Source organism: Gopherus evgoodei, chromosome 10 (assembly GCF_007399415.2).
Source record: "Gopherus evgoodei ecotype Sinaloan lineage chromosome 10, rGopEvg1_v1.p, whole genome shotgun sequence".
Taxonomy (NCBI): Eukaryota; Metazoa; Chordata; order Testudines; family Testudinidae; genus Gopherus; species Gopherus evgoodei.
Window position 1 is genome coordinate 7,302,001 of NC_044331.1, and position 71,282 is coordinate 7,373,282.

Here is a 71,282-nt window from a genome sequence, read left to right on the forward strand (position 1 = left end):
AAACATCCAACAGCCGAACAAACACGCAGCACCGTTGTTTTGTAACTGTTACATTGCAGATCACTCTCTAAATGCAGTTGGAACAGTATTACAAACAGGGTGTTCACATGTAGCAGAGATCTTGACTGCCTGGGCAATGAATCAGTGTTACACTCCAGTTTTACATCACTATAACTCCACTGAGGTTAATCGAGTTATGGCAATGTGAAACGGGAGTAATGCAGTGAAAATCAGGGCCCTTGCACACAGGATGACGCAAAGGGCCACCGCCTATGTAATTGGTCTCACTGGAGGTGAAGTCACAAGACTAATACATTCATCTACTGTGGACTTCCATTTACACAGCACCTGTGCTGTCCAGTGCACTTGCTATGCAGCCCTGAAAAGCAGGCAGTCTGTCAACTTACAAAGTGCATGGACTTTTCAAGCTATTTATGTTTAGGTCACTCCTTTTCTTAAAGTCATTGCTCCTTATAGTTCACCTTATTTGACACTTGCAGGGGAGACCACTATAATTACCCATGAAAGTGTTGGGCGCACAGCTGTCATCAGGACCTTGTGGACACTTGTGCTAGATAAAATATCACCCATTTTGCAATTCCCCCACCCTATTCTGAGAGTCTCACGGGTGGTTTCATGAACCTGCCCACGCTACCGAAAACAGAGGCTGCTTCTTCTTCCTGGCAGAAATTGCTTTTCAATTCTGGAAAGAAACATACAAAAATATGCAGAAGTACAATTTGGACAAGGGGGAAACTGGTTAAAAGAAAACTTCAAATGGGCAAACCCAGTTCCCCAAACCAAATCTCCACCCTATCCGATCAGGTACTTTTCCCTTAGTCCTAAAAGTCCTTTGCATTCCTGAGTTAATGAGGGCATGAGCACTTCTGATTCTCACATGAGACTTTGAAATTTGTTCCCCACAAAGCTTCATGGCACTAAAACTTGACTGTGCAAACATCCAGGTAAAGTGCTCTGCAGCTCCCACCAAGCTCTAGTCTGGTTAGTGGGAGGACATGCATGGAACAAGGAGGGAAACTTCAAAAGGTTCATGGCCAAGCTTTGGATAGTCTTTCAAACCCTTTAGGCCTTAGCAAACCCAGGTCTCCAGCCCTTTCTCACAGTACTCATCATCACTCACTGTTCACAAAACAGTCTGGAAAGGCAAAGCTTCACCGTAGCTTCTTGTATGAGAGAAGGAACTAAACCAGCACCCTACAGCTGACTACTCCTGGGCTTGAGGGAAATTCTACTCTGCTGGGAATCCTCATAGGTCAATGACTCAAACGACTATTTTAACAGTGATTTCAGTTCTATCTCATGTCTCCTTTCTGTCGGGTTCAAAGTTTTTCACACCGTCTCACTGTAAATGTTTACATTAATTCAGTGCAAACTTTTGCAATTACCTTAATTATACTTCAATTTGTTAACTGACGAATGCACCGTGCCCTTTGTGGTGGAATATTTTCCATTCCTGAGTTGTGCATTCAACAATTTCCAAAACCAACCTGCGAAAGCTTTCCTTCAAACTTCTGTCCTTCTAACAGAGAGGGACTTATGGCATCTAATATTTATGCAATCACCCATTGTGATTTGTAAATGTTTGAATCATGGAAAAAGCTACAGTTCAAAAGGTACCCTGAGGTTATATATACAGAACAGAGAGTCCTCTAATTATGTCGACATTTCTGAATCTTTCATCTGAAACCAAAGTCTCCATTAATCCATTCAGGTCATCTCCTCCTTCTCATGGAGGATAGCCATTGATCAACCTATTAGCCAGGATGGGCCTGTATTTGCCAGAAGCTGGGAACGGGCTACAGGAGATAAACAACTGGATGATTACCTGTTCTGTTCATTCCCTCTGGGGCACCTGGCATTGGCCACTGTCAGAAGACAGGATACTGGGCTGGATGGACCTGTGATCTGACCCAGTATGGCCATTCTTATGTTCTCAGAAGCTTTTTTCTCTCTAGGGAGATGCTTCGACTGCAGTCATCAGCAACTCACCTTCTGCGAAACAGCAAAGGAATGGCACTCCCATTCCTCTGAAACCGGTGCTGTGATTTTGTAGTAACAGTGTCAGAGTAAGAAATAAGTCAAAGGCAAGGGCTAAAGGCCCTGATTTTGACTCTGTCTACCACTGATGTAACTCCGTTGTCTCCCAGTTTACAACAGCGTGAGAGCAGAATCACACTGTTGAATGCTAATGTGCTCTTCATACGGCTATTATGGGAAGTTCAGTATTTGTGCCTGAACCTTTGAAACCACACCTCTGGCACATCCCCAGCCTGCCTCAGCTGCCGTATGGCATTTCACTCAGACCGACTGATTTGAGAAAGGGAAAAGAGGGGGGAACCAAAAGAGCCTGGAAGAGTTGATAGCATCAATTCTCTCCTGAGAACAACTCCACTCTTCTGCTTGGGAAACAGAGCCTCAAGACGGGGAAGAGAACCAGTAGGTCACTGGCTTGCTCCTGACATCTCCCCTTCTTAAAGAGAGTTGAGATGCCACATTGATCGTGCTGGAGACCAAAGTCCTCTGTTTGCAGAGTGCTGGCTTCCCTGCACTGTCAAACCTGACATGGAGGGTCTCTCCTGAGCTGGGCTGGATTTGAACCAGTGATCTAGAGGTGAAATGCTCCATATCCAGTCTCCTGTTGCATTTATTTTCTAATGTGTCAGACCAAAGACCACTAAGGAGCAAGTAAACCAACACAGGGCCAGCACTCCAGACAGATCTTACTTGCTTTTTTTTTCTTTTAGCACATATGCCCCTTCCTATGCTATATTATTTTGTTTTAAAATGTATAATTTTCAGATTTTTGTATTAAAAGAAAGAACAGCCCATCACAAATACTAAAACATACCATTATCTCCACACTGCATGGGCCACCTTGGGAAAGAAGCAATCTGCTAATCAAAGCTGTTTTAAAATGTCCAAGTTTATATCTAGCAACAACTTTTTATTTTAGCAAGACTTTGCTTTCCCACACTGAGAATGTGTTCCCTACACTCTGTCTTGGAATTCGCTTTGCAGAGGTGCCATGTGCTGGAACAATTCAATAAAGATCTCCATACTTTCACAAAAGCTGGGTCGGCTTTAATGTTTCCTTTGCTGTTATTTGACCCAAACAATTCAAGATCATAACAGTATCAGCTAACACGATGGTTATCTGGCCAGAAAGTATTATTTTCTGTTACACAGAGTAGGCCTGATTCTCCTCTTATTCACTTCAGTTTCAGTCCAGCTTAACTTGATTAGTTTCAGAGGAGTGATTCCTAAATTACTCCAGTGTCAGTGAAAAGAGAATCAGGCCCAGTGTCTCTTTTGCACTGCTGGGACTGAGTATGCTGTCTTAGGTATTCCTTTCTTGTGATGGTAAAGAAAGGCATGGATAATTACCATCTAGGAGGGATTTAGTTCACAGCTCTTTTTAACCTCCTCAAGTGTGTTTGGGTGAAAGGGAAGCTGCTTCTCTTTTCCATATGTGGTGACAGCACAAATAAACCTGAATCACATAACCTAGTCCTCAGTAATCTGCTCTACAGATAATGGGAGATTGGATCTCTTTCTACGTGAAATCCACAAAGAGCAGCATATAATTGGTGCATAACAAAGAAAAGAAATTCAACAAAACAAAGAGAAGTGCAATACTGACCAGAAAAGGAAGGATGGTTTTGTGGTTAAAGCACTAGACTGGGATTCATGAGATCTGGGGAGAAATTCTGGCCCCATTCATGTTAATGGGACCAGGATTTCACCCTTGACTTCTATCCCAAGTTCTGCCACAAACTTCCTGTGCTGTCTTGGGGAAGTCACTTAACCCTGTCCCCCATTTTCCTCATTTTAAATGGGTATAATGCCTAGCTCAGAGGGGTGTGGTGAGATTAATATTTGTAAAGCACTTTGAACTATTTAATTTAAAAAAATTAAACAGCTCAGTTTTTAGAAGGGAAGGCTAAACTGCGGGTACACACAAGAACTCACAGCAGACCAAATTTTCCTTACACTGGTGCAATCCCACTGATTTGGGGGGGCACCTGTATGAATGACAGGAAGATTTGACCCATCATTTTCATACTGCTCTATTTCCAAAACAAAAGTTGATATGATTTCAGCAAGCCACTAAAAAGTAGGGAAAAGTGAGGATATTTTCTGCCAATTGATTTCAAAAGATACTTGATCCAGAGTTCTAGTTTCAGTAAATATCCCAGGAAAAAGGGGTTTTAACAGATTAGTCATGAAAAGGACAAAAAGACGTTAACTACTAGAAGAAGGAGGAAAATGAGATAAACAGTCTATTTCTATTATCTTTACCATATGTTCTATTCCAACTGGATACACAAACAGCATGTTATCTTCAAGCACAGCTCTAGACCCTTTGAAGTGACCTGACCATACTACTGATTTATTTCAAACTAACCTCTCTCTTTGAACTCTAGGTCAAGGTTACAGCTGGCCTTTGCCAGTGTTGCCAACAAGTAACAAACCCCTTACTTAAGCATTCATTTTACTGAGTGTAGCGTTGTATTTCTATTTTCCCTCACCCATATTCGTTTCCTTCACAAACCATAGTTAAGAGAAAAAATTCTCGTTTCCAGTCCATGAGATCAATTTTAAATGTACTTGAAGTAAATGAAGATATTTAAGCTACATTTCTATGCCAAAAAGGTACCGACTGACACCAGAAATGCTGTATTTTGAATATCCACGTACACTAACCTACCACATCTTTGACTTCATAAGAACCCATAGAGATACTTTACCCAAGTTCTTCCCCCAGCAATGTCGGTTTAGCAGCCTTCTATAAAACTGTCTTTGTGCAGAATCACAGCTGTCCAACAAGGACAATATATCTAGAAAATCAATAAGGGAGAATACATTTTAAGAGCCCTTCTTGAGCAGGGGAGATGTAATGGACAGCTGCTTGTGAGCACACATAGGGCAAAGTTCATCCTTGATGTAACTTCATTGGCTTGCAGAGAAAGATAGGGATGGAAGTGAGGTGAAGAGAGGTCTTTGATTGCATGGAGGCAGCCGGGGATGGACACAGCATTAGGCAAAAAGTGTTTGTGGTTGTATGGAGACGAGGAATGCAGGGATTAGGGCAGGGCATCGAGGCTGTGCTGCCTAAGTCTGCTGCTTCCTAGCCTACAGTTTTGATTTCTAAATCCTCAGCCAGGGATCAGACAGCGCTGTGCCTTCTTCAGACAGCTGAAGCGTGACCATATTTCCCAAATTGAAAACGGGACACCCCCAGCTGCTTGCCCAAGGTGCCTACCCTGCTCCCCCACGCCCTTCTGACATGAGGCTGTTGCCCATTGCTGGAACCCTGAGCTGCCCGCCCACCCCCCAGAATGCTGCTGCCCATTGCTGGAACCCTGTGGGAACCCCCGCCCATGCTGGAACACTACCTCCCCCAAGCCCTGCCTCCTCCCTGTGGCGGGGGGCTGGCATTTATGCTTGCCCCCCCCCACATTCCTTCACACTGCACTCCACTTTTTTGACAAAAGTGGGCATTTGTTCCATTTGCTCTTGCCAACTGATCAAGTCACCCAGAGCAAACAGGACATACGCCTCCTGAAAAAAAGTCGGGACAGGGCTTAAAAAAGGGACTGTCCCAGCCAAAACGGGATGTATGGTCATCCCGTGGCAGTGAAAATGAATGCGTCTGGGCAACAATAAAAAAATAAACAACAGATTTAGAAATTTTTAATTCGTCGATACATCAGTGTTTTTAGAAAAGAAAGGAGTGAGGACAAGTGGTGAATGTTGGATTTTTGAAGTAAGAGCAACACTTCCAACTCTTAATTAAATGCAGGAATTAATTAGTTGGCTATATTTCTAATATTCCTCCAAACCCCAAAGCTTTATCACTCTGTGTCCATCAGAGCTGCTACGAGCAGGATTAAATGACACGGTGCTTAAAATACTAGCAGCAGTTGGAGGTGCTTTTAATACCAGCGGCTCCCGATGTTGTCAATATTAGAGGAGCTTAACTGGTATTAGCAACAGTGGGCGTTTTGCTAGGGAGTTAAAGTTTTAAATAATGATGAAATTAATAAAATCTACCCTCCTCCCACCCCAGCAGAGCTGTAGCCCCAAAAGGGGAGAAGTGCCAGAGTTACCATGCTATTCCTATTGCACGGAAGGTATTCAGATACTGCAGTGATGGGCGGCAGGATAAAACCCCAAGATAAATAAATACTAATGGTCAAAAGTTATTTGACTTCACAGGAATTGCTCCTGATTTACACTGTGTGAGGGCCCTGTCAAGTCAATGACGCCCGTTGAAGTCAGTCAGCGTTGGGTCAGCCCCTTCACAAGAGGAGAATCGGGCTTTGTTACTCCATACCTGCGACGGGGTTGCACCAGTGGTTTTACTGATACTACAACAAGAGGCAAAAGAAGAAGATAGCACCCATTGTCCCCAGCTGGAGAAAGGCTCATGCCAAAATTAAGAATCAGAAAGAGGAATGGACCTAAATTCAATATTGTAACTTTAACACTTACAGGATGGTAGTGGCCCTTATTAATATGGCTGATGTCACATCTTCACGGACTTTAGTGGCCTGAGTTGAAGTTCAGAAATATTGGTACGGGAAGGGGTTTCTCTTCAATTTGGCATCAAAAGCTTTGTTGTAGTTTGTAGAATACGGTTCTAGTCCACCCTTGGATAAATTTGACCAGACACCACTTTCACTTTTAATATAGCAAACTTGTTATCCCATCGATGTCTGCCACTGCCTAAATCAACAGAACTTGCTGCAATAGAACTGTCATCCATTTTAAATCCCAAGGATGATACATCAGTTCTGGGTCAATGTTTTCAGCAGTTTCATTAACTTTCAGGCTGCTGGTGTTACTTTATATCTATTCTCAGTTAATTTATTGGTGCAGGAACAAGTCAACACAGCACCATCCATTGTCTTTAAAAGAGGCCCTCCTGTGATTAACTAAAAGGTATTGATGAGCTTTGGAGCAACACAAATGTCTGGCCTCTCCAACACAAATAGACATAAATTTTCTCCTCCAGGACAAACTCTTCCTCTCTCTCTGGCTCTCCCTTTGCAATTCACCAGGATGGACTTTTTCCTCATAGCATCCCCAGACAGACACTTGCCTTTCTCCCACATCGAAGTCCTTGACCTAGTATCCATGCACACCTAAATCCTTGATCGACCATCCAGGTAATACAGCCCAGACCACCATAGCAGATAGCCTGCTGGCAGCTATCAACTTTGCACTTACCCCATTGCATCACACGCTTTCTCACCTCACAAACCACCAGGACTCTGAGTCTACCAGACCTTAAAAAAGACACTGGTCCTTCAGATCAGTTGTTCTATTTTGCCACTTGTCAGGATTGTTACATGGCAAATCCCGGATATTGGACCAATGCAACTTTTAACCCTTGAAATGTCTTCATTATACTCAGGAATTTCAAAAAGAGTAACAGCTTTTTCTTAAAGGAAAGGTGAAGCTACAAGCTCAGGGAACAAAAATTATTCACCATTGGTGAGCTACCAATAAGCAGAGATTTGCATCTGGTATGTGATTGGCTCAGAAGTTAACAGTTATTACTAAACGCGTTTGCATCCGGTTAGGACGCAATCGTTGGTGTACTCAATCTGATTTGGAGCAATGGCGACCATCCCCTAAATCGTAAACATCCAGAATATGCTGACAAGAGAGTGGCTGAAAGTAGTCATGTGACAAGACAGCATTTTCTTTTCTCATGGAACAAGAAATATTTTACATGAAGACATGGAAATAATATTAATGCAAAAGTTCAAAATCGCAATGTAAAATTCCACTCAGAGGAAGAAACTGAAAGAGACATCTCCATGGTCATATTATATTGTTCTTTAACAAGTGCTGATAAGAAAATGATTATGTCTAATGAAATATTAGTGAACAAAACTAGCGAATTGAGACAGTCAAAGACTGATTTTCAAAGGGAGTGCACAGAACCATTTAATATAATGCAAGCTAATAAACACATCCCAAGCTGAATCACTGAATGATGTAGTTAACAGCCTGTCAGAGACATCAGATATTTACAGATAGAATAAGGCAGAATCAGATAAAGCAAAATGCCTCATCTCAAGGCCTTGCAAATGTGGAAAAGAGTCTCAGCAGTCATATTCTGAGATCAGGATGACAACTTACACAAGCCAAGAGAAAAAACTTTAGGTGGTGACAGCTACACCTTCCCCTTGAAAGTAGCTCATGCCATCCTTCCAGCCAGTAGTACTTTATGGATAATATACAGCAGGGGTCCACAACGTGGTGCCCACAGGCGCCATGGCGCCCGTGGGGGCATCTAAATGTGCCCATGTCCTGGCCAGCGGTCGAGCATCCGCCAAAATTTGGCAGCATTTCGGCGGTGACGCCTCTCGATGACGCCGCTTGCTGCTGACAAGCGGCGTCATCGAGAGGCATCGCCACCAAAATTCGATGGCATTTTGGCGGATGCTCGACCGCCGCCACGGTCCTTCGTCTGGCGCCCGCCAGATGAAAAGGTTGAGGACCACTGATATACAGGAATCACTGCACCAAATGGAATGCAACCAAGTCCAAGACTGAAGGCGGCTGTCAGACAGTTGATTGGCACATACTACATTGCCACATAATGAGAGGTGAGGAAATTTGCTGGCCAGTGACATTGGGGCAAACTCCTACTGTTACAAGAAGTGCTGTGGGATTTTTAATGTCCATGCAGAGGAGTTAGAATCTTGATTTTAAGGTTTCATCCAAAAGAGCCCGCACAATAATAATCAGCTACCAGTGTGTTAGGAAAAGAAAGGCAATAGGATTCTTATGAACTGGCTAATGTTTTAAAGAGAAAAAGTATATCTAGATGTCTAGCAAATTTGCTAAGCTAAAACCCCAAGTATCTTTAATATCTTTATCTCCAAGATTTCAACAAGACCATACCGCAGCAAATAATGTTATGTTGTTATACTGAAATCTTGTTTACATAACTGTTATTGAAAAAGGCATTTTCTGTGAAATGATCAAGAAGAAAAAAGATTGTACGCACATTTATTCCAACACCACTCCCTGACCATAAAATCTCATCATCTAAAAGATGCATAGAGTACTTTACATAGCTAATTTAAGAACAGTTAGGACCCTTTCTAAGAAAGCTATCGATATAAAAGCAAAGAACATTTTCTTGAATTCCATCATTTATATAGGGAAAACTATCTTAAAATAATTCAATCACGATCTAATTTTGGGTACTTAGTTGTGTCTTGTGTGTGATATTGTAATGGATTTGCTAGTTGTGGAGTCTCTATCATTGGAGATTTTTAAGAACAGGCTAACAAACACTTAGCACAATAGTGTAGTTATTACTTAGGCCTACACTGAGTGCAGGGGACTGGACTAGACGACCTACTGACGTCCCTTCCAGTCTTGCATTACAATTTCATGGCAGTGGTTTTCAAGCTTTTATCCTGGCGACCCAGCTGCCATAGAATCATAGTATAGGACTGGAAGGGACCTCAATAGGGCACTCAGCTGGGGATGAGGGATTTGGGGTGTGGGAGAGGGCTCTGAGCTGGGGCAAAGGGTTGGGGTGCAGGGGTGAGGGCCGTGGGGTGGGGCTAGGGATGAGGGTTTTGAGGTGTGGGAGAGGATCTGGGCTGGGGCAGAGGGTTGGGGTGTGGGGGTGAGGGCTGCGGGGTGGGGCCGGGAATGAGGGGTTCAGGGTGTGGGAGAGGGCTCTGGGCTGGGGCAGAAGGTTGGGAAATGGGAGGGGGTCAGGGCTCTGGGCTGGGGGTGCAGCCTCTGGGGTGGACCAGGGATGAGAGGTTTGGGGAGCGGGCTCTGGGTTTGGGTGGGGTCAGGACTGTGCAGGGGGTTGGGGTGCAGGAGGGGATTAGGGCTCTGCGATGGGGGTGTAGGCTCTGGGGTGGGGCTGGGGATGAGGAGTTTGGGGTGCAGGAAGGGGCTCTGAATTTGGGAGGGGCTCAGGGCTGGTGCAGAGGATTGGGGTGTGGGGTTGGGGCACAGGCTTATCTCCGGCGGCTCCCAGTCAGTGGTGCAGCAAGGGTGCAGAGGCAGGCTTCCTGTCTGTCCTGACACTGTGGACCACGCAGCACCCTGAAAGTGGCAAGCCACAGGTCTGGCTCCGGCTCCTAGGCTGAGGCACACAAGTGGCTCCACATGGCTCTCACCCACAGGTACCCCCCCAGTGTGGAACCAGTGCTCAGGGCAGGGACAGAGCATGGAGCTCTGTGGTCCCCCCGCCTAGGAGCCGGATCTGTTGCTGGCCACTTCCGGGGAACAGCGTGGTGTCGGAATGGGTAGGGGCTAGCCTGCATTAGCCAGGCAGCACCGCCGATTGGACTTTTAATGGCCCGGTTGGCGGTGCTGACTAGAGCTGCTGCAACCAAGTCCCTTCCATTCCGCAACCCAGTTCTGGGTCGCGACTCAGTTTGAAAGCCACTGTTCTATGGAATATAATTTGAACAGCACCTAGAGATTGTCCTTCAGCTCAAGTGACAGCAGCCCATACTTTTGGAGGAGGAAGACCTACGTTCTAGTCCCTCTGTCATTGTAATATTCCAAGCAGCGGTGTGCAGCATGGTTATGATATATTGAATTATAAGCCACACTATCCACGCAAGATGAAAAACAAGCATCATCATACGACAGCTGAAAATTAGGAGAAAAAGTTATCCCAGCAGAACAAGTGGAGAGAAAGGAGAGTGTGATGGGATGGTTGCCCCTCACTGGCAGAAAAGGGGTTAAAAGCAGCCCTAGGGAGGCTGTGCTGGAGGCAGCCAATTAGAAAGGGGCTGAGAGAAGCAGCCAATCATGGCCTGGCAGGCTCATATAAGAAAGATTGCAGGGCAGTGAGTTCAGTAGCTGACTGCTGCCTAAATAAAAACTGTGCTTGTATGCCTTTTAAAGGGCTCTGGGCATTTAAGACACTTCTGCATGACAGGAGCTTGTAAGTTACATATGGAATGCCCTTTCTGAGCTGATAAACCAAGCCACAACCTGCTCCTCATTGAGATCCCGCGTCCAGACCTACAGGCCCTAATGCCTACAAGCTAGGAATCAATGAGATTTATACTATTAAAAAAAAAAAATCTGTCTCGCCTTGCTGTGCATCAGCCTTTTGCCAAGTAACAGTGCATTCTCACTGCTGTAACACCCCTCCCTGCCTTCACCTACCTTAGTGTCCCCTATAAAAATGCTATCTTCTGATAGGGGAAAAGGGAATAACTCCACTATGCCTTGCATGTCTCCTCCGACTCCCAAAGAAGTGGGTCTGTGTGGGTCTTATGAGGTCCTGCACCATCTTTCAATAGTCCGAACAGGCTTGATGTTTCTTCTTCAGATCAGATCAGACCCCAGCCCTGACAAGTCTCCCTCACTTGGAGGGTGACCTGCTCAACTAGTATTGGGTGTAAAGGCCAGTACAGGTCTGTCGCATTTTATGCACATTTAACATGCGCGATTTCAACTTTATGCAGTCGGCAAAAACAAAAAGCAAAAGAGAAAAATAATTTTAATACTGTACCTGTAGTGTGGGTGATTCCGCCCGCCATTACACTCAATGTAATTTTGACTGTGTGATTTTCGCTTTATGCGCTGACAGTGGAATGTAACCCCGGCGTAAGATGTGACAGACCTGTTTGTATCATGAGAGAAACAAGATGGGTGAGGTAATATCTTTTATTGGACCACCACCTCACCCACCCTGTCTAATCTCCTGGGACCAACATGGCTACAAAAACACAGTAGGTACCACTGCTAGGACAAGGGCTGGTTTTGGCGAGTTTCTGATGGTCACACTCAACAGTTGGCACTAAAGAGCCTTGCTCTCTATCTGAGCAGTCACAGTCTCATCCTCAGTGGAAGGGGGATACAAAGCACACCCTGGGATTGGCTAGAGCTGGTCAAACTATTTTGTGATGGAAAAACTGCGATTTTGACTAAATTAAAATTGCTGTGGAAAATATCTGGTTTCTGCTGAAGATTTCAAGGAAAAATTAACATTTCCAGATCAGCTCTGCCGCAAACTACAATGAGGTGTCAACGAAACCCTGCAAAGCTCCTCTCTTTCATTTCTTCATTCAGATGGTCCCAGCTTGGGTACAGACATCGACTCGCCCCAGGTCTTTGCTGGGGCAAGAGTGGGAAAGGAACATGATGGGGGTTAGGGCAGAAAGCAGGGAAAGAAAGACAGGAAGTGAAGAGCAACAGTGCAATGAGCGACGGAATGGAGAAAAGAATGGAAGCTACGAATAAGGGGAAGGAAAAAAGGATAAGAGGATGGAGAGGGAGGAGGAAGGACAGAGGGAGGGTGGATGGAAAGTGAGGAATGAAGGACAAAGATGAAGGTGGGGGGACCAAGGGATGAGGGAGAGAGAGGGAGAGAAGGAGAAAGTGGGCAAGGAGAGAAGGGAAGTCGGGGGGAGACAGACAATGGGGGGCCAGTCGGGGGTCAGAAGGAAAGTCGGGCGGCAGACAATGGGGGACAGAAGGAAAGTCGGGGGGAGACAGACAATGGGGGGCCAGTCGGGGAGCACAAGGAAAGTCGGGCGGCAGACAATGGGGGACAGAAGGAAAGTCGGGGGGAGACAGACAGTCGGGGCGGGTGCCCCAAGGCAGGGAGTTGGAGCTGACGGGGTCCCCCCGATCCGGGCCGAGACACGGGGGGGGGTCTCCCTTTTCCGCAGCCCCGCTGTGACCAGCCTGGCCACTGCCGCCGCCCTGGGCCCCGGGGCCGGGTCGGGGAGGGAGGAGCCGTCAGCCGCCGGGGCTGGGCGGGGCCGGGAGAACCAGAGGCAGCCGCCGCTTCCGCCCGGTGAGGCAGGCGGCGCGGCGGGGCGGGGAGTGGAGGCCGGGAGACTGCTGGGCCTGCGCCGCCGGGCGGGTAACGCGGGGGCGCAATAAGGGGCTGGGGGCAGGAGGGCAGTATAGGGTGCGGGGGGAGCAGGAAGGGAGAGAGAAGGGGCCCGCAGGGCAGTATAGGGTGCGGGAGGGCAGGAAGGGAGAGAGAAGGGGCCCGGAGGGCAGTATAGGGTGCGGGGGGGCAGGCTGGGGGCAGGAGGGGAGAGAGAAGGGGCCCGGAGGGCAGTATAGGGTGTTGGGGGAGCAGGCTGGGGACCGGAGGGCCGTATAGGGTGCGGGGGGTCAGGAAGGGAGAGAGAAGGGGCCCGGGGGGGGGCAGTATAGGCTGCAGGAGGGGAGAGTGGATGAATCCGGAGGGCAGTATAGGGTGCGGGAGGGCAGGAAGGGAGAGAGAAGGGGCCCGGAGGGCAGTATAGGGTGTGGGGGGAGCAGGCTGGGGACCGGAGGGCAGTATAGGGTGCGGGGGGGCAGGAAGGGAGAGAGAAGGGGCCCGGAGGGCAGTATAGGGTGTTGGGGGAGCAGGCTGGGGACCGGAGGGCAGTATAGGGTGCGGGAGGGCAGGAAGGGAGAGAGAAGGGGCCCGGAGGGCAGTATAGGGTGTGGGGGGAGCAGGCTGGGGACCGGAGGGCAGTATAGGGTGCGGGGGGGGCAGGAAGGGAGAGAGAAGGGCCCCGGAGGACAGTATAGGGTGTTGGGGGAGCAGGCTGGGGGCAGGAGGGGAGAGAGAAGCGGGCCGGAGGGAAGTATAGAGGGTGGGCTGGGGGCTCAGGCAGTGAGATGCAGGGACTGGGGGGCAGGGTACATGTTCTGTAAATCCCTGAGACATGGATGGCAGTGGAGACAGGAGGGGGAGGTGCTGCAGACAGCTGGGGGTGGCAGATTGGTCCCTTCAGCACCCCTAGGTTGAGTGTTAGCGAAGGGCTTTAACCTCTGCTGAGCTGCTGCCCTGTGTGTTTCCTGGCCAGACCCCTGGAGGGAATGCTGCCCCGCAGGCCCAGCGATGCTGCCCTCAGGGAGAAGATCAAGGAGGCCACCCGCAGGGACCTCTTGGCTGCGGATCTGAAGTGCAGCCTCTTTGTCTCCGCTTTGCAGAGCTACAAGCGTGATTCCGTCCTGAGACCCTTTCCAGGCCTCTATGCTAACGAGGAGAGCAAGGATTTTGATGCGTTGGTGAGTTATCCCCTCAGAGGGGACAGCTTGACACTGTGAGTGTCAAGGGGAGGGGAGCCGAAGTGCAGCAGGTGTTCCTCCAGTACAGGTGTAATTAGTTCCACATAAAAACAAAGCCCAGAACAGATCCTATAAACAAGTCACTCGTTTTCATTACTTACGCACTAATACTACTTCACAGGAGTGTTGTTCGGGGCAATTAGTTAATATCTGTAAAGTGCCTCCAAGATGAAATGTGCTAAGTATTATTAATGTGATTATTCACTTGAATAGTGCTGACCCCATTTCTGGCATCTCCTGGTTTAACACACCTGCCGTGCTGCTGAAGGTACCAGGCTTGCCTTGCCTTTTCCTTGGTTTCTGGCTGACTGAGAGGTGCAGTGGAAGGTTACCACTTCCACACAGTGCTTTCCAGCACTGTACATTTGTCCCCTTGTCCTCTCAGATTGGAGGTAGGCGTTCCCTGCTAAGTGCAGCTGCTGCTTCAGGCCCTTAATTCTGAAGCCTGTTGAGTTTAGCTGGTTTTCTGTACACACCAAGGGCACGGACGGATTCCCTGCGTTGGCAAGATATGGCGTGAGCATTACGGGTACATATATTTTACAGACTTGATCCTTGTTAAGGACAAATGGCTAACGTAAGTCTAATCCCCTCACCCAATCTTGATTTTCCTAACTACACATGAGGCTGTTAGGATGTGCTCTGTATGTATGTATGTATGTATGTGTGTTGGAACACTGTCCAGTAGTTAAAATTGCAAAATAGCTGCCACTATAACATTTTCAACTGCTCATAACTTTCTGAAAAACTCTCCTCTGGGATAGAAACTTTCCAGACATGGCCCTGTCCAAAGGTGAACTACTTTTTTGGTTGGAGGAAAACACTTTTTCAGGCACATGATGTTGAATAAACAGACAAATGCCGAACTGAGCACATGCAGCAGCACATAGACCTCTGCATAAGGGGAAGGAGGGAATCACTGGTTTAATGGTGTGCTTCCAAATAAATGCAGTGTAATTTGTACACGGCCCTGGAAGTTTAAAAAAAAAAAATTAACAAAGTAGAAAAAAAGCTGTCATATTACCGTGTATACTGTGTTATAACTTGTATATGGGCAAAAGCTGACATAGCTCTTTATAGAAAATCATAAAAATGAGGTCTCTGGCCCAAGAGTTTATAGCTAAGTTGTGTGGAGACTGTAAAACAGGTTTAAAATACAGAGCACATTGTTTTCTGTAACACTAAAGAGGCAGAGCAGCTGTGCAAACTTATGTACATTTACTAGCTCAAACAAAATTCTGACTCTTGCCCAGTTAATGATAAAAAAGTTACTGATATGTTATCTGTCCAGTATAAGTGGGTAAGTAAAATTTTGCAAGTCTGAAATGCAGTAAGTAAGATTAAGGAGTCTAGATTTAAAAGTTACATGACAAATGTACCCTTGGAAGCCTCTAAGTCTAAAGTTGAAAATCTGAAAAAGTTTAACAGGTGAAATAATATCAAAAGCCTGGGTTTTTTTTGTCTGTTGCTCTCTGGAAAATCCAGTTTGAACCAGTATATCCAAGCCTCCTCAGGGGGTGGCATCTCTCTGGAGGTGTTTACAACTTAAATGGAGTCACCTTAATCACCCCCTCACTGTTTTGATTCATGGAGTTGTGGTAACCTTCCCTCCTGGTGTTGCATATAATCCCTGGCTCACAGTCATAGGTGCCGACTTCCCCTCTTTCCCGTGAGGGCTAAACCCCAGCCCTGCCCCACTCCACCCCTTCCATGAGGCCCTGCCTCTTCCCACCTGTTCTCTGCCCCCATTCCAAGCCCTTCCCCAAAGTCCGCACCCCAACTCCACCCCCTCTTTGCCAATATTCCAACTCCTTCCCCAAATCCTCCCCTTAGAGGCCAAGTTCCTGCTCCTCCATCCTACCCCCACCCCACCCTGGAGCATGCTAATGCTGCCAAGCAGCTGTTTGGTGGCAGCTGGGTGGGCAGAGCTGGGAGGTAGGCAGAGGGGCTGGGACGCAGTACGCTCAGGGGAGGGGGAGGAGGAGGAGGAGGTGGGGGGTGAGGGGAGCATGGCTGCCAGTGGGTGAAGAGCACCCACAGAATCAGTGTCTGTGCCCACAGTGATAGATATCTTTGGGAACCATACCGTACCAAGTTACTGCATGGGATTGCAATATCTGTCACAGTTATACCACTCCAGATATCGCCTCTGTGTTGAAGTAGTGACCACATTCAGATGTTTTTGCTCACTGTTCTTATGCATGCCCCAGGGATGCTGCCGCTGAATATAGACCATAGAATTATAGAAGATGTGTAACTTGCTCAAACATAGTACTCATTGTTGCATATCAGATCAAATGACAAATTTCCCCACATAATCTCCGTATAAGTCTTTCAGAAGTGGTTCTTGTCATTAATTGGAACTTGTTTTTCAACTTGTACCACAGAGATCCCCATTAGAGAGAAATATTGTTTCCTTACCACTAGAGGTCTCTGTTTAATCATGATGAAGAAGAGACGCAAACCACACTAATAGTCTTTCTTATGTTAGCTTGCAGATACAAATGCTTTGCCAAGCTTAAAAGAACTTCCAGAATCTATTTCAGACACAGATAAAAGGACCTGGGATCTGTTTAGCTGGATTTTATCATCTAAATTCTTAACTATACAAAGTACTAAGAAAAAGGAGGTAAGATTTCAAATTCTTAATGACAGTTTCATGACATGCGTTTACTATTTAACACAACCATTTGCATGCAGGTGGTTCCCTTGACCTAGGATTTAAGGGTTGTTTATTGTAAGGATTGTTTATTGTAAGGATTGAAAAGTATGTCCAGTGAACGCATTTTCTGGTAAGCATAGATGAATAAAGAGACAGTGTCCTTACCCCAAAGAGCTCAAAATCTAAATAGACAAGAACAGAAGAAGGAATGTGTGCAGCAAAAGCAAGTGAATGATGGAGTGGTGATTAATTTTTCTATATCTATTATTTCCTATTAAAACCTCAAAGGTTTGTCTTAGCAAAACCCTTATATTGCTAATGTATGGTTAATCACACTTGACCACTCTATTTAATGTTGTACTCCTACCGTGTTCAGACTGTGAGGTCCTCGGCAGGAACCAGGCCACTTTTTCTATTTAGAAAACACCTCATGCTGAGGAGGAAGAATGAGCTAGTGGTTCAGGTGCCAGCCCAGGACGCAGGATACCGGAGTTCGTTTCCATGCTCAGCCGCAGACACCATGTATGATCTTGCATAGGTAACTTAGTCTCTCTGTGCCTCAGGTTCCAGGCTGTAAAATGTGCACTACCTCGCGGGGAGGTTGTGAGGATAAATGTGTTAAACATTGTGAGGCACTCAGATACAACAGGAATGGAGACTGTCTTTAAGTACCTAAGAGAATTGTGGATGCTGCTGGAAATGATATGGAACAAAGAGACATTTTTATCTTTTTCTTTCCCAAGGAAAATCTCTCATGACGATATCTATCTATATAGCCCTGTCTGTGTGCTGGGATGACGACACCATAAAGGTGTCTCTTCTTTTCCTCCCTTTCATTGCATCATCCACTTAACTCTGATATCTGAGTCAGATTATTGGGAGAGGAGGTGGGGGAGACAGGGATTTAACTTTGATGTCATAACCTTACCACTCAGCAATGCTCATGAATATTCATAGAGAAGCAGCAAAGGAGAAGAGGACAGGAGCTTGGAGGAAAAGAAACCCTTACAGTTCCCAGAATCCACTTGATCTTCTGTGGTTACCATTACTAGCTAACTGAGTATTAATACTGAATTGTAAATGCGCATAGGTAAATATATTAAGGAACTAGGAAAGGATCTGAGACACTAAGCAAATTTCCAGTGAATAAACTAGACCTTTAAAAAAATAACACTAGGATTCCTTTCTGTGTTTAAGTATGAGAAGATCCAAGAGTTGACAGGAATGTCAAGTGATGCTGTTCCTGCTCCTGACTTCCTGTTTGAAATAGTGTATTGTGATCAGATGAATGCCAAATTTGATGAAACCAGGGGAGAAAGGAACCTTATTTATGCATTCCATGGGAGTCGCCTTGAGAACTTCCATTCCATACTGCACAATGGATTACATTGCCATTTAAATAGGGTAAGGTTTCCAGTATTTCTTGCATTAAACACATAGCTTCATCCTTTGTTCACAAACTCTGAGGCATGTTTTAAAACACATGTACAAACGTGTAGGGATAAAAATGTGATCTCATGTTGCTATTTGTTTTCCTTGATGGCAACAAAGTTAACTTTGCATATGATTATACTAGGTTATAATGTAGATTGAGCTTAAAAAATGCAGGTAGTGTGAAACTGGCATTAAGTTATAGTCATTTCTCCAATATGCCTGGTTGTAGCCATCCTTCACTTTAAAAACCAAAAAAAAAAAAAAAAAAAAAAAATGATGAATTTAGTGCCTCTGAAAAATTTGACAGCCCTGGAGCCTTGGACCAGGAGGAAAATGGTCAGTATAGACTCTCTCTGCCCAGGTCTCAACCCTGGACCACCTCTAAAGATGGTAAACTACCTGCCAATTGAGAGTTCTTTGCTAACAAGGATGTCATTTAGTGGGGGGTGGGACTTTGTGGATGTCCACAGCTGTTTGATAGAAGCTAGCTGGGACTATCACTTCTTTTCATGTAGGTTGTCACGTAGCTGGCAGACAGTAAAAATATATAGTCACTACCAACCTGGGCCATGTGTGAAACAGTGACTTATTGTTTTTAATTTCATCCCCACATTCTTAAGCACCAAAGTTCACATGAAAACCAAAAAATTAAAAGGCCCACACTCTGAAGGTCCCAGAGGGCAAGAAAGAATCTGTATCTTCCCAGGAGGGCACAGCTGGCATGGTGTGTTTCGATTTTTTTCCCCACCCTCATGAATTATCACATTGTCTATAATGGGAGGCAGTGTGGTAGATTAGATGGGGTGGCAAATCCTATGTTTCTAAACTGTTAAACAATTGCGTTTGGGGGAAAAAAATCATGCTTGAAAAGAACTTTTCTCCCTTGCAAAGCAGGTTTCTAAATGTCACTAAGGCCTTGTCCATGCACAAAAGTTGCACCATTTTAAATATACCAGTATAGTTAAAGCTGTACAACTTCCTTAGTGTGGTTTAAAAGTGCTTATTCTGGTCCAGCTTAATTGGTTTTAAAAAAAATAGTAACACCCCTAACTGAAATAGTTACACTGGTGTCTGTCTGTAACCCAGCGCTCAGGAGGTTAAGATCTGAGACTTCTGAATTTCAGTGCTGTGTTTTTAAGCTCCATAATACTTTTGGAAATATTGCTGGCATTTGGAAAGGAAAGTGCAGTGGTACACTGTATTATTGTTCCATGTGGCTGTTCAGAGTGTTTGATCTGATGCAGTCTCTCTTGATTTACTTTTGTGCTATTTCAGACATCCTTGTTTGGTGAAGGTACCTACCTTACCAGTGATCTAAGCCTTGCTCTTCTATATAGCCCTCATGGCCTTGGGTGGCAACGCAGTGTTTTGGGCCCTGTCCTTAGTTGTGTAGCTGTTTGTGAGATTATCGATCATCCAGATGTAAAATGCCAGGTGAAGAAGAAAGGTGAGTGTATAGAAATAATTACAACTAGAGTGTGTGTTAGTCTTCTATTAATACTCCTCAGGTCTTAGGTTGTGTATATATGCAGTAATACAGGTAAGAATGTGCTTGAGTGTACACTAGTTTCCCACCAGCAGAAACTGACCAGGAGGCACCTTTTCTGGATGACCCATTAGCAAATCTACAAAAGCTTTCCACAAAAATGGAAAAAATAAAACTTGATCATTCTAGTAGCTGGACCTAGCTAGATCAGTATAGAAACCAAAATAGCATCCGATTTTGTTTTAATCTAGCGTCAGTATAACAGAACATGTTCTGTAATGCAGAGTTTTTCATTTGTTCCACAAGTGAACCCACGCCAAGGTATTCCTGTAACAGCAAGAGTAGTGTGGGTTCTGGACTTAGGCCTGTTAGACTCATAACGAAGCTATGATTTCATTTTGCTGTTGTATTATTTCTCTATCCTCTCTGATGTTTGCAACCCTCAAGCATCGTGCTCTAGGCCTGCTTTCTCCTTCTCTAATGTGCCCTCTCTCCACTCCCAGCCCAACCCATAGTACCCCCATGCCAGGGATAACCAGTAGGGGCTAGTTTAGCCTTAAGACAACTCTGATTCCCCTTCGGGATGCTAAGAGGGCCAATGAAATTTGAGGTAGAGCAAGGAATAAGAACCCTGTCTCCTAACTCCAAGTCCTATGCCTTCATCTTCTTCCTTTACTATCATACACGTGCGTTTGCTTTCCTTCCCATTTCCAAGAAAACCTCTTCTTGTCCCATACAGATTCAGAAGAAATAGACAGGAAAAGAGCAAGAGTAAAAAACAGTGAAGGGGGCGATGTTCCACAGAAATACTTCGTTGTCACAAACAATCAGCTTTTGCGAGTTAAATACTTATTAGTATATTCACAGAAACAACACAGGAGGTAAGAGTTCAACTCACCAGTATAATGAGCATGGTGCAAATGCCGGATAGACAGAGATCTTATTTGCACATCATTTTCTCTCTCAAAATCAAAAAATACAAAAGCCAGACATGCTTCCACCTATAGGAAGCAAAAAGGGATCCCGGTGCAAATATAGTAGCTAGGAAAATCTTGATCAGAGCTTGCAAGATTGTTCAAAAATAGTAAAACATAATAAATGTGTCAATGATAAGATTATATTTGATGTAATTCATGCTTTTTTTATGCATTTTTTCCCTCCACAGGCCTTCGAGTCAGTCATCTTGGTTTTCCAATCATCGTTTTGCTATAATGATGATGATGTATCTACTACTGCTAATCGTTATAGGTGCCAGCAACTCACCGGCCTTCCTCTACTACTGGAATAGAATGTTTGACTCAGAAGGATGAACAGGCTGCTTTATATGCTGTTACGTTCACCATGTGCCTTAATGATAGGAGATCTACAACCTACTGCATCTGTACCAGCGCTCTGGAAACGGGGTCTTGAGCATTTGGTTATATTCCAGTTGCATTTCCTTCATGGCCCACTTTTTGTTTTTTCTTGTTTAAGTCGTTTTGTTTCTTTGAGTAATGATAGGCTGAAAAGGGAGCTGCTGCCAGTCTTGCCCAAGGGACGCTGAAGTAGAATGTGAACAGTTCTCTACAGAGGTGTTTTAGTCAATGGTCCAAGAAAAAGCTTTATTTAAAATTAATGAAAACTTTAATGTGGAAACTATCGGGCCGTAGCTGCTGGCTTGATGTGGGTTCCATCATACACAGGGTTTACAGTTTGGTTAAGTTTCTCTCTGCACCCCTGTATCGGGGATGTTTATTCTCTGCCATATTAAAAAAAGCAATATTTATTTATAACGCTATTGGAAGGGAGGAATTCTCTTTACCTCACACAAAGGTAAACCTGCAGTAGGTTTTATTGCCTTGACTTGAGAAACCCTGCGTGTCTTTACTGAAGTGCTGTTTCTCATATGATAAAGCAGGATCATCTTAATTACAATTTTTGACGGGATTATATTTGGGCACAGTGATTGTAACAAAACATTATAAATAAAACAGTAACCAAGTTGGAAGGATCTGGATGTTCTTGTGTGTTATCGAAAATAAAATCACTGGATAAAGAATTAATACTGAATTTTAGAGCACTGTAGGCTATGATGAGAGGACTGTGTCTTAAGTACAGTACAATGGGCCAGATCCTCAGCTAGGTTCAGGGAGCACACAGTGCAAGTCTGGGGAGGAGGTGTGTAAGACCAAAGTTCACCTTGGCCCTCCCCCACTAAGGGGCCCACTATATTCAGGGCTGGTCCTTGTGTCCAGAACGCTCAAATGGGAGCTCGGGATCAGGGCCGGGCAGGAGCTTCCCATCAAGAAGGAAGGGGAAGGTCTATGCCACTGGCAGATCTCTTGGTCTGGGAATACTGTTTTCACAGCCAAATGTGCAGTGCCAAATGGTTGCATGATGCTCCAGGATGTGGCTTTGTTTGTACACGTCCTGTCTCTTTCTGCAGTTGTGACCTGATTACAGTAGGAATATACCAAATATTTCCTAAAATATTTCATATCGTTTTAGGAAATAGAATATTTTAAGAGCAGGATTTATTTTGTTTCCAAGGTCAGAGAGTGACGTCAGCTTAGTGTATACTGCATTTAGGTTTTCACTTGATAACTGACCTCTGTATGTGTGTCTGCAAGATATACTGTCTACATAAAGTTATCAGAAGGAGATTGGTTTTCCTCTATCAGAATTACATTATCTGTGTTAGGTAGGCTTCATGCCAATATGTTGTAAGACTTAGCCATATTTTACTTTAAAAAAAATCAAATTACGCTAAGAACCCCTCATTTATTATTTGGATTTGTTTGACAGTGTATAGGTTTGTTAGAATTCTGTGTAGTGCACACTTGGAGACTTGGAACATTTAAAGAGATTTGAAAATCACTTCCCTGTCTGTTTTATCTGTACTGTAGTTATAAAACCACCTAAAAGTATTCAAACTGAAAAAGCTAGCAAAAAGAATTTTCTGTTAGTTTATGTTGTGCATGTGGGGATAACACTGCATATGGTCAGATTCACTATTTCTCCCTCTGATGGATCAGCAAGGTAGCAGAAAACCCCATATAAAATTGCCTTAATAAAAATATTTGTAAAAGCTTCAGGACACATTTTAAGATTGTGCTCTCAGAAAGTGGCAGGTTTTTTAAATGTCAACTTTAAATAATTGAAAGGGACACTGTCCCTTTAAACAATGGGGGCTTTTAGAACTCAATTTGAAGACAGTAAAACTTGAATTTTGTGAAGATGTGAGCATGGGTGACTGACCACTCTTGATGTCAATCTCAGATTTAAGTACAGTGATGTGGTGAAAGCAGGAGAGCTCCACATTTATAAAGCAGCATGTTGTGTGTTGTAAACATTAGATGTGTTTTGAGACAGCCAGGGTCATTCAACAAAGAAGAGCTACACCCTGTGAAAGTAGATTCAGCAGCAAACTAGCCGGGCTTGTGAACAAAGTGTCAGGAAGGAATGGACTATTCCAGACACAACTATTTTAATTAAGCTTTGGGGTTGGCTGACTTAGTTTTAAAGGCATTAAGAGACAAAATACCATTTCCTGAAATGTGTATTTTCTCACCTTTGAGATTTTAAATTATATAAATGCAACTTCACATCTTTAATAGGAATGTCCATTCTAGGAGCTAAGAGTACATCATGACTTACGGTAAAGTAGCCTCACAGGGGTGTCACATTGGGAAGTAGTAGTATGCCCATTTCACAGATAGGAAACTGAAGCACAGCCACTAAGTAACTTGCCCAAAGTCACACACAGGAAATCTGTGGGAGAACTGGGAATAGAAACCAAGTCTTGTGACACTCCGAATGGTCTATTAACCATAAAACCATTCTTCTCATAAGATGCTTGGTGCTTGTCTAGTTACTGTGTTGTATATAAGAGTAATGTGAATACATATTAGTGATATGTAATTTATATTAAAGAGGGCATGGATAACACCACTTTTTATTCCTTTTAAATGGTAGCTGTTCATATAAATCTGTCATGTCAGCATTACTTAACATGCTGTGTGTGCTATAAACTGGAGCCATTTTAAGTGACTAATTCTCAGTGTGACTGAATGCCAGTGCTTATTGAGACAAGAGCATTCATTGCAGGGGTTAATCAGCATAACCTCTCTCATATCCTCAGGGGTAGGGTTTGCTTCCTTGTCTTTTATCTACCACACATGAAGCCTGAAATTCCTCTCCAAAATCCTTTTATTTTAATCTTGCCTGGTGTAATTCTCCAACCTAATGGATGGTTTTAGAAAATTTAAAATGGCAAAGGAAGCCACCTTCAGGAGAGGTTAAATGACTTGTTTACTAGGGTGGGGAAAAAGCGGTTTTAAGAAGTTCTGTGTTTTTAAAGGTGATCACAAAAAAAAAATCACAGTCGCAAAATTTGATAACAGCTCCTGTGTAAAATCTGTTGTTAACCAAACTATAAGGAAATGGTGTGTACTCCCTACAGCTGTAGTGGAATGTCTGTTAAGGTGCATGAAGACCATGATTATCCTCTATGCTTATGATTATCCTTCATCTGAGGATTTCAAAATGATGGGAAGTATTAAATCCCTTTTACTGATGGTTAAGCTTAGGGACAAAGAGGAGACTTGGCTGAGAATATACACCAAGTCTGGGATGGGGGGTAGCTCAGTGGTTTGAACGTTGGCTGCTAAATCCAGTATTGTGAGTTCAATCTTTGAGCAGGCCACTTAGGGATCTGGGGCAAAAATCTGTCTGGGGATTGGTCCTGCTTTGAGCAGGGGTTGGACTAGGTGACCTCCTGAGGTCCCTTCTAACCCTGATATTCTATGTAGTTGGGAATAAAACCGAACAGACTTGATACAAGGCCCCTGCTGTAACCATGTTAGAAGTCTAACTTCTGTGGGTGGCTGAACTGCCAGCAAAACAGAGATTAGATGAATGGCAGAGAGATCCAAGGCAAAAGAGAGAGGTTCAGTGCATGCATCTGCTCAGGATTACAATCTGACTCTTAATATTATGCTTGATCAGTGAAAAGCTGTATTAAATAATGAACCCTACAGAAAGATCTCTGCATATTTCTAGCAAACAAGACAAGGGTTATTACCTCACTGATTAAATGTGTCAAAGAAAGTATCTTTTCCCTAGATGTTATTCTGTCACCTAATTGCCAGAAATAATGACTTGGTAATCAGGTTTTTTTTAACTCAAACCCTCAAAATTAGGCCTAAGCCATGTCAACATTGCCTGTGCTATTGCAGCTACCTCACTATCTATGCTCAATTAATCTCACTGCAACCTCTTTTGTTGGTGAATGGAACGAGAAGCATTCATTCCAATGAATTTCTGCGCCCGATGCCTGCCTTTATGCACTCTACAGCTTGCAAAACAAGAACATTACCATCTAATGCCCCATTGCCTTTCACAGTCCATTAACACTGCCCAGCTTTACAGCAGATAACACTTCCTGTGCCCAAGTAACGTGCACTAATTATAGAGCCGATCTGAAATTAAAAGACTTCTCAGTTAACATTTTATTGTTCTACGGAGCCTCTCGATCTCTGTCTTTACCCTTTGGTTCTCCATTACAGAAATTAGGTTTAGAGGGGATCTCAGGCCATTTCTGAAAGCACTGGTGTGTTTCTGGTGCACATGAATGCGCGTGTATATTAGGGTCATAGGTGTGCCTAGTGATTTTGAGCTATTTTGAGTATAAGTAGCAGGGTAGCTGTGGCAGCATGGGGAGCAGCAGCAGAGGTGCAGCTAAGCTAGGCCGAGTCCGTACCCACCGGGTTCAGGCAGGTTTGCACTCAGCCCGCCTAAGCCGTATCAATACTGCCCAGGCTCCTGCAGTGACCGTGCTATTTCGGCTCCCTCCAGCTGTCATCGATACAGCGCTAACCACTCGGTGTTTGCTCCCTGTTATAGTGGCTGCAGCTAGACTGACTGGGGGAACAGCTGGGTTTTCAAGAGCCCTTGGAAGGAGGAGGAGGAGGACCTGTGACACATACTAACTTGGAGGTTGTTCCAGGATAAGGAGCAGGCACAAAACTGGGGGTGGGCAATTAATTAAGACAAAAGGAGCAGCTGGGAAATAATACAGGCATTTCTGAGACTTTGTTGCTTAGAACAACTGGTTCTCCAAGAGCCAGGGGCTTGTAGCCCAGAGCTGCCACTACAAACAGCTGAAGCTTTGTGTGGGAAAGGAGCGAATGTCTCATTGTGCTATAAGCAGGTCTCCCAATGGAATAAAGCCATTCTTTTTGGGCCCCAGAGGCAGGATGGTCTAGTGGTCAGGGCACTAGCCTGGTACTTAGGCGCTCAGGGTACAGTTCCCTCTGCTACAGCCTTGGATATGGAGAGAGAATTTTCTGAAAGACCATCTATCTTTAACATCTCCTTGAAGCTAAGTTTCCAGCAGCCTCCCTCAAAGGAGCTGGAAAGAACAATCTTCAGAAATTCAAGGGAAGAAATGTACTGTTTAGTTTTGCAGAGTTAAGAAGCAGAAGTGGGAAAGCTGATGCCCAGTGATTATGCATTACACAAAATTTTATTTTTATAGAAGCAAGAGTAATAACCTTTAGATGAGACATTAAGCATTGGAAAGGTCGGTCAGGTTGAAGATTATAGCTGTAAGTCACCAAAAATAAAACAAACAAATAAATAGAAATCTTCACTTAACAATGGGCTGTCTGTGTAAGTTACTCTTTAAAGATCCAATTCTGAGTATTGCCAACCACAAGCGTTCAAAAATCATGACTCAGGGCCCCTCCAAAATCATGAGATTGACTTAAACACAATAAAGGTTGAGTTTTTTCTATTTGCTTTCTGAACCTTTAGCTTGAAATGTGAAGTGAGAGCAGCCTATTTGTCATAACTAGGGTGACCAGATGTCCTGATTCTACAGGCACAGTCCCGATTTTGGGGGCTTTTTCTTATATAGGCTTCTATTACCCCCCACCCCATCCCGATTTTTTACAGTTGCTGTCTGGTCACCTTAGTCACAACCCGGAGAGCTAGAAACTTACTTGAATTTCAAATGAGAGCTGAGAGTCTCATGCAATCTCTGGATTCCAGCATCTGGCAAAACACCAGATATCACAGGACTGAATCACCCCTGGAGCAGCTGGCCTGGTGCTATCAGAGGCAGCAAAGGTGTGTGTCAGCCAGGTGTATGATGACCAGATGTCTTGATTTTAAAGGGACGGTCCCGATTTTTGAGTCTTTTTCTTGTATAGGCTTCTATTACTCCCCACCCCCGTCCCGATTTTTCACATTTGCTGGCTGGTCACCCTCACCAGGTGAGTTGGCATTTACTTGGTAACGCCCCTGATCTCTGGCTTCTAGTGATGTTACTCTGCAAACTCAGCTGCCCCTTCCCCTAACCACCAGCTCTGCTTCTTACAACCTCAAATGTCTCCTCTTGTGTGTCTGGGACTCCAAGTCTGCCCCCTAACCACCATCTCCACCCTCTGCAAACTCCAAGCACCTGGATCCCCAGATTCTCCCCAATGTCTGCAAACCTTGCCCTGCTCTTTAGGATTTCCTCCTGTCCCAGCCAGGGGAATTCACCCACTGCCTCTGCCCCCCTCACTGCTTGTCAAGAGTCTCCATCTCCATCATTTGGCCTTTAAGAATTGGTCAGTCAGCACTGCGAAGAACATGTTTCAGCCCACCGGTGGTTTGCAAACTGTTCTTAATTAGTCAGGTGGGCGAGATGGGGCATTGTTCTGCTCCCTGATCTGGCCTCAGTTCAGCAAAACAGCAAAGAATGTGCTTACGTCCCATTGCAGACAGCGGTAGCACAACCACGTCCAGTGCATCATTTGCAAGGGGACTTGAGCACATGTTTAAAAACGCCTAGCAGCAGAGGGATTGGATTGTTCATGTGTTAGTTTAACTTCTGTGCCAGGGAAGATAATGGAGCAGGTAATCAAAGAAATCATCTGCAAACACTTGGAAGGTGGTAAGGTGATAGGGAATAGCCAGCATGGATTTGTAAAGAACAAATCGTGTCAAACTAATCTGATAACGTTCTTTGATAGGATAACGAGCCTTGTGGATAAGGGAGAAGCGGTGGATGTGATATACCTAGACTTTAGTAAGGCATTTGATACAGTTTCGCATGATATTCTTATAGATAAGCTAGGAAAGTACAATTTAGATGGGGCTACTATGAGGTGGGTGCATAACTGGCTGGATAACCGTACTCAGAGAGTAGTTGTTAATGGCTCCCAATCCTGCTGGAAAGGTATAACAAGTGGGGTTCCGCAGGGGTCTGTTTTGGGACCGGTTCTGTTCAATATCTTCATCAACGATTTAGATGTTGGCATAGAAAGTACGCTTATTAAGTTTGCGGACGATACCAAACTGGGAGGGATTGCAACTGCTCTGGAGGACAGGGTCAAAATTCAAAATGATCTGGACAAATTGGAGAAATGGTCTGAGGTAAACAGGATGAAGTTCAATAAAGATAAATGCAAAGTGCTCCACTTAGGAAGGAACAATCAGTTTCACACATACAGAATGGGAAGAGACTGTCTAGGAAGGAGTATGGCAGAAAGAGATCTAGGGGTCATAGTGGACCACAAGCTTAATATGAGTGAACAGTGTGATACTGTTGCAAAAAAAGCAAACGTGATTCTGGGATGCATTAACAGGTGTGTTGTAAACAAGACACGAGAAGTCATTCTTCCGCTTTACTCTGCGCTGGTTAGGCCTCAACTGGAGTATTGTGTCCAGTTCTGGGCACCGCATTTCAAGAAAGATGTGGAGAAATTGGAGAGGGTCCAGAGAAGAGCAACAAGAATGATTAAAGGTCTTGAGAACATGACCTATGAAGGAAGGCTGAAGGAATTGGGTTTATTCAGTTTGGAAAAGAGAAGACTGAGAGGGGACCTGATATCAGTTTTCAGGTATCTAAAAGGGTGTCATCAGGAGGAGGGAGAAAACTTGTTCACCTTAGCCTCCAATGATAGAACAAGAAGCAATGGGCTTAAACTGCAGCAAGGGAGATTTAGGTTGGACATTAGGAAAAAGTTCCTAACTGTCAGGGTTGTTAAACACTGGAATAGATTGCCTAGGGAAGTTGTGGAATCTCCATCGCTGGAGATATTTAAGAGTAGGTTAGATAAATGTCTATTAGGGATGGTTTAGACAGTATTTGGTCCTGCCATGAGGGCAGGGGACTGGACTCGATGACCTCTCGAGGTCCCTTCCAGTCCTAGAGTCTATGAGTCTATGAGTCTATGTGCTGAAAGTTAAGCAGGTGCTTTAATGAGTTTCTTGACTAAGGCCTGGACAGTAGGGTTAAAAATGAGAGTGATTCCAAGATGGCAGCACAAATGCTTACAGGGGATGGACGTGTGCGCACACCCTCACCTCCTTCGTTTTCTACCAATGTTCATGTTAATGGCACGTAAACCCTGGTGCGAAGGTTGGTAGCAAAGGGATTGGAAACAGTAATAAAGCAATTGGTGGGCGTTATTTTAAAAAAGGTTTTTACAGGTTCTCGACAAACATCCCCAAACAAAATCTTTATCTTTAGCAAGCTGAAGCAAAGCTGACATGTTTTCTGCTCTGATCTACCAGATAGTTTATGGAAAATTGAACGAGATGGGTAAAGAAACACCTTAAAAATAAAATCACAAAATAGAGATCTGGCATGGAGTATTTTTAAACACATGTTGTCACTTTTAAATACCAGTCTTAAAATAATTGTGGTGACTCACAGAAAGATTGTCAGTGGAAAACAAAATAAACAAACCATTTCCTTTCAGCCTCTTTCCAGCTGACTGATGCAAATACTAAGGTGAATTAAAAAAGAGTAATAGGATTTTTTTAATGAATGTCTGGCAATCTAAACAGTTAGATGTAATCATATTTGTTGTATTAAAGTGAATTTAATTCTAAGGAGAGCATTAGACTTGTATTAAAAGGAGTCGATGGATATCCTCAGAAAATTGGGTTTGGTTTTCTATGGCTTAGCATCAATATTACATTGTTCCATGAAGCTGTATTTTAGCAAATGAGTGACAACATTTCAGGGAATTTTGAATTTTCATCTTTTCAGTTAACTGTGTAGCTCTATCACCACTCAAAAGGATTAGATGAAATACTTTCACCAGAAAAGTTATTTTGTCCCATTTTAATTGTCTGTATTTAATGAGCCAGGTTCACACAGGATGTGGTGTAACCAACAGGGGAATTTGATCTCATGCTTGTTAAATATAATTGCTGCTAGATTTTCTTGCTACTTAGCAGATAATTAATGGATAGGTAGGATCTAGAAGCAACAATTTAATGAGATGCTTAGCTTCCTAGGAAAATGGGAGTTTCTATGTCCTTCGAAGATATCACGCCATGTAAGTGGCATGTAATATTGTGACCTCTTCCTCCTTCTCTGTAACATTTGAGGGATGTGGCAAAATTCTCTGTTCCTAAACGGAAATATTATATATCCCAGGCTTTGCTGCTTTTGTAAATGGGTGAAAATAATTGAGAAGGAAATCCCAGCAGCCCCCGTAATGAAAGAACATATGGTTTGCAGCTTTCCTGTATAGCCTTTTATAAAGGATTCTGGAACAAACACAGATCTCTCTCTGATCACAGTAAAATTAAAGAATGCAATGAAAACCACGCTGTGACTTAACTACCACATGTGTGTTAATGGTGCTTGTGCTGAGATGAGAGTCTTGTACGAATCCATAGGACTAATCCAGCTAACACTTCAGATACCAGCTGGAATTGGGCAGCCCTCAGTTATGGTGCTATTGATGGAGTGAACTGTAGGATCTAAGATGGTATCTTACCACAGCTACTAATCAGATTTTCATTCAATAGATGCACATTAGGTTTGGGATTTCATTACAGGTAGCAGGAGGCGGCGGTGTCCTACTCTGAATCTGGTTTCGGTTAGGGCCCAGGTTAGAAGATGAAGCAGGGTCAGGACATGGGTTCACACTGAATGGTGCTAAAAGCCCCTGGGCTGTTCTCAATCACAACATCCACATCAGTTCAGGCAGTGGCCCCAGAACCAGAAATGCAGGACAGTTTCAGATCCAAGCACAAGAAGCCAAACACCAACCCAGAATTCACAGGGGTCTGGATTTGAGGTTCTGAGATTCATCCCATCTCTGTTTTCCAAAGCAGCCGACAAGACCCATTAGCTACGCTGGCTGGACTCCTACTGCCAGCAACCCAGCTGACACTGACCCATCGCCAGGGCCGGCTTTAGGAAGTGTGGGGCCCAATTCGAACAGTTTTGACGGGGCCCGGCAGGGATGACTAAAAAAAAAACCAAACCAAAACAACAAAAAACACCTGTCGAAAAACAAGTGGGGCTTGTATTCACCGGGCAGTGCTCTGAGTCTTCGGCGGCACTTTGGCGGTGGGTCCTTCACTCACTCCAGGTCTTTGGCGGCTGAAGGACTTGCCACCGAAATGCCGCCGAAGACCCAGAGCAAACGAAGGTCCCACTGCCGAAGTGCCGCTGGAGACCCGAAGTGCCACTAGGTGAGTAATAATTAAAAAGGCGCCGCTAGCCAGGGAAGGGATTCTCACTGGGTGCGGGGCCCTCTTAGGCGCGGGGCCCGATTCGGGGGAATTGGTGGAATGGGCCTAAAGCCGGCCCTGCCCATCGCAAAGCTATCCTCTTGCCAGTTCTGTCACACTGCTCTCAGTTCTGTCTCCGTTTCCTTGCTGGCTTAGCACTAGGCAGGCAGGGTGGTATATTTGGCAATGTGCTTTTTTGGTGACATTTTCATTTCATCGTGAAAGCTGTCTCTGCAGGTTCCCTGCCTACGCCCCGAGCTTCCTGAAACTTGCAAATGTCAGACTCAAGCACAGAGAAGAAAAAGCAGGAAAAATAAAAATGCCTACAGATGAGCGAGACAAAGAATCAAGTGATGGAAGGGAAGGACACCGCCAGCAGCTCTTACGCTTACTGAAGAGCAGAGCTACTGGAGAGCCTAGAGATGAGCCTAACCCCGCACCCCCCAGGTCCCAGTAGCTCTGGACACTGGAGAAGTTCAGAGCTGGACATGGCAGAAGCTCCATTGCCCAACAAGCATACATCTCGCTGCACTTTCCGAGGTCATGTATGTTTAACAACAGCCAGGCACATCTTCCTGCATTTTTAACTGTACACGAGGAAACTTTTCTTACCTTCATTCCTTGGTATTCTGTCACTGGCAAGCCAAATGGGCTGCCAGCTGGAAATGAGCCTAACCCTGAACCTCGAACTTGTTACTCCAAACTTCAGGGGGAATTTTATACATCTGGGCCTGGGCCCATATCTACTTTTGCTCCTGACCCTTAGCTCTGGGATCAGGGGCGGCTCTAGGCATTTTGCCACCCCAAGCATGGCAGGCAGGCTGCCTTCGGCAGCTTGCCTTCGGAGGGTCTGCTGGCCTTGCGGCTTCAGCGGACCTCCCGCAGGCATGCCTGAGGGACGTCCTCCGAAGCCGCAGGACCAGCGGACCTTCCGCAGGCATGCCTGTGGGAGGTCCGCAGAAGCCGCGGGACCAGTGGACCCTCAGCAGGCAAGCCACCGAGGGCAGCCTGCCTGCCACCCTCACAGTGCAGGCAGAGCGCCCCCCGGGGCTTGCCGCCCCAAGGCTACTCTGAAGCCTCAGTTCTAACCATCCCTGAGTTTTGGGGGAGTTTGGAATCCAGACCCATATTCTGTGGTTTAAGCCCATTTCTACTGCGGGATATATGGGAGTGGCTGGTTGAGGAGATCCATTCATCTTTCCCCTACTCACCGGGGCGTCAATCATGAGAGAATATTGAGCCTTAGTCCTGCTTCCATTGAAGTGAATGGAAGAAGTCTCACAACTTGTAGATGGGTGGAGAACTGTGATTTCTATACTAACCAACTAAGAACAGTGTACTTCCTAGCCCACCCGGGCCTGCTTGTTTGTCTCGTCCGCTTGTCTGTCATAGAGTGTGAGCTCTTTGAGGCAGGGACTGTCGTTTAATACACGTTTGTACTGCCCTCTAAAGTCAATGGGAAGACACCAATGTCAGTGAATGCATCACAAAGTGTTTGCCGTATTGTATAACAACTCACCCCTGCTACTGCTGGTCTTACTCACTAACTTCTACATGAATGGAAGAGGCAAGAGATTTACTGCTCGTGCTGTCTCCTGGGAATAACTTGTCAAGATAAAACAGGAAGCTTGTAATATTAGCTGGTCAATAAAACAAAAGTTGTGCGTCAACTGAAAATATGAAGCAAAGCTCTCTCAGTAAGAAGGAACTGATGCCAAGGACTCCATGCAAGAACATTAAGATAGGCGGTAGAGAAGACACATATTAATCTGTCAGCACCTTAATGTATAATAAATAATTCCAGGAGGCTAAATGCTGAGCAGAAGAGTAACTTTCCAAACTCTGATCTATGTCTTTCTTTGATTACATGAAAACCAAAGCCCGAAAGAAAATAGAAGTTCCACATCAGCTGGTTTGATGACTATTCCAAAGGCGCCAACCTCCTGAACTGTCTTGCCTTGTTTTCCTAGCCCGTCTCCCATAAGAGCTTGCAATTCTGTGCTAGTTATTGGATGATATGTTAAAATATGTTCTGTGTAAGAACCAGCCGAGACAGAGAGCTCGTAGGCTCTCCAGTCCCAACCTTTGTTGCTCCCACAATAAAGCTCGTGCTTCTAGATCAAGCCAGCCTTTTTCCTTTCTTTATGACACCGCTGTGTATTCATCCCGGCAGCAGATTTCACATGTCCTGTGTGTAAGTAGATGTCTGCCAATTTGATCAATGGGCTTTGAAGGAGAATAAGCTTCCCTATTGGGGTATGGTTTGCTTAAGAGTGTTTACAGACAACCCACTCTAAACATCAGCCTTTTAGAAAAGGAACAAGACAGAGGGCTTTGGGAGTGGGACACCCACGAAGCCCTTGGTGCCAACTGGCAGAGGGTACAGGTGGTGCCTAGGGTTTTAGAGATTGCTTGGGTTGGATAGCTGCATAATAGTTCACCATGGAGTGGCATATGAAGTCTCTACTGAAAGCCAGTTGCCCATCCATCATCATGAACAAACAAACAAACACATATCTGATTTTCACTATAAATATAGTGAAGTGCTTCATGTGAAGCTGATCAGTGATCTGGGACCGGTCAGCTGGGGTGGGCTGTTTCTCTGGGAATGGTGGGAGTGTCCTCTGGACAAGGGACTGGATGCTCCAGGCAGATGCTCAGAGGGCTCGACGTTTGGGGGCTGCGAATTGCCAACCTGTTGAGAGATAGAGGGGCTTGCAAGGCCCTGCGGCACTGGAATGGTGGGGAGGGGCAGGGGGCTATGACCCCCATTTTTTACTGGCCACAAGGGCAACTTATGGGGGGGGCAGAAAGGAGTGAGCAGGGCCTCAGGGAGAAAGGGTGGCCTGGGGGTGGGGTATTGGGGGCAAGAGGAGGGGTAAGGCTGCCAATTTTGGTTGGATGTATTCCTGGAGTTTCTATCACATGACACAATCTTTAATTAAAGATTCATCTTTAATTCCTGGAGACTCCAGGACAATCCTAGAGGGCTGGCAACCCTAGGGAGAGGTGGGGCCATGGTTTGGGCACCAGAGGCTCCCACCACACACACTTTTAGGAAGCTTCCGTGACTCCTGGTGTGGCCTAGAGGGTGGTGCTTGCATTGCCCATGGCTGATGGAGTGGGGGGGCTGACCCCTCTGCAGACACCGACAGCCCTCACTATGGGCAGGTGGACGTGTCCCAGGGGTGAGTTTTACTGGAGCTAGAGAGAGTTCAGGTAGTCTGAGCACCTGCTATACCGCTAAGGCCAGGCTTTGATTGCCAGGAAGAGGCAGAGAAGCCTTCCATTATGTTGGATTTGATTCCATCCCAGAGGGGATGGGTCTTTACCCACCGCGAGTCAGGCAGGCGTCCATGGGGCTCCAGAGGACAAATGCCTGACTTAGCTCACGGAAGGGCAGCCACTGAGGCTGTGGGGCACGATCCTGCCCTGTCCCCAGAGCCTGTTCCTGGCTCTGTGAGGTTTCAGGGCCAGTCTAGGGAGACTAAGGAAACGTGGCCAACCGAAGGCAGGGGCAGATCCAGCCAGTGGTTAGTCTGCCCTGGCAGGCCAGTGGATCCCAAGTAGATATTGGGATGTTCCTGCTGTGCTCGACACTGTTCCTTTCCATGCTGTGTGTTCCTGCCCCTCGAAAGAGGAAGGGGAGCCGTGCTGCTAGGGACAGGGAGCACTGGGGGCTGGGGCCTTGTGGAGTAAAGGCTTCACACCTTGATGCTCTTACAAGGCCACAAATCCCTCCTGTTGGAGGGGAAAATGCCACTGAGCCTCACGGGAGTTTTCAGAGCCCCCTAGCAGGTTTGTCCGGGTAGGGAGCGGGAGGAATAGCCCCGGATGCATACACAATGCTGGGCTAGTCCAGGGACACCCAGTAGGGAACAGATGGGAAATAGCTGCAGGAGATAATGGCTGCCCCGGCCCATTGGGGCCTGGTCAGAAAAATCAGCCTTAAAGGCCATCACGTGCCCCCAGTGATTTAAATGGCTTGACTACAAGAGAGTCTGATGAACGTCTCCTCAGGGCTCAAATAGCTCCTGCCACCTTGAAGCTGTTCCTGTTTGCGTAGTCAAGTCAAGACAGCGTGTGAGTGAGAGTCGTCAGCTCTACTCCCCGTTAGCAGTGCATAAGTAACCTTTACAAGAACAAGCTGCAGAAAGGGAACCATTAATGAGGTCTCCCATTGGCGTTTGGGAACACTGTAAAGATCTCAGCTGAATCCCTACAAACCAGGCCGCGCTCTCGGAGCTGCAATCAAAATTCCTATTAGGTCGCACATCTAGCATGGAGGGACTTTAATGCTACTCTGGGCTCAACATGGGGAAACAAGTTGCTTCATACGTCTCTTACTCCCAGCCTACAATCAGCCTGAAACACACATCTGCCCCATTGCCCAGAAATAATTAACCTGGAGGTGCCATCTCCCATGTCTAGGGATAAATTTGACTGCCACCTCCCTTTTTCCTAACACAGAAAGGCACATAAAGGGGAATTCTGTGCTAAGCAGCCCCTAGAGAGAGCAATGGCCTTGCCCATGAAGGCACGAGCTAGTACTAGGCAGTTAGGCAAGCCCCTTACAACACATGCAGCTGTCCATTTGTGGGGGGAACCAGAACAGATTGGGAGCCCCCCAGGCTAAGACACAGCATGTGCATCTGATTACTGGAGGACTGGTCTGCAGGGATGTTTCTAGCTTCCCCACAAACTCACAGAGTTAGTCGGAAATTTTTGACAAAACATTTCCCCCCCCCCCATCAGAGAATGCCGAATCATGGAAAGCAAAACTTCTCCTGGGAAACGGTTGATTTTTGACAAATATTTTTGACTTGAAGAAATTTTGAAGAAAAAAAAAGTTTTGAAGATTTTTTAAAAAAGAAAAGAAAAGAAAAATTCTGGTTCCAAACAATTTTGTTTCAAAATTAAAGCCAATGAATATAATAAAGAAAAGGTTGAAATCACAACAGAACATTTTTCTTGGCCCAAAACATATATTTGTATTTTAGTTGATGAAAAAGATCAAGATTTCCAACTCTCATCTCAGTTTAGAGTAGGAAAATTCACCAAGATGTTAAACTGCCATAGAATAGAGAAACAATTTCTTAGATAGCTCTACTCACAATTACTGATCTGGTCTGGCTCCTTCCATCCAATACAATCCTAGTTTTCATCCAGCTTCTATGCCAAACAGCACTTTGAAAACTACTAGAACAGATCCAGCCAGACTCTTCTTCTCTAGAACATAGCTCTACTCCCTCACTTTTGTACAAAGGACTGCATATACTACAGGCTTTTCAGTAAGGGTGACTATGCTGGGCAACAAACCAACCTCTCCAGATATGTTGCCTAGATTAGACCAAATACAAATAACTCCCTTGCTAACATTTTTAATGCTGAACAAACCCACGTTCACCAAAACACAGCAGCCACTTGACTACCTAGCATATGCAAATTACCAAGCAGTTGATTCAGTTCCTCCTTTATGCTAACAGGTAGCACCAGCATTGTTAGAACAATCACTAAGAGCCCTCCCTCTCTCAACACATTAAATAAACATAACAGCATTTCCCATCCTGGAAGGATTGTGTGTGATCTCACTGGTTCTCCTCCCACCTCTCCATTTTCTGTCCTCTCTCTGCTCCTGCCTCTCAACTCCTACCTTTTAACTGTTTTCTCTTCCTTTTGGAAGAAATATTTTTTCTCTCTCCCCTTTTTTCTCTTCCTATGCTCCCCTCATCTGATCCTCTTCTCACTTTCTTGGATCCTCAAAACAGGTTTAAGCTGGGCTTTAAAAAGGTGCCGAGACTTAGTTTTCACCCTCCATATTACCACCGGTAAATGATCCGTGCCTCAGTTTACCCATCTAGCAAATGTGGGTGTGAGGCAGGGGAATGTATGCTGGGGTCTCTGAATACTAGTAACAGTGCAGAGTGTTATTAACTTGCTGGCACAGGGGGAAGTCAAACGCAGACGCTGTCTGTCACCCTCTGTGTCTCCACAGATGCGCTGTAAATCTTTCCCAAAGCATCCCCACTCTGTCCCCCAACACCAACTGATGGGACTTTCCAGCAGCAGGGTGGTAGAAGTGGATCAGAGAGAGTGAGAATCTTTCCCCTTTCGGAAGCCTCTGGCTATGAGACCTGCACTGCTGGGGCTGATCTCAGATGTAGAGAAAAAGGAATCCCATTGAGGAATGCACCAGATGGACCAGAGCCCAAGGTCCTTCCCTCAGGCGAACTCCAGCTGAGGCTAAAGCCAACGAGAACTCAAGTGAGGGATAAGTAAAAATGAAGTAAGGATGTCACGGTCAGCCCTATATGCAGATGACTGAGTGACATGGAGTCATCTGGCCAGTGCTCCCATGATGTCCAAGCAGCAATGCTCAGCACCTTTCATTTGACTGGGATATGAGAGTCCCATTGCGCATCTTTTGCACCAGAGTCAGGTCTAATTCCCACTGACTCCTTTGTCTGTGTCAATGGGAATTTTGCCTGAATAAAGAGTGCAGGATCAGGCCCTTTCTTTTACGTTTGGAAATCTGCATTCTTAGCACAGGCCAGAGGGTGCTTGGCAACAACAGGGACGTCAGCATGAGAGTTCATTGCAGTTGCCCTGAGGCCAATTAGACTCCTGTCCCAGCTCCTGCTCTGTCATTATCAATTAGTGACTTCTGATCTGGCCACACTTCCTGCTTCCCCTACACACCCACCCAGGGCTGTAAGGAGGGCAGGGAGAGCGGGGCAGCTGCCCAAGGTGCAAAGCCGTGGGGGCAGAAAAATGGGGCATGTAGGGGTAGTCATGCCCCCCTCCCAAATCTCTGCCTTCCATTTAGCTGTGGGGTGTGCCCAAACATCTGTGCTAAATGGAAGGCAGATATCTGGTTGGGGTTGGGGGTGGGCGGGCTGTGTGCACTTGAGTGCAGTTATGTAACAAAAAAAATTCTACATTTGTAAGATACTTTCACAACATAGAGATTGCACCTTGTATGAGGTGAATTGAAAAATACTATTTCTTTTGTTTATCATTTTTACAGTGCAAATATTTGTAATAAAAATAATATACACTTTGAGTTCAATTACAACACAGAATACAATATATTTGAAAATGTAGAAAGACATCCAAAACATTTAATAAGTGTCAATTGGTATTCTATTGTTTAACAGTGTGATTAAAGCTGTGATTAATCGCAATTAATTTTTTGAATTAATCATGAGAGTTAACGGCGATTAATCAACAGCCTTAGTCTGAAGCCCATTAGCCTACGCATCACCAACCTCCATTTTCAGGGGTCGCAGTTAAAAAACTGACGCCAAGGCAGAAAAATAGGGGGCTATGGGAGGTGAAGCTATTCATTTTCCAGAATGACTAAGGGAGCCACTCTTCCTGTCTTGGTCCACTTTGAATCTGCTGGAGGATGCTGCCTTCGACATAGCTAATCAACGGCCACAGCAGCCTTTGTCTTAAATCAGATAAGCTGCAGGTGTAAACGGTGGAGCACTCTGAAAAACCATGGTGGTGGCCCCACCTTGTGACTGTCCAGGGCTGCAGAAGGAAGAGTTTGGGCTGGGTTTTTGGCACAGATTTTCAATGGGAGGTTGTGTCTCTCTTTTCTCGATTATCGTATCCTTTAATACGGACAACTAAACAACCAGGGGCTGATCCTTCAGTCTTTGCACAGGCCAAACTCCCACCTCAGGGAGAGTTTTGCTTCTGGAGGGGATGCCCGATTTGGCCAGAGGAGGAGTTTAAGCCCCAGGAACCTCCTGCATCACTGGGCCCAAATGCGAGGGCACAATATGGCTTCCATTGTATTAAGGTTAAACGGGAATGAGCTGCTTTGTTGCTCTGCATCGATCAGGCAGAAAAGCATATATCCTCCAGCTACTAAAATACCCACATTGGCATCTTTTATTTGTAATCATGTCAATTCAAAGGTGAACATAACTCTGAGAGTCCCTGTCCCTGGCATGGACACAGCTTAAGGTTTTTTCATAAACAATCCGCTAACCGTTTATTTCCACCGTACATAGAGCAAAAAGTACAAAACAAGCACTCTGCAAGAGCTCACTTTCCAGGGATTCAAAACAGTCACAAAAATGACAGTGGAAGAATTAGGGCTGGTGCCTGCATGTCCTGAGTCATGTGAGTAACTTTTAATACTGGACAGGTGAGTAGAAATTCACGGAGAAGGAGATGTCAGTAGCAGGCTGGCTGGGAAGACAAGACCAAGACTTTACCTGACAAAACCTGAAATGTCTCATTCTTGTCATGGAAGTCACAGTCGTGAGAACCACACAGCCCATGAGCCTGGTTCTGCACTGGAGTACCGTTAGTCCCATGAATGATCCCACCAAGGCCAAAAAGAAAGGATGCTCTTTTGCCAATCTGACCCTTTCTCTATATCTTTTAGAAGCCAATGTATTTTTCCAGAAAAACAGTGGTTGGCAGGAGGCTGGCGGATACTGAATTCCAGAATCATTGCAGTAAGTTGCACCTGGCCCAAGAGCAGCATAAAAAGGCCATAAAGCGGGTGGAACTAGCTTGTGGGGAACAGGAACCGTGCAAACGACTTCTACAGAGCCGGTGGAATAGCAGGACGCCAGCCCCTCTCTGAGTCTCTCCCATGGTCCCAAGGGGTCCTCGGAACCAGAGCACAAGGGCCTAAGCCCAGAATAATGGGACCCCTTGGAGAGCACGGTGATACTCAGTGTGAGTGCCGCAGAAGCCAGCTTTCAGTTACCAGTTTCTGGTGAGTGTTCCATTCGAACCTAATTCAGGCGGGGCGGGTGGCTGAACGACATGTCAGCGTTACTACTGTACTTCCCAGGCAGGCACCATAATAGGAGCTACTGGCCAATGCAACGCTCCTGACCAAGAACACCGAGTTCCTTTCCTTCTGCCAGATGCTTTTCTCTAGCAGACCGTATGGATGATTGTGCCGTTGGACGCGCCCGAAGCTGCTCCGCCATTTATAATGTAGTCCTTTATGTTCATCTCAGAACTGGACAGCAGTTTGTTTCTCTCCTGCCCCATAATTACTGTTTCTATTCCTCTAAGGCACGCCTTCATATCCTCTCGGAAGGAAGGAGTGTAGAGACCGTAAATGACAGGGTCGGTGCACGTGTGTAGCAAGCCAAAGAGAAAGAGACTGTGGTTGATGTACTCGGGTATGCGTTGAATCATGTCTGGCTGGAACCAGTACCACAGGCCCAAGAGGTAATATGGGGTCCAGCAGATAACGAAGGAAGCGACTATCACAACGGTCATCTTGAGGGTCTTCATTCGTGCCTTGGAGATGTGGTCGTTTTTGCTCCTTGCTAGACCTGCCGGGAAGAGTCAAAGGGATAATTGTATATGAAGCAACAGCATACAACCAGGAAGAGAGCAACATTCACAGCCCAGCCTCCCTCAAAGTCAGGAAGAGTTTGACTTCAAGACTTAGGCCTGATCCAAAGGCCACTGGGCTCAGTGGGAGCATTTCCATTGACTTCCGTGAGCACTGGATTAAGCCCAAACTGCAGCTGAATTGAGTTACCACAGGGCTGAAGTTGTGCCCAGAGGCCTGCACTGGCTCTCGTATTGGGCTGTATTTCACCCTCAAGGGCTTCAGTGGGACATAAAGCCATGCACAAGGCGCGGGTTGGGCCTCTCCCGGGGGGGATGAATAAGGATGTTTGTTTTCAAGGCTGCTGCCTTTCATCACCATAAAGTCACTTGACTGGATTGAGGCCTGGTCCTACTCAGCCATGCAGAAGTCTAAAGAAGAGGAAGCCACCCTCACCTTGCACGCCTTCCCCATCTCTTCTCACCAGGCCTGAAGGAGGCAGTAGCAGGTCTCCACAATACTCCTGGAAGAAGTGGCAGATTCCATGCTCTGCGCCTCTGTCCACCATATGTGCAATCTCTCTCACCACGTATTACATTATACAAGGCTCCCCTATTCCGCTGTCCATTATTTTCCACCAGCGAGGACTTGCCATCCCCAGAAACACACTGGCTGTTTCTCATTTTCTAAGCCTGGAGATGTCAGGCAATAATGCTGATCATGCAATAAGAGATAGCTATGAAATCTAAGGGCTCTGGCAGGGAAAATTACAATGTCTCAGCAATACCAGTAAGATCACATGGAAGTATGTTGAATGCTAAATAGCTGTAGCCTGCTCACCCTTGCTGATCTTCAGTTGCTTATTGATTTCCCAGATGATGCGGATGTAGCAGACAATCATGATGCTCAGTGGGGCGACGTAGAGGGTGGTGAAGGTGAACATGTTGTAGGTGATTTCTTCCCAGTGCTCTTGGAAACTTCCATGAGTCACACACTGGGTAAAATTGACACCCGGGACAGTGTGCAGGTGAAAAAGAAAAAGCTGAAATTAAGAATGAAATAGTTAGTCAGAGATCGTTCTTAAAGGGGCACTGTCACAATGACAATCTCCTTCCTGGGCTTACTGGGAACACTTTCCGGCAATTATTAAACCCAAAAAGAATTTAGAAAGTCTTCTTACATAGGGTTTGCCAGATTGGGTCAGACCACAGGTCCATCTAGTTCAAAACACTGTTTTGACAGTGATCAGCACCAGATGCTTTAGAGGAGGGTGTTAGAACTGTGCAGTAGCAGATATGGAATCATCCGTCCCCACATTAACTCTTGTTCTATCTCTTATCAGCAGAGCATGAGGATGCATATTGACTTTTCATCATACATGCTCTTTGCTGACTCAGCCCCTCACTCATCTCCAGCAATCGTCTGGTCCATTCATGGTCAATTCCAGTGTCCAGTTCTCATGCACTAGTACGACACTGCAACATCTGAGCTGCAGCTACAGCAGGCGAAAAAATGGGTTCTGTTGGAATTAAAAGCTCATTGCATTTTTCTCCAGGCCTCAGTCATAATCCTTGGCCATTACTGTAATTGTTCCTTACTTTGTGCCAACAGACAACATGGTACCAACTACTAGCAAACGCATTAATTAATTCTATAAGCCGGGTTCTTATAAATAAATCAGAGATAAAGTCCTTGATTTGGGGTGGATCTGTCTCTCCTTTCTAAGTATTATGATGCTGTTCTCCACGATAAATATTATTCCACTATCAAAAACATACTTGGCCTAATAGCAGAAAATAACCCCCACTGACCTCTTAAGCCAATGTGTGGCTATTTTAAACATTGTTCCAGCCATGCAATATTTGATGGATTCAGTAACTGGGTGAAGAGCTATCTATCTCTCTCGAGAACTCGGAATTCTTTTGTGCCGCTACAACAGCACTGTAGAATTCATGCTCACAAGATTTATTTTCACTCAATGGCGGCTTCCAGTCCTGAGCTGACAATACACCTCGCTTATCTCCATTAGTGTCAGATGTTCCCATCGCTGTCTGAAGCAGCAGCATCTTTTGAATGAAAAGCCTCCATATTAGTCTTTTAAAATGCCAATCCCTCTGTATGTTCAGTCTCCCGACCTGGCTGCCCTTGCAGCACTGAAATTTGCACACTGAATAAGCACTGGAAGAAGGACAGGTTAAATATTTTATAGCTGTCAGAATCGAGACACACCATATTGTGGATATGCGAGACCAAGGCCCAACTCCTCAAAGGTAGGTAAGTGCCTAACTCCAGTTGATTTCAATGGGAGTTTGGTGTCTGAATACCTTTGAGGATCTGGGCCCAAAGAGGTAAGGTCAGGTTATCATCTAGCAGGTTTCCTCCACCACACAGGTAGCTAGTGACAGTGTTACGCTACTGTGCATTTCCTGCTGCGTGTTTTTGACTATTGGACTGATGAAACCACTGTATTTAGAACAGGAACAGCTGGAAATAATGGCAGACAAGGGCGGCAGGTATAATAGGCCCTAACCCAGGCCCTGGCCCTGCCCACACGCCACTTTCTCTTCCAAGCCGGCGGGAGCTCAGCTCCGGCGGGATGCCAGTAGGCGGCTGGGGCCGGTGGATGGCCCAGTGCTGGTGCCAGCTGGCGGCCCAGCACTGGGACAAGTGCTGGGGGCAGCCAGCAGCCCAGGGCAGTTCAGCTGGGGCTCCTTCGGCCATAGAGGCGGGGATACTCAGGGCTCCTGCAGAGGGTGGGCACCATAGAGGCCTCGGGTGGAAGGGAGCGGGGCATGTGGCTAGCCTCTCCAAAGGGTGGTAGGGGCTTGCAGACTGCCCATGGTAGCAGAAGCAACAGACATAAGAGAAAGCTGGTTAATTCTGGGCTTTTAGGCCCTGTCACACTACAGCATCTGTTCCAATTGCATTTGAAGTCATTTTGCAAGATGGTTGCAGCCCAGCATAGTTATAACAGGGTTCACATCTCCTCCTTCCCATTGAAAGAATGCTGTCAGTTGCCTAGAAGAGTAGTCTATGGAACTGGTCACACTGGGGTTTTTTGCCAAAATTTCCTACTGCTGCTGCCAGCATTTCAGCTCTGCGGGGGGTAGGAATGAGTGGGGGTTAGTGTAGGCAGCGTTCCAGGCAGCGGACGGTATTTTAAGCACCATGGTGTTTACCTTCACTTGAGTAGGTCTTGCCAACTTGTTGGCTTAAGTCGCTGTTGATCAATGGCAATGTGGCCATTCTAGAGTGTTGACCTTTGTGAGCACTAGTGGTAACAACCGGGGGAAATATTTGGCAAAATAGCTCATCACAGATGGAGCCAGAAGCACCATCTAAGCCAGTAGGGTTTTCAAATCTCTGCACACACTGGACTGGGAAACTGTACAAGCTGCAGTTGGGGATGCTCAGTGGGCTTAGTCTAATTCCTCAGGCTTGCTAGATGTGCTGAGGAACATGGCAAAGAGATGTTCTGATGGGGACCAACATGGGACAGAAGCTCTCTACCTGCCTTCCCCCAGCAGCAATCACTGAGGGTAAGTCCACACTACAGAAAAAAACTCCATGGCAGAGAGTCTCACAGCCCTGGTGAACTGACTTGGGCTTGTGATATGGGGCTAAAAACAGCAGTGTAGACATTCCTGCTTGGGCAGGCACTTGTGTTCTGAGACCCACCTCATTGCTGCTATTTGAAACCTCATAGTGTGAGCCCCATAAGCCTGAGTCAGTTGACCCAGGCTCTGATGTGCACAGACTCAGGGATTTTTTTGCACAGTAGATGTACGCTTAGTGTTGAAGTGACAACACCTCACCTGTTGTTCTGTGATTACGTTTTCACTCTGACTCAAAGGCTCGGTTTATTTGCACATTGCAAAATAATCCATTCTCCACAGTGAGTTAAACAAGGGCAGCCCATTCGCTGTGTTGATCAACCCCATTGCATATCATGAAATCCGAAAGCCATAGGACCAAATTCTGCTCTCATTCCCATCTGTGCAACCCAAAGAACGAGGTCATCTGTGCATAACGGAGCAGAATTTGGCCTGTAGTTTGAGTTATGCATGCGATTATCTTTTGGATGCTTGGCCATGGTATCAGTAGCTGATTTGTGTGAAGTTCTCTTATTGAATTTCCTTGTGCAGATAAGGTGGCAGCAAGGTAGATCCCTAAGAAAGTTCTATCAATAGCAAATGTAGAAATCTGGGGCCTGGGCCTCAGCTGGTGTGAATCAGCGCCGCTTCATTAACTCGAGATCAGCTCACACCACAGGAAGAATAGAATTCTATAGCAAATAAATTCCCAGGTAAGTGAATGGGGAGCATGGATCTGCATTCACGTCTCACTCGCTTTCAGTCCCTGGCCTGGGCCAGGGAAGCTAATGATCAAACCAGCGGACCAAACTCGGTGATGAATCCTGGCCACGTGCCATGTGCGTTATGTTGCGCATTTGCTAAGAAGAAGTTAAGTGAATGGAATACAATAGCTAACACATCCCCATGCAAAGAATGGGGTTCAAGAATTAATGGATTCCCGTAGAAGCTAATGGACTCTAGGAGCTACTGCCTCTAAAGCTGAGCCCAGTTGAAATTTCAATTGACGTTTTCTGGCAGTGCCATGGTGCAGCATCACTACCTTTGACTCATAGAATCTCAGGGTTGGAGGAGACCTCAGGAGGTCATCTAGTCCAACCCCCCGCTCAAAGCAGACTCACTCTTCCTCACAAGCTGCAACAATGAGAAAGGGGCGGTGAGAAAAGAAGGGTTCAGTTCCAGGATACTCTAATACAGCGGTCCCCAACCTTTTCATCTAGCGGGCACCAGATGAAGGACTGTGGCGGCAGTTGAGCATTTGCCGAAATGCCGCTGAATTTCAGTGGCATTTCGGCAGCGATGCCTCTCCATGGCGCCGCTTGCCGCTGACAAGCGACATCATCGAGAGGCGTTGCCGCTGAAATGCCATCAAAATTTGCCAGCATTTCAGCGGATGCTCGACCACCGGCCAGGACGCAGGTGCATTTAGATGCCCCCGCGGGCGCCATGGCCGCGTTGGGGATCGCTGCTCTAATAGCTGCAGAATGCACTGACCATAGACTTTGGAGAACCTGGAGCGGTTCAAGAGACAGGGATGGTGTATGGGAGTGGAAGCCAGAAATTCCCAAGTTATAGTCCTGGCTCAGGCAGCAAGGTCTTCCAAGCCTCTGGGCCTGTTACTTCACCTTTCCGCGTCTCATTTTCCCAGTGTACAATGGAGATTGTAACAATGACCATTCTCCCTAGGGCCCGGTGATGATGAATGAGTTAACATCCATAAAATAAGTTCTCTGAAAACATCTGCTCAATGTGCAGCAGCAGTCAGAAAAGAAAAAGGAATCCCTTAGGAAAGGGATAGATAATAAGATAGAAAATATCATGATGTCACGATATAAATCCATGGTACGCCCACACCTGGAATACTGGCATGCAGTTCTGGTCGCCCCATCTCAAAAAAGTTATGTTAGAATTGCAAAGAGTACAGAGAAGGGCAACAAAAATGATTAGGGGTATGGAACAGCTTTGATGTGATGAGAGATTTAAAAAGACCGGGGGGAAAGAGATGACTAAAAGGGGATATGCTAGAAGTCTATGAATAGTGTGGAGATAGTGAATAAGGAAATGTTATTTCCCTTTCACATAACACAAGAACCAGGGGTCACCCAATGAAATAAAGTATCAGAGGGGTAGCTGTGTTAGTCTGGATCTGTAAAAGCAGCAAATAGTCCTGTGGCACCTTATAGACTAACAGACGTATTGGAGCATGAGCTTTCGTGGGTGAATACCCACTTCGTCGGATGTACGTCTGTTAGTCTACAGGACTCTTTGCCAATGAAATTAATAGGTCGTGGGTTTAAAACAAACAAAAGGAAGGACTTCTTCACACAACGCAGAGTCAACCTGTGACACTCATTGCCAGGGGATGTTGTGAAAGCCAAAAGTATAACTGGGTCCAAAAAAAAAATAGATAAATTCATAAAGGATAGGTCTATCAGTGGCTATTAGCCAAGATGTTCAGGGATGCAACCCCATGCTCCGGGTGTCCCTAAACCTCTGACTGTGCAAAGCTGGGACCAGACGACAGGGGATAGATCTCTCAATAATTGCCCTGTTCTGTTCATTCCCTCTGGAGAATGTGGAACTGGCCACTTTCAGAAGACAGGATATTGTACTAGAAGGACCATTGGTCTGACCCTGTATGGCAGCTCCTATGTTCTTATGTTCATCAGTGTTCTAGAAGTCCCACTTCTTATTATCTACCTCAATATCTGCAGACCTGAACCTCCCTGTGTGGTGGGGATGGGACGCTAAACCATGAGGCTCTTCCTTACTATAGCGGTGCTGAGATGGGATCTGTGCCAGCTGCAAGAATATCTCCAGCCTGAACTCCTCAAAATTCAGCAACAAGTCAGGACCTGGCTTCACCTTGGAAAATAATGGGCATATTGTCAGTCTGGCTTAGGTACTGCAGATGGCTTCCCATCACTGCAGGATCTGAGCACCTCACAATCTCTAGTGGATTTATCCTCAAAATCTCCCTGTAAGGCAGGGCAACGCTATTATCCCCACTGTACAGATGGGGACAGAGGCCCAGAGCCACTGAGCGACTTCCCCAAGGTCCCACAGGAAGTCCGTGGTAGAGCAGGGAATTGAACTCAAGTCGCCAGTTAGTGCCCTAACCATTGGACCATCCTTCCTCTTGATTCCTGATTATCATCCAACCATTCACCCAGCCCAAGGTGGCCATTCACTTTTGTTTATTCTAAAGTGTGGCACTTCCTGTCTGAAGTAACCCCAGCTTTACAATGGCATTGTGCTCGTACCTGGGGAGAGGCCAGCAGAAGGCTCATGCCCCAAGCGATGCATAACATGAGTCTGTTGCGTCGACTGGAATTAGCAAAGGCAAAAGGATGGAGGATGGCTGAGTGCCGGTCTAGGCTGATAACCACAAGCACCAGCGTTGCAGAGTACATAGCAAAAAGCTTCAGGAAGTTCAGTAATTTACACGGCAGGTCCCCGGCATACCACTGGACTGTCATGTTCCAGACAGCGTCCAAGGGCATGACCATGAAGGTCACCAGTAAATCTGCCACTGTTAAGCTCAGTATCAGCAACCGGACATGGGACTTCCTTCTCTTCCTCGTGATGCTGTATAACACAACTGAGTTGCTGGATGCTGCTATCAGGAAAAAGCAGATGGTGATGATCACACGGACCCTGGCTGCTAGTGTGAAAGTGGGTTCGATCCAGGGCTTGGAGCAGCCAGAAAGAGAGAGGTTTTCATCCACAACATCAGCTGACTGAGGAGGAGTCATAAGGTTCCGTTCTTCAGGCATTCCCTACAGCAGAACAAATGGCAAAATCAGAGAAGAAAGGTAGGCCTAAAATCCTTGTCAGGTGTCCATTTAGCATGACGCAGCTTTAAATGTGATGGGGAGGGAGGCTCCGTAGGCTTAGCCAAGGATTCTCAAATGTTTTAACATTCTTATCTGATAGTGCCTTAACAGCCCCAACTAGGGCCGGGGCCATTGAGCTGGGTGCGAGGTCTGACTGGACAATCTAAAGGTCCAGTCTATCCATAAACTCTATGAAACTTCAACTCTATTAAAACCAAAAGATTGTGCCTGCCCCAAAGAGCTTACAGGCTGAAAGACCAGACAGACAAACAAACAGGCAGAGACAAGCAACAAACAACAGTCCAATTTCTTCTCAGTTTCCATAGTGTGGACTACATCTTACTACACAAATTGTTCCATTGAGCTGCATCCTCTTCCATTTGCTATTGCAGGGCCCATCACCTCCTCCTCTTCATAATTACACATCATCCCCATGGTGACTATAGCAACCGCTCACATGGAAATATATTTTAAGCACTTTTCAATGTTGCTTAGCAGATGGAAACAAGGAGGCGGCAGTCCCATGTGACTAGCCAACTGTGCAGATGACCCAGTATGAGCTTGGTGGAACCCAGCTGGTCCATTGACCACAACTAGAGACCCTCTGGTCTAATGAGGAGTTAAAATGCACCTGAAATACTGAGAATCCCTGGAATTGTGGAGCTCTGAAGTAGATATATTGAGTTCCATGGAGTTTATACAAGGTGTGGGAGAGGATCCATGTGATAAGACATTAAAAACAGAGGGTCTGATTCCTCATTGAAGACCCATTGGCACTTTTCTTTAGAGTAGGGGTGTCCAAACCAGTGTCTTTGTTTACATTCTCCCCTGGTCTGTTGTTGTGCAGTGAGCTTGGGTCTGTGGCTCTGGAGATAGAACCACTGGCTGTTGTATGCTGTGTGCAGAGAAGAGGTGTCAAATCCTATCCCTCCACACCACAATCCCAGGAAAGCTCTAGGAGGTGGAGACCTATGGAGTCTTCCTTTCCTCATAAGTCTTTCCATGGGAGGCAGCAATCTGAGCTAAAACACCTCTCCTATCCATGTTAGCGCAGCTGCCACAAACCTATGACACCCCAGGCACCTGCATATTGCCCTGTTCAGGTCACTGAGATTCTATTATTATTATTATTATTCATTATTTGTGTTACTGCATTGCCTGGGAGTCCTCATCATGGAGCAGGACCCCATTGTGCTAGGAGCTGTACAAACACAGAACAAAAAGATGGCCCCCACCCCAAGGAACTTACAATCTAAGTATAAGACAAGAGGAAACAGACAGGTACAGGCAAACTGATGGAGAAGCACAAGGAAACAATGGGACAACACTGGTCAGTAGGATAGGCAGTAGTCTCTGCTCACTAGCAGCCGATAACACAGTGGCCCATATTGTGAAGGTCTGTCCTGCACTCTGCCCAGAAAAAATGCGTAGCAATCACCATCTAGTATTGATTCATTTACAGCGTGAACAGGTTTCAGGGCTGCCAATTGTATCTGTTTATTCCTTGGAACAAGAGCACTGAGCTATGTTAGCACAACACACAGACAGCACTCAGAAGGATTTGACACAGCAGGCCATCTGTGGTGTGAGACCCCTGGAGTCGGTCCATATTACACCAGGAAGGAATTTGGCCCAAGGTCATTTTAAAAACTCGGACCTAAACTCATCACTTGCTAAGTGGAGATGGGCCATTGGCCTGAATCTGCCAAACTTTGGAAGTAAAAAAATAAATAAATAAAATAATAATATGACCCGTGGCTGAACTGGGTTGTCAGGTTTGTTTTACAAAACTCACGAATGCAAGGTTTAGAGAGACCACACCATGCCTGTTTTTTACCTGTCTCTGTTTGAAATACATACGGACCTGTATTAGAACTATTGGCATGAATCCCTAGGTACACACATGCACACACACGCTCCCTGAACATTGTGGGTCCAGACAGAAAAGGACCTGATTCTGAACCAATGCCAAATCACTGCAAAACCTAAACCCAACTGACAAGATTTTTCCAAAACAAACCAGCTCCAGGCATCACCCATCTTTGTTGTCAAGGTTCATGACATTTTCTCAGCCCTTATTAATCTGATCTTCAGGGCTGCCTATCAGTATCTGATTCTGACTTCCAGCATATAACAAGCCCACAAACCTCACCTGCTTCTTAGCAGATCAGAGACATTCAGCCAAGCTCTGGGTTCAGTAAGCAAAGGAAAATAAAAGATGTGAGGTTAATAAAACAGAGAGAAGAGTCTGTCTCCTTCTTTTTCCTCTCTGCTCATAATAAAGATGCATACGAGCACTTCTCACAGACGTGAAGAGCGGTTCACCCCCTCACCCTATTCATCTGGATGGTGACATGAAGTCATTCTCCAAACCCTGCCCCACAACTGTCTCTAAACATGTTTATACGTGTGTGTGTGGGGGGGTTTCCCTGCAGAAAGATGCAACCTATACAATTTCAAAGCCAGATTCTCGCCCAAGTAACTCAACTGTGCAGAGTCACCACTGTTCCACTTAAACTGCCCTGTGCTCCAGTACAGAATGAGATCGTGAACAAGCCAAATTTCAAAGGCAAAGACTCAAATTTAGGAGAACACAAACAATAAGCTGGATGGATGGATGCGAACAGCTTACAAGCTGTTTCATGCAACCGGGGCTGACGCTCAGTTTCAGGTACACAGAAAGAATGTGCTTTCCCCTGGGGAAGTTACAGAAATAAAACAATCCGCAGAGACTGAATCGACATCCTGCTCCCCAACTAACGTATTGTCGCTACACACTTACACTTGCTCTAGCTCTTCTCCTTACTATCGTTCAGTCCATGCCCCGTGTCTAGCTACAGCTATTTGCTTCGCCGCAGCACCCACGAAGAAAGTAAGCACAAATCTTACCAGAGTCTGAGCTCAAACCCCCAAAGCAAGCAAAATGTGATAGCAGTGACTGAGTACCAAACCGGTCATTTCTCTTCTTAGTGCCAGTCCACGGGAAGGAGGAATGAGACCGAAGGAAGCCCAGTATCTGTGCTAATTGGAGGTGCTGTATTCAGTTCCTCGGATGGGAATATACCTGGTATCCACATGACCTTAAAGGAAGGGAAAACCGCTGCCTCTCTCTTTATTTGTCCTTCCTAGCCAGTGCCAAAAATGTCAGCCTGCTCCTCTGCTGCATGTAGCCAGCTGTCCACATGATGCAGATCTGCCTTCCAGTGAAGAAAAGATGCAGAGAGATAGCAGGGTGGCTGGGAGCACTGGTACAGTCTATGCAAAAGAGGAGTGTTATTTTGCTCCCTACTCCTGGCACTGGAGAGATCCCACTGCCCAATGTAATTCGGGTTAATCTAGCATAATGCTTTAACAATGTGCAAGGAAAGTTGCTTTGATAGGAGTTCCCGGGGGAGGGGAAGCACTCCTCAGATACACAGCTCCAGTGCATTCAGGGCTTAGCAGGTGTATTTTATAATGCTTGTTAGGTCTGCATTTTAACTTGTGCAGAATGCTGCGCGCCTCTGTGGTGAGATGGGGCACAAATCCAGCTTTATAAATAACATTATTATTGCATCCCTAGTATTATTGTATTGCTGTCGAGATCAGGAAACAGCTCATTAACGGGGCCTTGAATCAAACTGCTCCAAAGAAAAACAGAAAAGATTCTTTGCCATGGGTCAAAGACTGGGTAAAAACAGAATAAGGTGAAAACATATGGACTGGGTAAAAACAGAACAAGGCCTCAAGATTTGACACATATGTGAAAAGGGGTATCAGGCAGTGAATGTCCAGGTACCAACACATATTTCAGTGGAGCACTTGGGCTGGATCCATGCATGGACCAGTATGGGGGCTCTTTTGGTTTTTCACGTTAATGACTAAATGGGCCTCCTTTCCTTTTAGACTTTAATGAGCCACCCACTTGAGGATGTTAATGAGCAGGCATAGGAGACAATGACAGATCTCACCATTCCAGCGCATCACACACACACACACACAGAGCAAAGTTCCTAGAGCATACAGCTCTTAATTAGCCCCGCTGATGGGGATGTGATCCTGAATGGAAAGGCACTAATTGGGAATTAAACACAGAGGGAAAAGGAGGCCAGGAATTGGATAAAATGTTCAGAAGTCCCCTAGTGACTTAGAAGCCTATGGCCCATTTTTGAAAGAGACGTAGGTACTCAGGGCTAGAGCCACAAAAGGGTGAGGCTGACATCTAATTTTAGGCACCCTGCACCCAGTGTAATCCTCAGTCCTGAATTAGGTGCCCAGGCTCTCTATACAATGCATGGAGACTGTGGGATGGGATTCCCAGAAGCCAGCACACTGAACGGAGGAAATGCTGAGGGGGGAGTGTGGCCTAAGCCCTGCCCCTCAGAAGGACTCAGGCACCTCCCTTTGGCCTGAGTGTAGGGTATGTCTACACTAGAGCTGGAAGCATGAGAAGCCATACGCACACCAGCTCTGGTCACACTAATGCCCTAAAAACAGAAGTGGGGCCACAGCAGTGTGAGTGGTGGGAGGGGCTGGCCACCCAAGGACAAACCTATGGTTTTGGATGGGATTGTGAGTGGGTGGCTAGAGCCCCTTGTGATACAGCTGCACTTCTGTTGGGTACGTCTCCTCCAGCCGAAATAGACACTTCCCAGCTCTAATGTAGGCATACCCTTAGAGACTGGGGACTCTCCGCTGTGGACCCTCTCCTGAGTTAGGCTCCTAATCTAGGTTGATCTTTTCTCACAAAAAAATCGAGGAGGAACCCTTACACCTAATAGCGCAGGGAATGAAGGACATGAGACCCACCACTGTGTGGTTTTATAATGAAGTAACCCACTAGTCTTAATAATAATTCATTGCTAGTAACTTAACAGTCTTTACTAGATAGTTAATATATCTCCAGAGCATCTGAAAGCAGGTCAGTCTAACCTTGAACCAGCTGCCTCCTCCCAGCACCCTGAAGAGTCTATTCATTCTCTTAAATCCACAAGAACACCACAGTCACCACCTCCCTCTCCTCGATGGCACCAGGACTCAGGTGGCTTTGCACATGCCCACTGGCAGAAATGTAGGGGACTGTACCGGTGGTGACGTAGGCAGCAGCTGAGCAGAGGTTTTGAGGAGCTATGTTTCAGACTTAGGCACCTAAAGTGGCCGTTGGGTACCTACATCTCTTTGTGGATCTAGCTGCAAAAGACTAAATGTCATTGCAAATCGATGGGACTTAGGCAATGCCGAGACCTGAGTGGCTCAATCCCTAAATACCTGTAAAAATCTGTTCAGAAGATCAGCTGTTCAGAGGATCCTGCCAGATGATCTAAGAGGCGGTGTTGAGAATTCCATGTCCTGCTCTCCAGCTCCGGGGAAGGAGCTAGGGAAGCAGGTGCTGCCACGAATGAAGAGTTCCTCCGATGACACAAAGACAGTGAGGAAGAGATGAACTATCATATCCATTTGGGTAATGGAGAAATCCAACACACACTGGATTGTGTGTATCAGGAAGAAAACCACATGAAAGGCTCAATGCTAAAAATTAGTTAATCACTTTGAATGCTGTCTTTGACATTCACATTAGTCTCCAGAAGATGGCGCCTCTCAGTAAATCAGCAAGGGGATGGCTCAGCCTTCCCCTCCCAGAACCCGGTCTGTCTTCCATAACCAAACTGCAATGGGGCATGTTTACATGCTCATTGCAAAACCCAGACTCAGGCCAAGTTTGCTGAGGTTCTCAAAGATCTCAGCAAACCTGTTAAATCTGAGCTGAATAATGGTTTCCGGCGGCCAGCATGCAAAACTGAGGCGGCTTTGTGCAACACCAAGCGGTTTCGACCTGAAAGTTAGGCTAAACTTTTGGCCATGTTTCATTTTGGAGGGGGGGATTATTCACACCTGCCACTCAAAGCAATTTCGGAGGGGGGGAGTGAAGCCCAAAACATTGGCTCTGTCTGTGATGCAGAGCAAGTGAGTGCACAATTCTAGGCTGAATTGAAACACACGGACAAAAGCAGTGAGCCCAATGAGAGTAAATGGCCAAACTCTCATTGATTTCCATGACAGCAACAGCAAGCCACATTATTTTCCCTGATATCATGAACAATTATGGACTTGTGCCAAGCACTGTGACCTTTAGAAGAACAGTTACAATCCCCTGGAGGAGAGGCAATAGCAGTACTTATTCACACACAACAGCTCAGTATAAAACAAGGTAACCTTTTCCTTCTTCCAGCAGGGCCTATACAAGAAACCAGATACAGATAATGACACCCAAAATTACGCCAATTAACAAAGGAAATAAGAGCGGGAAAGCCCTGGAGGGCATGACGTGCTAGGTGCATAACTGTGTAAAATGTTCCCATATTTGCACACAGAATGTGCACATGGAAATATGGCAGCTGTGCACACAAAGTGGGGAACTGTGAGTGTAAATGAATTAGGGCCATTTGTAATTGCTTGATTTGTGGGGGAAAAGGGTTAATTCCCTGTGCAAATAGATGAATAAAGGAGCAGAGGGAGAGAAATGTTTGAGTGAAAACCATATAGTCCAAGGATTAGCTATGGGGATAACAGATTGTTCAGTTCGCTGACAATTAAAATTAAAACAATTAGTTTTGGATGGAACCCAAACTGACATTTTTCAAAATTTTCAGCAAATTGAAGCTGAAAATGATTTATTTTGATTTTGAGCCTTTTTAAATGTTTTTCATTTTTTTTTTTTAAAATAAAATTATAGGAAATTTCTAAATGAAAAGTCATTTTGAATCAAAAATCAAAACATTTTGTTTTGAAAATGTAGAACCAAAACATTTCCACTTGTGTTCAGGGCTTTTTGTTTTGTTGGACTGAAGCAATTCAGCGAAATCGACACGAATTTCATTTTTTGTCCCAGAAAAAAGTTTTGATTGAAAAATTTCACCCAGTTCCATACATATGCAATGATCCATCTTATGTCATCCACCAGGTTTGAATAAATGACTTTCTGCAGTGGCTAATACACCTCTATCACTTGAGCCAAAAGAGTACTTCCTTTAGCTGGTAGCAGTAGTAGGCTATTACCTTCTACATGGATTGAGCACTGAAGAGGGAACAAACACACGCTCCACAAGCATATTACATATATATGGGGCACGTACTTGTATCAGCCTAGCTTTAGGGGTAGAATATTTTATGCACAGTGCTGGACTTTCTAACTAGTTTGTGTTTTAAAGATTGAATCACCCTTGAAAAAAAGACATCTAATTACAGGGGGGGAAAGGTCAATGAACTCAAACTAGTTTGGAGAATCCCAAAGAATAGTAAGAGCCTACAGCCCCTTCGAACTCTGTGATGGTGGCTCATGCTGCATTTAACTATTCAATTGCCCGGCTCTCTCCCCCCCACATACCCATTTGCCTGCCTGTTTCCTAAAGGGATTTACATTTAGCTCATGGCAATGACACTGAATGGACTGGAGGAGGCTGACCCAGTGCTTCTGGAACCGCATGGAAAATATTAACTTGGAGTTTCCAACAGCACCAAGAAAAACTAAGGAGGGGCCAGGCAGGCAGAATATCTTGAGAGCTGCGAACACCAGGGCCAGCTTCAGGCATCAGCCGACCAAGCAGTGCTTGGGGTGGCACCTTGTAAGGGGCGGCCAATGTTCAGGTGGCGGGGCAGCACTCGAGGTTTTTTTGTTTGTTTGTTTGTTTTGGCCGGGCAGCACTCAGGGGTTGTTTGTTTCAGCGGGACGGCGCTCGGGGGGGGGGTTGTTTCGGCGGTGTGGCGCTTCAGGGGGTTGTTTCAGCAGGGCAGGGCTGTGCTCGGGGGGGGTTGTTACAGCGGAGTGGCACTCAGGGGGGTTCTTTCGGCAGGGTGGGGCAGCGCTGGGGGGTTTGTTACAGCGGCGCGGCACTCGGGGGGGTTGATACGGCGGAGCGAGGCCTTTTTTTCTTTTTTTGCTTGGGGTGGCAAAAAAGTTAAAGCCGGCCCTGGCAAACACGCAGGACAGCCTACAAATCACAGTCACCAAACGGGAAAACCAAACAATCCAGGGAGATACCGATATTGCCCTTAGTGAGAAGTGTTTCTGCTAAAGGAAGGGGAGGAATAACCCAGCACGCTGGGGGAACTAAGCACTGTCAGAGGGATTGTACTAGGGATGGAAATATCTCCCCAAAGTCACAGTCCAGTGTGACACCTGTCAGGCTGGGATACAAAGTACCTGCTTTATCACCAGGAAAATTGCTCCCGCAGCGTGCTTCTCTGCTGAAAATACCTGGGAGCAGCACCTGAATGAAAGACCACAACATAATTATATAGCACGTGATGAGTCACTCTCCTCTTCGATACATCAGCATAAATCACACTACCTCAGTTCACAGTGGTGTAACTAAGGGCTTGCCTACACACAGTCTTTGTACCACTTTAACTATATTGGTTTGAAACTGACATAGTTAAATCAGTAAAACCCCTAGTGCGCATGCAGTTATTTTGCTATGAAGGCGGCGTACACTGGTCTGCCTTGTTCCCACGTACCTACATCCATATTAGCAAATGTACCACCGTAACTGTTTGATTACACACTTAATTGATATGAAAACTGTGTATAGACCAAGCCTAGGAGTTCTGTGGCCTGGGTTTTACATGAGGTCAGACTAGATGATCACAGTTGACACAGAGGTGTCTTCCTCCTCCTCAGCAACCTCGCTCCCGCTTTGCTCTTCCTCCTACCTTGTTGGACTGGGCTCTGAAGTGTCCATGGTGGTATTCGGCGTGGAGGTGAGGTTAGCCTCAACTATCATGTCCAGCTCTTTGTAAAAATGGCAGGTCATGGGGCAGCACCGGAGTGGCTGTTTGTCTCACGGGCTTTGCAGTAGGCGTTCCGCAGCTCCTTCACTTTAACCCTGCACTGCAGAGCATCCCGGTCATGGCCCCTTTCTGTCATGTCCCTTGATATCTGCCCGAAGGCTTCGTAATTCCTACTGCTGGAGCACAGCTGGGACTGGACAGCTTCCTCCCCCCAAACATTGATGAGGTCCAGCACCTCGCCATTGCTCCATACTGGGGATCGCCTGGCACGTGGAGGCATGGTCACCCAGAAAGACTCGCTTAGAGCACTCTACGCCTAGCTGAGCAAACAGGAAGGGGATTTTCAAAATTCCCAAAGACTCTAAAGGGCAGGTCTGACGGTTGGTCAGGGCAGTAGAGTTCAAACTGATGACCAGAGTGGCTAGAACAAGCACTGTGGGACACTTCTGGAGGCCAATCAAAGCGCATTAACAGACCAGGGCGGCCACACTGGCTCCAGCGGGGGTGCATCAAACGTTATTCCACTCGCCAAGGAGGAGTACCAGGAGCGCTCTAGCCACAGAGTCAGAGCGTGCTACATGCCTTGCCAGTGTGGACACGTCGTGAGTTAGAGCGCACGGGACTGCTTTAATGAGCTCGAACTCACAAGTGTAGCCATGCCCTAAGGCACAGAGAAGTTAAGTGGCCATTGTCAGAGCCAAGATTAAAACCTAGGTGATCCTGGCTGTCCAGTCCACTGTTTTAATCATTAGACAAATGCTGACTCTGGGGGCATAGGCAAAAACGGCACTTGCACTAGGAGTCATTCATAAAGCCAAGGAAGAAGAGAGAGAGAAGATGGATTGTCAGAAAACAGGACATTTAACCTCAAGTGGAGAGAACAGGCTTGGATGAGCTAGAGGCTGATAAATCTGCTTTTCAGACTATGCAGCAGGGATGGTGAATCGTTCTGTAAATATTGGGAACATCTACCAGTACGTCTTGTCTCTTAAAAACAAAGAGAACAGACAAAGCGTTAGTAAATCCCTTGTGATCTTTCCATCGTCTGCTCTGATACTTATCGAGGAAACGTTCGCCAGACAGAGAATGTGCTGTTCAGATCTACACGCTGTTGATATGCACTAGAGCGATGTGCAAACTCACCAATTTTAAAAACCCCGGGCCATCACTAGGAGGTTTCTTCTTAAGAACTCCTGTGTCTGGAGGGACAACCAAATGGGGGATGGGCATGTTATTTGCTTCTGTAGTTTCTTGTTTGGTATCACACACTACATCTGATATAATGGATGCTGTCAAACATTGTTAAGGGCTCTGGCAGGCAAAGGGATAACAAGATCCAGTGGTGGGGAACTGAAACTAAATAAATTTAGGCTAGCTATAAGGTGCAATGATTTAATAGTGTGGGTAATTGACAAATGGAATCACTTTCTGGGGGATGTGGTGGATTTCCCAGCACTTGGCAATCTTTAAGTCAAGATCGAATGTCTTTCTAAAAAAATATGCTGTAGCTCAATCAGAAGTTATGGGCTTAAGGCAGGAATCACTGGGTAAATTTTTATGGCCTACATGATGCAGAAGCTCAGACTCAATGGTCATAATTTAAATATATTTACAATTGTTCATAGACAAATATCAATTTACTATCAAATGGCCTCCACTTTCAATACAATTGCTTCTCACTGTCAGGAGGGGACACATTCCTTCTCTGTGATTGTTTGGCTCTGTTGGTGCTAACCTGTTCTCCAGTAGCCTGACTGTGTTTTCACCTGTTTCAATAAGGTAACGCATGTTCTCCTCTGAAAACGAAACTGCTCCATCCAGTGACGTCAGGTCTACAGAAGACCTCCTTGGCATAGGTTCATGTTATGGAAACAAAGGAAGGTTTTTGCACCTTGTGACCACAGAACAAGGACCCAGTCTCCATATTGACTTGCAGGGATTCTGTCAATTGTTTAACACAGTGTGCAATAGATTTACTTTAGAGTCCAAAAAACCACCCCAATTGCTTTCACTGTCTCTTCCTGAAAAATACTGGGCCCAAACCACCTCACACACCTGTGAGAATCAGGAGTAACTCCACTGAAATCAATTGAGTCACATCTGGTGTAAAACAGTGGCAGGATAAGAATCAGGCTCTTTATGAATACATGAAAGAAATACAAAATACAAAATACTCTCCACCCTGGGTGCTCTGCCTGGGAGTCAGGACCTCACTGCTCTCTTACATTGTGAAATGAGAGAGGATCCCTTTGTCTTTCTGGTCTATTTCGATGGCAAGCTCATCGGATGAGGTGCTGTCTTTCCCTGTGTGACTGCCCAGGTGCCGCTCAGCTGAGTGAAGTAATATTCCACTTGCTGACATTTCTCTTTTTGTCTGTCTGTGCAGCATGGGATAGCTTTTGAAGATCACATCCGGTCAGTTCTAAAATTTCAGGGACTGGTGGCGGCACCAGTGGGCAGAACCCTGGTGATTTTGGTGACACCAGAAATGCCGGACCTCCACGTTGTGCCTATCTGGTGCTGAAGGCAGAGAAGCATTTTGAGATCAGGGGCAACTTGGCCAGTCAGCCCTCCCTCCCACGAGTTTATTTGCATACTTCACTTCCATTGGTTGAAATGAGTCAGCAAATGAAACTGCAGGTCACAACTGAAGTGCTTTGACAGAGATGATGGGGCGCCAGGTTCAGGACTGGAATAGCAGGGGCTGCATCAGATCAAGTGCTGTACTGACTCGGGATTGGCACTGTGGCTCCCTCCACACTATCCCTGGCTCAGGCACGTACATTTACCTTTGCCCAGTCAGAGCTGTTTTAATTCAGTTAAACAGTGCCCCTCCGGTGTTCGACTCCTCTGCCGGTGGTACCAGCTGGGCACTGGCAAGGGGAGAGATGGCCACAGGTTCGGGCTCTGGGTACCGGAAGCGGTGAGCAATGACTGGCTGAGTTACCTTTGATGTCACAATGCTACTGCTCAGGTTCCTCTGCCTGAAGCATCCCGTGGACCTTGTCAGGGGGAAGCTGTTGACATAAAATGATGCAGAGAAGAGGAGGAGCCGCTTAGACAACTTCACAATAACATTTAGGTTTAATGGCAATTACAGGTTCAGGGAGAGAGACTGCGCTTCTCCCTCTCCCACCCCCCTGCCAGCTCGGCCTGCATCAGCTGCCAAGTTGCCACCTTCTAGTCAATAACACTAACAAGGGCTGGGAACTGCCTGAGAGGATCCCAGTTGTGGCTCTGACGGGGGAAGAGTTACAATGGGCGAGTAAATGTCAATTATTTGCGTCTCTTGCTTCTTTCCAACAAATATCTGAATGGAAATCTCAATGAGCGGTTTCTCCACTTGGTTCAGCCACCCTGTTTTCTAGATTAGTTCTTGTTATGAAGCCCCTTTTGTCCCAGGGGAAGCACGACTATCCATTCTGGAAAAAACACTTCCCCAGCTGAGACAGCTCAGCTTGGATCATTTTACGATCAACCCACAAGTGACGCCAAGTGGAGGCTGAAATGCTTTTGCAGGTTGTTTGTGGGTCAGCCTGGGGTCTGTTCCAATCCTAGAAAGCCAGTTAGGAAAAGCAGCGTGTCTGTTGTATCTAGGTCAGTGCAGCTAGGTACCCCAGTTTGCATTTGTAAGTTTGTTCCTAGGAGCTTTGAGTCCAGGAACTACAGTTCCTAGGGTGCACCGGGGGAGGATGAGGAATAGGAGGAGCAGGAAAGGAAGAATGATGAGCTGTGTGAAAGAGTGAGGGAATACACCTTACCTTTGCTATTAGCAAGTTTCCTGAGTCTTCCTTCCAGGGGGCTGGGTGCACAACAAACTGGCAACAAGCAGAAAAGAACCACAGAGAAACCAAGATCTAACTTGCCCACGTGCCTCGTGATTCCTGCTGCTGGGATCTGCTGTTGCTGCCTCCAATGAAATGCCACTGGCCTAAAGCCTTCTGCTATCTGCAACCGCAGCTTGCTGAGAAGAGACGTTTAAAGGGGCAGTGCCTATTTCTGCAAAGTGCCCCTTTTTGCCAGCCGGCTCGTTCCTCTGCAGTTCTGAATATCCAGCTTGCTTCCACACTTATTACCAGGACACAAGTTACACCACCTCCATTCTTCATGCCTACCCCAGGAGAGGCCCACTCCCATGGGAACAATGGAAATCTTACTTCACCACCTGTGTTCGCTAGAGAAACTTCTGCTTACACTCCAGACAAGGGGGGAGCCTTACTGCTTCCTTGCCTTGGTTCTGAGGGGCAACAAATCTTCACACATCTCCCTCCCGTTACGGACTTACTGCAAGCTGCGACTCCATACAATGCTGCTTTCCAAGCCCTGGATGATCATTCTAATCCTCTAGCAAATGCTGTTGCCACATGCTTCAAGTTCTATTCCTGTGTACGGATGCCTCACAAGCCCATTGACCACTACGCAGCTGCATTGTGTGAGTTGAGTGCAACCCATGAAATTGCCAGTTTCATGGATAAAATGATCACAGATCAAGCTGTCAAGAAGATGACCAGTTCCAAGATTCATGAACGACTCTTCATGATAAAAGGCCTTATTCTGAACCATGGAAACTGCCCTGTGAGTGGAATGCGCCACTTTCCGTGACATCAGATGTCGTCCAGCCTGCAGAGGTCAATGCAGTCTGATACAAGACTGCACCCCATAAAGCTCGTAAGTCTATATCCACAGGGCCACTACCCTCCCCCACACTACACTGATACCATGTGCTACAGATTCAGTGACCTAGGTCACAAGGTAGATTTTCAGGGGTGTCCTGCCAAGAAATCAGTATGCAAAAAGTGCAACAAACATGGAGATTCTGCTAAAGTCTGTAAGTCTGCCATCAGTGTTGTATCTGTAGTTCTCACAGATAAGGACGATGGTGAACTGAATCACAGTGGTGTTCTGAATGTAATAGGAGATCACCACACCTCTCCACACTGCCAAGTGTGAGTTAACGGATGAGGATGTTAGCAGATTCTGGTTTGTCCTACGCTATAATTCCCGACCACCTTTACATTGTGTTATTTGCCAGCTCCCAATCTGAGTTGCATCTTCCAGACATATAACCCAGAGAGAATGGTGGATCTCCCATCCCCAGTCAATGGTTATTTTACACCTACCCGTGAGTACAAAGGCTGTGATGCCCAAGGGAAAATCTGTGTATCCCAAAAGGAAGTTCTATTTTTGGAAGGAATCAAAAGGATCTTCAGATGATATTAGATCCGAATAGTACAAAACCTGTCCTGCAAACTGAGGCTAGGCTACAAATAGGAATCACCTCTGACGTTCCAGAAGTTTTCCCTGATACCAAAGGGTGTTGCAAAAAAGTTCCAGCACAAGATCCTGCTGAAGAACGATGTAGTGCCTGTACAGCAAAAAATATGAAACTTATCGATTGCAATGAGACAACCACTCAAGGACAAGATTAAAAACTATGAAAAGCAGATATCATTGTCCAAGCAGATTCATCAAAATGGGTTTCTCCTGTTTTTCTTGCCAGGAGGCCTAATGGTGCTATAAGCATGAGTGTGGATGTAAGAGATCTAAATTCCAACATTCGTATTTATTGACATCTTCTGGCCAACATCAATGAAATGCTGCTCACTATGAAGGAGGCCAGAGTCTTTATGACCCTGATTTATCTTCAGTTTACCACCAGATCCCCATAAAGGAAGAATGCTGCTAGTACATAGCTTTCATCACTCCAGAAGCAGCTCTGGGCTCTGAGACAAGGTGCCATGGGTTTTTTATTACAGTGTAGACATACCCATCCTTGTTTATCCAAGGATTGCGCATGCAAATAACTCAGGAGCCACAATGGCAAAGGCCTGCTCATAGGTGGAGAGGAAGCTAGCGCTCTTAGGGTCTGAGCCAAAGCCTGTTGAACTCAATGCACTTTGGATCAGCCCCTTGCTTTGCCTGGGGCCCTGTAATGCTGGGGCTTGCCCTTGTCAGTCAGCTGGTCAATATAATTCAATGGACTATCTATTCTCAGTGAAGCTGAACATGATTCACAGGAATTTGGACTTGGGCTGGATGAATGGCACAGTTTATAATGTATCTGAGATGGCATTCACTTTATGGAATTTATGATCCCTACTCCTGGCATGTTTAAGTTTCCTCCCGCAGCTTGAGAAGGGATTTGCTTTTGGGCAAAGAGAGAATATGTGGTAGGCTATGTGTGTATAGTTATTTTGAGGATTTTATGAAATTATAGACAGATTGGCATTGCCTGCCCATGACAGCAATAGGTGATATGTCTAAGTGGACCACATGGACTTTTCCAAGACCTCTGCATTTGTTTTCCTCGTTCAGTTCAAATTTTAAAAGGCAATTCTACCTTTTATAGGGGGACTTTTATCTATCTTGCCCCCATCTCTGGATACTTCACAGCCTTTAATGCATTTATCTTCACTATGCTCCTGGGATGTAGGGTAGGGCTGTTATCAACATTGTACAAATGGGGAACTGAAGCACAGAGAGGCTAAGTGATTTACCCAAGGTCACACAGGAAGTCTCTGGCAAAGCAGGGAGCTGAACCTGAGTCCACCAAGTTCCAGGCCAGTCCATCAACCAGTGGGCTACCCTTCCTCCCCATTGTGGAATCCTCAGGGAATCTCTGTCAACAAACCTCAACAAAAATACTTGCTTCCATGTGGGCTGGATACAATCCATTGTGCCTTTCACAGGGCTGAGCGATTGGGGCTGGACGATCTCCATTTGGAGTTGCAGAGGAAAGTTCATGGGCCCACCGAAGTGATCACCACTAAAAGGTAAAGACCGAGTGTGTCTCTTTCCTCCCCCAGCGTCCCCCCTCCAAGCATTGTCAGTTTAGCTGAATACATATCCTGCCATTCAGGTGCCAGGACAAATGACTAACTAGTCTAAACAACAATAAATAATCATCATCATCATCAAAACTCACCACCACCAAAGAACACCTAACTGATTGCAGCTGAACCCATTAGTAGAGGCAACAGAGCTGATTTGCTTTTTACACGCAAACAGCATCCATAGCAGAAGTTCAGTTATCATATACCATGAGCAACCATGAGATAACCATTGTTATCTACTGGAGGGAGGGGGCAGTTTTCTGGGATTACAGATTCAGCTCAAAATCTAAACAGAATGAAGGCCAGTTACATGTCCCCCCTGCTCTCCCAACTAAACAAAGATTTGCACAGATGTGCCAGTGTTTTGCAAAGGCATCGCTGGGTCAGTTTACAGTCTTGGATAGCAGAACCAGAGAACCCTACTGCAAGAGTCTGTATATCTGCAGGGAAGTCGCATTCTGGAAGGATATAATGGACAGGATCTGATTTGTTACTCTAGTGTTTATCTTGAGTATCTCTGTGTGAATAAACTCTATTGGAATTTACTCTAATGCCGTGTTTCCCAAACTTGGGATGCCCCCTGTGCAGGGAAAGCCCTCTGGTGGGCCGGGCCAGTTTGTTTACCTGCCACGTCAGCAGGTCCAGCCGATCGTGGCTCCCACTGGCCACAGTTTGCTGCTCCAGGCCATTGGGAGCTGCTGGAAGTGATGGTCAGTATATCCCTTGGCCCGCACCGCTTCCTGCAGCTCCCATTGGCCTGGAGCAGCGAACCGCGGCCAGTGGGAGCTGCGATCGGCTGGACCTGTGGACGTGGCAGGTAAACAAACCGGCCTGGCCCGCCAGGGGCTTTCCCTACACAAGCAGCGTCCCAAGTTTGGGAAACACTGCTCTAATGGAATGAGCAGAATTGAGTCCATTTTACACTCAAAATTTGTCCCTGTACTTTTAGGTATCGTGTCTGTTCTGAAGTATTTGTGGTTACAAATGAGTAATGAGGAACTATTGTTCTTATTACCAAAAAAAGAGAATCAAAGTGAACAGGAACAATATGAAATTCAGATGCACTACTTTTATCACCTGACAAACTTTACATTCCCAAAGCCAACACATCTGAGTCCTCCCTTCAAGATCCATGTCGAGTTCCATGCCTGGAGAAGCTAAGCACTCTCATCTCCCATGGATTGCAAAAGAATTGAGGGGCCCCAGCATATCACAGGACTAAGCCCATAATTATTAATTCTATGGTACCCATCAGAGCAGAACAACATTGCACAATTTCCATCAGCTCTTTTCAGTACTGAATCTTAAAGAAAAAGGGGAGTGAGTGACCAAGGTCACTAGTGAGGTTGGCAAGACAATGATCTTAATACAATGTCTGTAACTTCTGTTTGTTTTGCTAATGAGAATCATCTACGTTTATTATCTATTTGTTCACATGGATATTTCTGTTTGGTCAGAGTAATTTATAGCCTCAAGTAGAGTTTTTCAGAGACTGATCTTTTCCCCTTCTGTTTTTTAAATGCTTGTGTTGTTTCAAAAGCAACTTGTCCAAGGAAACTTCTGCCTCATGTTGGATTTGAAACAGCAAGTCTAGTCAGAGGGGGACATCTAACTTACAGTGTTTTTGTGAGTAAATACCAGCATCCATGCAGTCATTTCCTCGGGTTAGGATGGAAATGAGATCACCGCTGGAATGGTTTATTGATATCAGACAAAAAGTTCACAAGTTAAAAATATGTTCATGAAGTTCCCATTCCCCCACCCCCCCCCTTTATCCTTAAAAATATTATCGATTTCCAAAATCACTTTTCTGAGCTAGAGCTAATTCTATAACATACCTGGCACTTCAGACATGCCTCTATCAGCTGTGTAAATTAATATAGTAGCCATGTGCTTTCAGAGTATCCTTCAGGCCAGGATCTCAAAGCCCTTTGCAACATTCACTGAGCCTCACAATATTATCCTGAGAGGTAATTCATCATCAGTCTAGAGCTGGGGAAACTGAGGCACTGAGCAATTAAGACAGGCTAGCTTGCACAGAGAGGTTAACTTGCCTACAATCACCTAGAGAAGCAGTGGCAGGGTCAGGTATAAAAATCTAGTCATCCTGGCTCCTAGACCCCTTCCCGCCTTCCCCCACTCACCCTGATGCTGATGCAGATGCACAAGCTCATTTCTTTTAAGAAAATTCATAGTTCACAGAATTTCAGGCCAGACATTAGATCATCTAGTCTGACCTCCTGTATGGCACAGACCATTACATTTCACCCAGAGCTGGACGCTTTTATAAATACAAATGTCTAGCATCCTGATTACAATAATAAAAGTTAGGAGCGTTCTTTAAGGACCACTTCACTTGTGTGTGCTGTACAAGGAGTTGACAGTGCTGGCATGAGGGTGGAGAGGCGCCCCAGCCATGGATCTGAAATCAGCAGAATGTTTTACACATCAGTGAGCAAAGAGAAGAAAAACAGTGAAGCAAAAAGAATTATGTGCACTGGGCTGAAGTAATATCTACCAGTCTCTCTCTTCAGCCCAGCACCCAACCTGAGCATGAAGGGGGAAAGGAATCCTCCACTCAGGCCACAGAACTGCCCCATGACAGCTCTCCCAAATCTGAGACTACAGTAGCACCCTCACACCTCCAATGCAAAGGCAGGATGCACAGAAAGATTCTTCACAGAAAACACACCCTCTGGTCCTGCCTTCCACAACCTGCTTTTGTCAGCAACAAAGTTTGAACCTAGGACTTCCAGCACTACATCGTAGACCTCTACTGCCTGAACTAGCAGGGCAACGATATTAGTTAATATATAGTAGGCTATTATCTTCTAGATCAGTGTTTCCCAAACTTGGGATGGCACTTGTGTAGGAAAAGTCTCTGACGGGCTGGGCCTGTTTGTTTACCTGCTGCATCCGAAAGTCCAGCTGATCGTGGCTCCCACTGGCTGCGGTTCGCTGCTCCAGGCCAATGGGAGCTGCTGGAAGCGGCGGCCAGTACGTCCCTCGTCCAGTTTGGGAAACACTGATCTAGTGGACCAGCCCCTAGTGCAGGGGTTCTCAGACTGGGGGTCGAGACCCCTCAGGGGGTAGCGAGGTTACTACATGGGGGGGCCGCAAGCTGTCAGCCTCCACCCCAAGCCCCGCTTTGCCTCCAGCATTTATAATGGTATTAAATATATAAAAAAGTGTTGTTAATTTATAAGGTGGTGATCGCACTTGCTATGTGAAAGGGGTCACCAGTACAAAAGTTTGAGAGCCACTGCCCTAGTGGGAGATATTATACATTTGGCCAACATTGCGGTGAGAAGCAAGGAGCCAGCACAGAGTTAAGCTCCAGCCATGCAGAAACTAGTGCAAACATTGCCTGATTTTGTCCAGAGAAGTTGTTTTTTTGGGACTCTTGCTGGAGCCCTGAAATGGAACTGTAAATAGTCCCAACTCGTCTGAGGACACATTTATGACTCCTGCACTGCAGAAATTGTGTTCTGTGGATAATAAGGAGGACATGATCTATTGGGTGTTTATGTCACAAGATGGTAGAGAGGAAAGAGTTTATTTTCCAGAGTGGTAGAAATGTCTGAGATTGAAGGAAACATTTGAGCACTAAGGCATACTTATTCCACAAAGCTCTCTCTGTTATTGTACCTCAGTTCTCATCTGCAGGGAACCTTGTGGTAATTATTCTTTTGCCTCGCCTTCGTTAAGACACACAACACACTTGGTTTCCAAGGCTGATATCATAATAAGGAAATTGTAGCAGAGGGCCATATAAACATATAAAATGCCTGACATTCAGAAATGCTTTGGGAGCTGGACAGGGTGTGTGGATTTCAGTCTGGATTAGGGTTAGACCAGGGCTCAGAGTCTGGGTAAGAGGCAGAAGCAGGTCCAGATACTGAGTTAGCCAGCAACAAAATCTCATGAGATTTCAACCCCCAAACCATGAGAATGTCACACCATCAGTTGCTCTGGTGAGATCTTCACCACCTAGGCCATATTCAGAAACAGACCCCTTCTGCTCTGCAATCTAATCCAGAAAGGGTGGGGATCCCCATACAAACATCTCATCCCTGGAATGTATTTGGGCAGAGGGAACACAGAGATGGTACGTCTTCACTGGAGAGTTAACTCGGGCGATTGGCACTGGATTTGCTGAGCCTGGGTGTGAGCAACCCCATTGCAAAGCCGGACTCGAGTGACCCTATCCTCCCCGCTGCCTCACTCCCCCGTGTGAGTCACTGGGACTTCGGGGCACACCCCAGAGTTCTGCAGTGAGCTTTCCCAGTACATTGTGAGAGAAACTGGCTGTCTTTCTAGGCACGTGGGGGAATGGTGGGCAGGCCTTGGAGGACTATGAGCACTCTAGTGGTTTAGCCTGTGTCCTCACGTGAAAGCAGCACCCCAGCTGTAGCCTATCCCCAGGACAGGCCAGTTAGCCTGGATTTAAAGCACAAGTGAGAGGTTGTGTGTGTGGATTGGAGGAGGGGCTAGGGTCAACTCCCAAGTTAATTCTGTAGTGAAGACTGACGTAGTGTCAGGGCGAGGCTGTGGGCAGCCTGTGTGCCCTGGTCAGCTGCTAAACTGCAGTCAGGAGATGAGCAGTGGGATTGGGGTCAAGTTGGGTCAGCGTTCCAGGAAGCTGAGTCAGGCACCAGTTATAGACAGTAATCAAAATTGAGGACCAGAGAGGGTCAGCAGCAATCAGGGTCTGAAGCAGAAGCAGGCATCCAGTCCGCATGGTTGCTCAGACAATAGTTGGGGTTGTTCCTGCTTTGAGCAGGGGTTCGATTAGATGACCTCCTGAGGTCTCTTCCAACCTTAATCTATGATTAACTCCCCATGATGGCTTCCTGGTTTATATACTAGTCTCAGCCAATCAGTGGGCTGTGAGGGGCTGCCACTCAGGTCCTGCTGGGCAGTACTTCCTGCCAAGCCTAGCTCCACAGTGTCCTCTAGCAGAAAGCCAGCCTGAGCTTCCAGTGGTAATGTGGAAGCATCAGCAGCCCAGAACCTCCCTGGTCTAATGCTACGGGCTCTTGCGCCTAGAGAGGTTCGACCCTTGACCATCAGCCTGCATCACACTGCACCACCTCATCATCCGCTGGCTCACACAGGGTTTGAACATAGATCTGGGTGACAGGCCAAAGCTTCCCGAACTCCAGCAAGTTCTGTAGACCACAGAAGCAGTCCAAGTGGCTTGAAAACCTCTACACACATTACCATCCCGCTGCCATTTGTCTTACATCTCCCATGGGTAATCAGAACCACAGGCACACGTCAAAACTAGAGACGGGCCTACCCCCTAGACCTGGACATCCCTGAGGCTTTGGGATGCTGATCAGGCCCATCTACGACGGAAACAGTTCTCCAAGCTCCTGTTATAACAATCCCAGGGCATGAGACCCTCGTGGCAGCTCTGCCTACCTGCAGTGCAGGACATGCACCTTTGTTACAGTCTATACCTCGCTGGCTTGGCCAGGCTCATGAGACCACCTCTCTGAACAGCTGAGTCACCACTAAGGCTCATTTCGTTTTCCTTCAGCCCAGAGGAGACTGGCAGGGAAGAACTGCGGCCTACCCGCTCTTCAGGAGTTCTGCTTCCAGGCAACCATCAGGCCTGGCTAGGATATGGATCAGGATTCAAGCTGACTTCTCAGACAGACACCTGTCACTGCTTGTGAACACATCAGCATTGTTGACTGGGAAGCTGGGACGTCGCACCATTATAGGCAGGAGGGCAGGTGACTTCTAGCCTATGTGGAATTCCCTGTCAAACCGTAAAAGGCTCATATGGCCAATAACAGGCCATGAAAGGGTTAATAATTGGAAGATGAGCTAAAAGGGTAGTAACATGGTCACAGATGGTCCTGGAATGCTCTGTACATTTCAGACTTGCTTACGTCACAGAGAAGGAAACAGAGAAGGGCCCTGTCTGAAACCAGACAGCTAAATGTAAGCGTCGGGGGAGCTTGGGGCCCAACCTGAGCTTTGTGTCTAGGGACCATCTCTGGCAGGCAATGCAGCAAAGCGACTCTATCCCATTGCCAATACTCTGGGCCAGCCGTTACTCTGGCTTGAGTTTCTGTGCTTATTGTTAAGATGGGGCAGATCTCTGCTAGGCTGGATGGACCAAATGCAATGGCTGCCAAGACCCCACTTCAGGAAATTGGGAATCCCATAGACGCTGCCAGTGATTAGGGTGGCTACCCAGGCCCCTTCTTTCTCGCTCTGGAAACTCCTGCTGACCGTTGCATAGGTTTTGCAGGGTTGGCACTAACTGTTCTGGTGTCCTAAGCAAGTATGGGGTTTGGTCTCCTTCCCCCACCCAATTCACTTGAAGCACAGGCCAAATCACAGAACCTCTGGGCCTCGGTTTCCCCAGCAGTCAAGCAAGGATTATAATATCTACCTGCTTCCCAGGGGCGTTGATTCATTACTGTCTGCAAAGAGCTTTGAGGGGCTTGGATATCTTTGGATGTTACAGAAATGCAGAGGGTTATTAATGATCCTCCTTTGGCCTCACGCTCTAGTTCTAGAATCCGTTAGACCAGCTGCAGCAATGCTTCAGAGAGAATTCCACAGACGCCATTACAAAGCTTTGTGGGAGGACGCTGGAGCTCACAGAGCACCTGTTGAGCAGAAACAAGGAAGCAGAAACCTTGTGGCTGACAGGCCCAGTCTATGGGTGAGCGACCATGATAGCCCCAGGACACTTTCCATGCAGTGCCACCTACTTAGCCTGTGTCTAAGGTTGCTATTTACCAGCAGGCACCAGATTCCCTTAAAGATCTCTCTGCAGGTTCCCAGGAACAAGGATGGATGGTGCTGCTGACACAACTCTCACTATACTTCTAGTGTCTCCAATGAATGCTTTTAAGGAGAGCGGATAACAAAAGAGTCTTATATCTTTGGACCACTGTGGATTGCTCCTTGTAGCCAGTCATAGTTTTCTAGGGTCCAGATTGATTCTTTCCTGATCTGTGGGTTCCCACCTTTGCATAAATTCTTATGTGGAAAGTGACACACAATGAGCCAAATTCTGCTTTTGCTTACACTGGAGTAAACCCAGAGCAAGTCCAGGTGACTTCAGTGCAGCTACTATGGTCACATTAGTGAAACAGAGCTGCACGGGGTCCATTGGATCCAATTATGGCAATAGTGTTCGACTGGAGCAATTGACTGTAATGGGAGCAGGACTGAGCTGGTAGGGCCTGATCCAAAGCCCATCTTTCCAATGACTCGAGTGGCTCTGGCTCAGGGCCCCAATGAGCAGGAAACCATCAAACTCACCCACTTCTCATTAATGGAGAAAACACAATCGGGGCCTCTGCTTTCTTTGCTGCGACTTTTGAGAAATGCAATTCCAAACCTTTTGGGGAGAAGGGAGTGTCTTTTAATGTCAGTGTCATGTTTTTACACATCTGGGGGCCGTTTGCTTTCTGCTGTATTGGAAAACGATCCCTACCCAGAAGGCCGCCAACCGTCCTTTCATCAAGTGTAAGGTTACCTCCGACGTACAGATTTGTCAGCTGTCTGTGCATTGCGTGGCTCAATTCATCTACGAGGATTTTGGGGGAAATAAATGGGGATGCTGAAAATGAGCTTTGCGGTGAGCAGATTTATGGCCATAACAGAAGCTTTAGAAGGGAGGAAACTCCTGCAGTATAAAAACACTTTCCATTAATCCATATCCTTCCTAATTCAAGGCCATCAGAATGAGTCCTTCCGTT

The 71,282-nt window shown here is 46.0% G+C and overlaps 2 protein-coding genes across 4 annotated transcripts; one reads left to right on the forward strand and one right to left on the reverse strand.

Annotated features, from left to right (window-relative positions):
- The first annotated feature begins 12,807 nt into the window (after nt 1–12,807).
- On the forward strand, nt 12,808–22,550 carry PARP16 (poly(ADP-ribose) polymerase family member 16). Of its 2 annotated transcripts, XM_030578216.1 has the most exons (7): nt 12,808–12,904; nt 13,848–14,052; nt 16,604–16,741; nt 17,972–18,178; nt 19,484–19,655; nt 20,434–20,575; nt 20,860–22,550. In XM_030578216.1, exons 2-7 carry the CDS (start codon nt 13,861–13,863, stop codon nt 21,002–21,004), a joined length of 996 nt encoding a protein of 331 aa, XP_030434076.1. In that variant the 5' UTR covers nt 12,808–12,904; nt 13,848–13,860; the 3' UTR covers nt 21,005–22,550. The 2 variants fall into 2 exon arrangements, with proteins under 2 accessions (XP_030434076.1, XP_030434077.1); XM_030578217.1 differs by lacking the exon at nt 17,972–18,178.
- Nucleotides 22,551–38,416: 15,866 nt separating this feature from the next.
- LOC115659216 (gonadotropin-releasing hormone II receptor-like) lies at nt 38,417–51,192 on the reverse strand. Of its 2 annotated transcripts, none has more exons than XM_030579128.1 (4): nt 50,840–51,192; nt 47,378–47,893; nt 41,362–41,563; nt 38,417–40,519 (listed from the first exon to the last, which is right to left on the reverse strand). In XM_030579128.1, the coding sequence occupies exons 2-4, from the start codon at nt 47,888–47,890 to the stop codon at nt 40,110–40,112; spliced, it is 1,125 nt and encodes a 374-aa protein (XP_030434988.1). In that variant the 5' UTR covers nt 47,891–47,893; nt 50,840–51,192; the 3' UTR covers nt 38,417–40,109. The 2 variants fall into 2 exon arrangements, with proteins under 2 accessions (XP_030434988.1, XP_030434989.1); XM_030579129.1 differs by lacking the exon at nt 50,840–51,192 and adding an exon at nt 50,103–50,189.
- Nucleotides 51,193–71,282: the final 20,090 nt, after the last annotated feature.

Excerpts from the sequence above, each read along its gene's own strand:
- LOC115659216 (XM_030579128.1), bottom strand. The coding sequence starts at position 47,890 with ATGCCTGAAGAACGGAACCTTATGACTCCTCCTCAGTCAGCTGATGTT. Across the intron at positions 41,564-47,377 it reads TTCTGCTGGCCTCTCCCCAG|CTTTTTCTTTTTCACCTGCA; the intron begins GTACGAGCACAA and ends TCTTAATTTCAG. Across the intron at positions 40,520-41,361 it reads GCAACTGAAGATCAGCAAGG|GTCTAGCAAGGAGCAAAAAC; the intron begins GTGAGCAGGCTA and ends TCTTCCCGGCAG.
- PARP16 (XM_030578216.1), top strand. The coding sequence starts at position 13,861 with ATGCTGCCCCGCAGGCCCAGCGATGCTGCCCTCAGGGAGAAGATCAAG. Across the intron at positions 19,656-20,433 it reads ATGCCAGGTGAAGAAGAAAG|ATTCAGAAGAAATAGACAGG; the intron begins GTGAGTGTATAG and ends TGTCCCATACAG. Across the intron at positions 20,576-20,859 it reads TCACAGAAACAACACAGGAG|GCCTTCGAGTCAGTCATCTT; the intron begins GTAAGAGTTCAA and ends TTCCCTCCACAG.